Below are 72,089 nucleotides of genomic sequence, written 5' to 3'. Positions count from 1 at the left end.
TGTACAGAGAATAGAACGGCCTCTAGCTCTCAGAATCTCTGGCACTGTACTTCATTATTGTGTCTAATTCCGTTTATAAACCCGGGGCTAGCCACAGTGTTGAATTAAATTGTTACGTTGGACATATGAACAGTTGCAATCAACGCCCAACTGAGATACTGTTATCCAAAACTGATATTCTAGCATGGTACACGATTTGAATGCTGATTTCACTCAACCGCCTGGAACACACCTTGCGTCTTTCATACATCAATGAAAACCGTTGACCGCTTCTCTTTGTTTGATCCCGTCCCATTTTCGTACTTAATACTTCTTTTATAGTTCTTTGGTACTTTGTGCTAAGCGTCGTTTTGGAAATTGGCCTTGCGATTATTGACCCGGAACGTCTTTATTTGTAGACGGCTGGTATACCAATACAAGTACGAGCTGTATATTTACAGTATTTACATATGATCCTTTTATGTTAGTACACAAATACAGGTACGGGCTGAATATTTACAGTACTGACATTTCACCCTTTTATGTTATTATACAAATACAAGCACAGGCTGTAGACTTACACTATTGATATGTCATCCTTTTATGTTATTATACAAATACAAGTACGGGCTGTATATTTACAGTATTGTCATATTATCCTTATATGTTATTATTTAAATACATACTGTGGATTTTCGGTGTTTGGTTTGTACCTTTATAGAACCTTAACTGCCAAAAAAACGTACAGTGGTGCTGTATTATTTAAGCATCTCGCCAACTAAACAGTAAAACAAAAGCTGTTTATTTACGTAATAATATACTGTATCACAAAATGCCACTAAATTTTGCTGTAAAATTACACCATTTGTTATTACAGTGTATAACTAAGTACGTAACTGGTCGATGTGTTACAGTGTATAACTAAGTACGTAACTGGTCGGTGTGTTACATTTTATACCTAAGTAGGGCCTACGTAACTGAACGATGTATTATAGTGTATAACTAATTACGTAACTGATCGATGTATTTACAGTGCATAACTAGCTATGTAACTAGTCGATGTATTACAGTGTATAACTAAGTAGGGTCTACGTAACTGGTCGATGTATTATAGTGTATAACTAATTACGTAACTTATCGATCTGTTTATAGTGTATAACTAAGTACATCGAAGGTCGATGTATTGCAGTGTATAACTTAGTACGGCATACGCATCTGGCCGATGTATTACGGTGTATAACTAAGTACGTAACTGGTCGATGCATTACAGTGTCTAACTAAACACGTGGTCGAGGTCGTGGTCATCTTACTAGGTGTAAAGGTAAAAGATATGATCACATAAACGTTTTGGTGATAGAAAGTAGATCTACGATGTCGTGATCATGTTAATAGGTGTAAAGTGTGTAACTAAGTACGTAATTCGTCGCTGTCATGACCACTTCTCCAATACTCAGTTAAGGCCTTGACAATCACTGAATTATCTTCCCTTACACAATATCTATCCAATACGCTGTCTTCGCCACGGCCATAACTGAGAATTGCTTCCCAAGTGTAGTAGCGCGCAGCATAAAATGCGAATATGGCTTACCGGAAAAAACAAATAAAAAAAATTATAAACAAAATGGGGTTAAAATCTGTCATTACCAAGAGTGCCAAGAATTCCAGCCGACTTTCTACAGGTAACGGCTATGTTAACTTAGCCTAGTGTTTACCGGTACAATACATCATGTCAGGTTTACAGCCTTCCATAGGCTTGTTGAAGCAATGGTTAAATTTAATGTTAGTTTTGAAACATAAAACAAGTTTGAAATAAGATTAGAATAAGCCATTTTTAAAAACTATTCAACTTCAACTTTTTGAAATAAAAATTGGCCAGTTTTAGCATAACAGTTTCAATTAATTTTAAAGATAAATGTCCCAATTTTGAAATGAAAATGTCCATTTTTTACAACTGGTACAGTTTTTTAAACACTTTTTTTAACACTTTTTTAAAGTGGGACTTATTCAGAATATAGTCACTTTTTATTTCAAAAATAATGCGCGCATTTATTTCAAAACAGGTTATCTTTTATTTCGGTAGTGGAGTTTATTTCAAAACAGATATTATATTTCGCGAAGAGTTCATATAAAGCTTTTTGACTGTATGTCTTTATATGGGCTTACTTTTGGACATCCACAGGTTTGTACTCCATATCATTTTTCTTTCTACGTTTTGACTGTCAGGAGAAAAGACTGTCTACAGTAATTGGAATGTGGAACCGGCTGAAAGAGTAATAGGTTGGCTAGAAGCCCTTTTGTTTGACTGTGTGGCTACATGCACTGCCGGTACTCATTGGGATGGATTCACGGCATGGGAATGGAGTACAGACCGATGTAGTGCTGACGATCGCTTCCTTTGCCAGTTTGGTAAGCACGATAGCATGCACGGTGTCCTGATTAATACATACACAAAAAACATAATCAAGCAACCCCTGGAATATTTTATGACTGCGAAGCAGTTGTTAATTTTTAGTACTACAATAATAATGACAATGTATAGCAACACATTTCATGTCGGTAGACACAAAGATTCAGTTGTTTAATGGCATGTCATTTAAGGTCATTAAACGACTACTGGGCTACAACCATTCAGTCATCAGTAGGCTTATTCGAAAACATCTACCTTCGGGTGAAGTGAAGGATAGACGAAGGTCAGGAAAATCAAGTTTCTTTCGCATCAAGTTCCTGTGAGAAATGCCTGTGGTTGCCCAACAGACGTTTGCCCAACAGAACCGTCCGAAATCGCCTGAAGGACTCTGGTCATTAAACGTCCTGCTCTGTCAGATCTTCATAAAAGACGACGTCTGAACTGGTGTACAACACGACAGAACTGACGGCGAATCCATTGGAGCGATAAGAGCAGGTTCCTACTTCATATCACATATGGTCATCCGAGAGTCTGGAGACAAAGAAGTATTGCCTATTGCCGACCAACTGCACCATATGGGGGAAGTTAAGTTATGGCTTGGGGATGTGTTTCACAAGTTTCATGACTACAGGTTAACGTTGGCGACAGTGCAAGGGAATGGTCAACTGTACATCCGGGACAGTTCAGATCCTGTTGTCGTACCTCATTTCGACGAACACCCATTGGGTACTCACCTCGTATTCATGGATGAATCGAGCTCGAGCTGTGACCGACTTTCTCCGCAATGAGGCGATTGTGGTACTTCCTTGGCTTGCAATGAGCGCCGATCTCAGCTCTCTGGAGCATGTCTGGGACATTGCTAGGACATGATTTCGAGATCCACCTGAGTACATGATCTGGGACAATCGGAAGCTACCTTGCTCGAGGAATGGCAGCGACTTCTCCCTCAGAGTATCAGTAGACTGACAGGTGGTATGAGGAGAAGGGGTCAGGCTCTCAACCAGGCTCGCGGCGGATACACCCGATATTGAAATGATATTGAAATTACCAAATGACGTTTTTATTGAGTGATTTCAACCACTGATTCAACACTGCTCACCCCAGAACCGTGCTTGTAAAACCAATGTCCCACACCAAAACAAGTGATGATAGAAATGCATGTGTGTTATCATCAGTACACATCGGTTCCGATTACTTTCTTGTTTTCATAAGCGAAAGGCTCACACAGTTCACAACCAATCACATTTTACACTAGCTTGATATCGAAGAACATTGATCTCATGTTTACAAAATCGCCAAAGTGAAAACCGGCGGGGGTGGGGGTTGCTTAATTAAGTTCTTTGTGTATTTAAATATGCACACGGTCACTTGTCCGGAATAGCGTTCTCATTACATGTTGGGCCCTGGGGACACTAAGCGGTAAATGACGCCCCGTCTGGCCATTTTATACGTCGTGTATGCCGGTCAGTCAGCGACTGGGGCCAACTTCATACGATCAAGCAGTTGAGTTGAGTTGAGTCGCGTTTTAAGCTCTCCTGTATGCCGAGTTTAACGTTCATTGCAGATGGCTTGTCTTCTTCCAGCGTGGTGTGCATATCTGTACGTCACGCGTAGAAAGTTCGTGAGGAAGTTGCCAATGGTAGGAGATTTGCCTTAGACACTCCGGTTTCCTTCAACCATAAAACTAACCGTCATCGTATAAAAGTATATCTTGAACGAATGAATGAATGTGCAGTGTTAGAGCTGTGCCGTGGCGAGAAAATGATTATGCCAGGGGAATGGAAAAGATTCTAATTTATTTATTTATTTACTTGATTGGTATTTAACGCTGCCCTCAAGAATATTTCACTTATACGACGGCGGCCAGCATTATGGTGGGAGGAAACCGGGCATGCAGAGCTCGGCGGAAACCCTGCAGGTTGCGGACAGACCTTCCCACGCATCGCCGGAGAGGAAGCCAACATGAGCTGGACTTGAATGTCATGAAAAACATTTTCTAAAAAACAGTATGTGATAAATATTGTCTGTCTCGTTATCAGCAGTAACAGGTACAAGGACAACTGTTAGTAACAGGAGCTTCTTTTTGTTACCTTTACCAGGCAAGAATTGTACATAGAGAGAATATATCCTGATAAAAGCACTTTTGTTTGACATACTATCAGATTTCTGTATAAGTCTCTTCAAACCGCACATTTCAGGGTAGCCTGTACAAGTATGTATATTGTGCTAACATTTTTTTCAATCATATGGTGACTAGGAAAACGTTGGTAAGTATATATGTATAACTATGTTTGGATTTGACATCTTAATGGTTATAGCTTTCTTTGCCTTGGTATAAACAGATGATTTATTCGGCTCTAGTCTGAAGAATGTCGATGGTGAGTTGACTGGGGAATCGATCGCAGTGCTTTATTCAGAGCATACAACCCTCTAGGTTTATTTTCGGTTTCGATTTCGGGTACAGTGTAAAAGAAATTCCTCCTTTAAATGTGTCAGGGTACGGGCTGTTCGAGTTACCCCTAGGTACCCCAGTTACATCTTTTGATCATGACAAGACACTCAAATGCTTCAGAAACTACTCCAGACTGTTATTCCAAGATCAATAACGCACTCGGATGACACTCGGTGTCGACACTTGCCGGGTAAAATGACGGCTGATGATTGCCGTGCAGCAGAGAAAATAGCCCGAAATATAATACAATATATTAGTTTCAGGTTGCAGTGACCAGAACAGTCGTACGCTCAACACAGGTGAAAGTAGAAATCGAGCTAATCTATTTTGTTTTAGAAACATATCACCGGTAAAATAAATAACGCTTGAATGGAAACAGCGACTGGTAACTCATAGAAACGATAATTAAATTTTGCATAGGTTCCGGTTTTTAAGGTCTACCTGCTTCGAGGTATGGCATGCAGTGGGGACGCACGTCCACGGCCTCGTGACCATTGTAGTCTAGCGGTTCCCTAAAGCTGGTGCCACAGCAAGACGGCACACCGGTAGTGAAATTCTGAAATTTCTTTTCTGCTTCGTTTGGCTGTATTTTGGGATACGTGTCGTCCTTCGGCAGTTGTTTGCATTAGCGAGGCCTGACTGAATCAGTAAATCCTACGTATTCGAAAGGTGTTTTCCATATTTTCTCTGTGTATTTTTAGGCCATGGGTGTAAGTTCACACTTTCCTGTGTTGTGCTGCTACGGTCATAAGCCACACATAAATATAAAATAATATCGAAATTAGTTGTAAAAGTATAGGGACTGTCTCCTGTGCTTTGTATTGTACAAATACGGAAGTCTCACACGTTTGCAGGTCATGTACCGCCGTAGCGTCACAGAGTCAACGGTGGTTCGATTGTAGTGGGGTAGATTTTCTGATGTTTTTTCATTAAATTCTACCGTTTTCTTTTTATTATTATTATTATTATTATTATTATCATTTTTTGTCCCGTTCGCGACATTTTAAATGATCAGAAGGGATTCAGGGGACATTTAACTATCCATCCACGGATTAACGGCCCCAGCGCTGCATGCTCTGAGTTGCCAGTTTTATGTGTCATTAGATAGTCACACTTAAGCCATTGCAAACGTTCACCCATTTAGGCTTAAAAGCCTGAAGAAGCCATGCCGAGACTGACGTTAAACGAACGTAATTAGGCGGTTGATATGCTTGCCGCAGGATTCACGAAACAGGTGGTCGCGAGGTGGATGCATTGTCACCTCTGCAAGATCGGTGGATTCGTTTGACACACCTCAGAAACAGACGTAAAACTGCCGTAAAAACCCACAAATTGTTAGAAATCGTTTCCAGTAGACTGTTTTGCGCGCACATCATCCTGCCATACGTCCGCCGTTGACGTCTCAACATCGTCAAGCAAGGTTGCAGTGGTGCAGTCATCACATCAGACGCGCTGAACATACGCGCTTATATACCCAAGGGCCGATTCTACAAAACCATTTCTGACTTAAGTCAAAATTTGAAGTTCCCTGTTAAAGCTTAGTTTTGGGCTTCGGAAATTAGAATTTTGTCCACTTCCAAAAAGTCAACATTGTGAGGAGGTTTTCAATTTTGATTTAAGTCAAAAATGGCTTTGTGGAATCGGCCCCAGGACCGTTCTGGCAAAGGGTTTAATTTCAGCGCTAAGGATATTACCAGGCATCCACCAAACGGCCTTCCGTAGGGTATTCAAATATCACACCTAGTGAAACTGTTATATCCTGTGGCTTGTGCTGTCTTCCTTGCGAGTGTTTAAATTCACTTGACCATTATGCCTAACATACTCCGTAAAGCGCATGCGTCCTAATTTTTTTTTAACTTTACAACTCGAACAACAGTCTTAAACATATGAATAAAGTTTCGGTATTTAGGACTACGGAACGACCGAGATATCCATTCTTGTGCTATGGACTTTGGGTAATATTTTAGCCTTTGGAATTGAGATCTAATTGCATTTAATACAGGGCGAATAGTAAACAAAAAAATTCCTGTCATAAAAGGAGCTTAAACCTGTTTCTGTTTGAGCAAATACTCTTTTTCATTGACTTTTAGAATCTATGGCCCTGAGCGTCCACTTTTCTTCAAGGCACTGTCTCTTGCATCTTCATTTTTTTGATTGAGAACGGGTGTACTGATGTATGATATGGCGCATAGATCGGATAATACCAAATGTTTGTCTTGTTTTAAAGTTTTTTTTTGTGTTCTCCCCTGATTAGATGCCATCCCAGTGAATGAACAGACGACCGTCTCAACTTCCGGTGAGTACATTCACAGCAAGTCAAATGATGACCCCGCGTCACTTTGCCAAAAAAGAGAGTCCTGGTGCTCTGAATGACATGGGACATTAGCCCAGCTGTTGCTTTCCTTAGAGAATATAATAAAGACGTACAGCATAGAGAGAAAATCCAGAGCAGCAACGACGGTGTGATAGTTGGAAATGGTCTCACGTATCCGGTCAAATGTGACCTCTTGTCAGTTTATCTCAGCTTTTTATTGTAACTGTTCATGTAACTCATAAATTGTAGCCAAATACACGCCAATTAGCACCATGGCATAAGCAGAATTAGGCAAAAAATGCCGTGATGTTAATTATAATTTATTAGAATTTATTACTTAAAATGCTATGTTGTCATTACATTTACCATCCAATTGCATTAAAACAGTGCGAAGGAACCAGGTCTCGGGGATTTTTAGTCCACCAGCAGAATTCTGGTTTATGCAGGAATGCAATATAATTAACAAAGAAAAACCAGAGAAGCAACGACAGTGTGATAGTTGGAAAATGGTTACAGGTAACCGGTGAAATATGGCATTTTGTCAATTTACCTCAGCTTGTAGTAACCAATGAAACGCCCTAACACCATGGCTTGTTCTTAGACGTGACTGGTCTGGAACCGTCGTTATCTGAGCATGGTCACTTGTTTTCTAATTAATGGCTGAGACGGGAACAACTACTCTTTGTGAGGGAGCCTCTCTCTTTCAAGGCTCTAGAGATCGTTGCATTTTGGATTAATCATGTCTGCGATAAATACTCGATACGGAGAGGCTATTTGATATATACAAAAAAATCCAGAACAAAATTTGTATACTTTGTTGTGACTACCTTTGTAAATTGGGTATGTCCCTTGTTGTGACAGACCTTGCATATTTCGCGTGTGTATCGCTAGTTGTGACAGATCTTCGCATATTTCGTGTGCGTATCGTTTGTTGTGACAGACCTTCGCTTATTCCGCGTGTGTATCGCTTGTTGTGACAGATCTTGCACATTACATTCGTGTGTCGTTAGTTGTAACAGGCCTTTGCAGATTCCGTGTGTGTATCACTTATTGTGACAGACCTTTGCACATTCCGCATGTGTGTCTCTTGTTGTAACAGACTTTTGCACATTTCGTTTGTGTATCTCTTGTTGTGACAGATATTTGGATATTCCGCATGTGTATCGCTTGTTGTGACGGATTTTTACATATTTCGTGTGTGTATCGCTTGTTGTAACGGATCTTTGCAAATTACGTGTATGTCTCCTTTGTTGCCACCGACCTATGTCAACTGCGTGTGAGTATCTATTGTATCAATGTGCTAATTATACACATGCATTTTGGGGATGTCCGACTTAGACGTTGAACCTGATGTCAAGCTGTTATGTTATCCAATGTAAGACCTGTCATCATTGACAATCCGATTCATTTACAAGTAAACAAACAAATAACAACGACCGTTTGCAAACATTTCGCTTGTTGTGACGGATCTTTGCAGATTGCGTGTGTGTGTCCCTTGTTGCGACCGACCTTTGCAGATTGCGTGTGTGTATCCCTTGTTGCGACCGACCTTTGCTGATTGCGCGTGTGTATCCATGCTGTCAACGACCTGTGCAGTTGCGTGTGCGTATCCTGTGTTGTCAACGACCTTTGCAGTTTGCTCGTGTGTATGTATATTACTGAATTGTGGCCTTGCCTGGACATTGTGCAACTGTATCATTTTTCTAGAATTCACGGTGGCACCAGTTAGACCAAAACCCGCGAAGCCCAGGGATACCCGACGAAAAACAGGTATTACGAGAATGTTAACTGCTGTACAACAATATGTTTTCTCTGGTCAACGCTACAGACATTCTCTGTTCTCTATAACCGAGGGAATGTTCGACGCACACAACACGCAATAAGAATAAAATCCGAATCAAACATAATCTAATAAAAACGGTGTATGTGAACAGTACATTCTGCAAAATTTCTTCAATAAAAACCACCGGCCCGGATAGCACAGTTGGTAGAGCGTCCGCTTCGGGACCGGTAGAATCAGGATCAATCCTTGATCGAGTCACACCTAAGGCTTTAAAAGAAGAAGTTGTAACTTCCTCGCTTGGCGTTCAGCATCAAGGGGATAGTGCAACGACTGGTTGACCCGTATCAGTATAATGGCTCGGGTGGGGCGGCTTACTTGCCTTCGGTAAATCGTCTCAGTGAAGCAGCACTAAATAAAAGAGCGGTGGAAATCCGTCCTGCAACAAGGAGGCACATTACACGTACATGCGCTCTAATGATTCCTTCGTCGTCATATGACTGAAAAATTGTTGAGTACGACGTTAAACCCCAAGCACTCAATAAAAATCATAACAGATATCTCTGTTTTACCTTTCCCTACAATTTGTGAGCCCCAAAATGTTTATCAAGTTATATTTCACCGATAATATGTTTAAAAAGCGATTGAAAGCAGTTTTTGTTTTCAGTTTTCCTTCAACCAATCATACACGTTCGCTCTAAATTTTAGTCACTCAAGTCATTCAACTGACTGATCAAAAAGGACTTCGACTAAAGGCTACACCTGAATGGACAATAAAGGCGTTCACGGCGACCGGTTGCGCAAGACGATGTCAGGAACCCGGCTCTAACTGTCAGCTGTTTAACTATAACCAAGGGACCAGGCAGTGTCACGCCTATTCCACCGAGTCCGTGTTGAGGGAGGGATTGAAAGTGGAACAGGGGTGGAGCTTGTGGAAACTATCATTTACGGTTTTGTACTGATGACAGAATTGCAGGATATAAAAACTATTATCCAGCAGTCAAAACTAACATTTTCTACTAATTGACAATAATTCAGCTGACTTTCTAATGAAACGTATCATTGTGCACAAGGAATTTGAAGTATGTACAAAAGGAAATTAACTCAGAAACAAAAGCGTTTTACAAAAAAGGGATAAATTCAACTAAGAATTTGGAAAAGCAGCGAGAAGCGCGGTTTTTAACGTTTTTCCGCGGTGGAAACGTTTTCTTCGTCGTGGAAAGGTTTTCTCTGCGGTGGAAATTTTATCCCACAGAGAAATTTCCTACCGGTGAAAAAACATTTACACTGACGGAGAAAACTTTTTTTCGTTTATAGCTGAATTTATCAATTTTGTCAATATTTTTGTATTTGCATGCATTTTCTTTTCCACAGACTTTAAATTCTTCGTTCATAATAATGTTTTAAAAAAAAAAACATTGAAGCGGGGTAAATCATCAGAAAATGTTTAAGAAATCGCACTAATAGGCCACAATGCGAAACAGACATTCGTGTTCGAATCGTTAACACGAATGGATGCTGTGAGACAAAAATCCCAAGACCAGTTTTCAAAACAGCGTTCAACACAAATGACCGAAGATCTATGAAAATGTATCAAGTAAGAACTTACGACGGATTTATGCAACGAGAAGCTGTCCACAGCTGAGTCTTGCAGATACATGGCGTTTTAGCGTCTGATAGATCTTGTTTAAAACGTGATGATTTGAATCTACGTCACAAGTTATTGATTTAAAAACTAATGACCCAAGTATGGTACATCAAATGCCTTCATTCTAAGTAGTGCTTATCCCACAGTGAGTATAATACTCTTAGTAGCTAGAGATCGGTCTTGCGATCTGCGACATAGATGTAACCAATTCCTTTTAACTCTTAGGTTTATGAGTATTTATGTTTCTGATGTTGATATGGTGCTTTTTCATTATTCACCCACTACGAGTTGGAAATTTGAACCGGTTGACATATCTAGACCATGGACTGAGTATAACTAAGATCGACATTTATGTAAGACAGGCTTTACGTAAGGTAGGCATACAGAACATGGCTTAGTATCTCCATTGACGAGGAAATGAAGAAATAAGTTCATGAAAGGTTCTTCTATAGATAGTCCTTCGGGATAAATCTATAGCATTTATGATTGTAATACTAAAGCTTGCATTACACAGAAAAGTTACAACTCTGTCACAAATCCCGGGAGGTCATAAACGGTAAAGGACACACTAAAATGAGGTCTATATCATATGAAATATATCCATTTCAGAATTTTTCTAGCGGAATAAAACCGTTTTCACAAGATTTTATGGTGGTCTGTAGTGACCAATAGAATATTAGTGATTTTACATGCATATGCTTTGCTTGAAATAGTTCGTTTCAGGGTCATTAGGCGAACGTTGTATTAGAATTAATATTATATGTGTATGCGTTTTTAATGACGAAATCTAGAAGTTTGTGTGGGTTAAGTATCAAAAACCTGGTGTCGTCATTGGTCTCAATACGTTAAAAAAAGCCGTCATAGAGTTTACTAGGTTGAAAAAAAATTGTAAAAAATGAAATCGAGCTGGTGTTGTACATACAGAAGTGCTGTGGTTCTCCCAGGACGGGATCTCTTCCTCCATAACCCTGAGGATAAGGGCCCGGTTACATGAAGCTCACTTAGCCAAGCAAGCCCTTAACTACCTCGACAGCATATGTTGTAGAGATATGATGTGCACTTAGCTAAGGCCTACTTTACACTTAGTCGGCAATTAAAATACCCTATCCCCTCCACCGCTTTGTTGATGTCTGTAAAAATGAAGTAACCTAACAGCCTATGGCTGGTTCGGTTAATAGAGAGCTCACTGACTTACTTGACCTGGAAAATTCTACGATTAAGTTTTATTTATTTATTTATTTATTTATTTATATGATTGGTGTTTTACGCTATATCCAAGACTATTTCACATATACGGCAGCCGCCAGCATTATGGTGGGAGGAAAACAGACAAAGCACGAGGAAAACCAACGACCATCCGTAGGTTGCTGTAAGACCTTTCCACGTACGACCAGAGATCTACACTTAAGAGATTACTACTTCCGATGTTATATATTGTAAATTCCAAGATTACTCGTCCCAGTGGGAAGAGGAGATACGGGAATATATTGCCTCAAGGGTGAAAGACATCAATTATGTGACATTATAGGAGACATTGCGGTTAATATTTGGTTGTAACTCATTTGCATTACCTGAGCCATTTATTCAAGTTAAAGTAAAGTTCAGTCGGTGGCCTAATGCTTAGAGCGTCTGTCTCGAAGTCGGGAAACACGGGATCAAATCCGTGTCGGGTCATAAGAAATGGTACTTGTTGATGCCTCGCTTGGCGCTGTGCACTGAGAGGTTATATATAATTAGAGCAAGGAAAAAGTACTGGTTGGCCAGGTGTTACTATAATGTGACTGGATGGGTGTCATGTCTGGTGTGTTCGTTATGGACTCGCCCTGCCACAAGAAAACACAGCATGTACACACACACAATGACTCCTCGCCATCATAAGTCATCATAAAATTATTAAGTACGACGTTAAGCCCCAAGCATTCATTCATTCATTAAAGTTTAAAGAGCTAGATTTAGCATAAATATATCGTGATTATTTTAATTTTAAGCCTACAGTGATTTTTTCCCACTACCCATAAACATGGCAGCCGTCACAACGAAGGGTGGTGGTTTTCCCTACCCATAAACCTGGTCCCCGTCACAACGAAGTGTGGTGGTTTTCCCTACCCATAAACCTGGCCGCTGTCACAACGAAGGGTGGTGGTTTTCCCTACCCATAAACCTGGTCGCCGTCACAACGAAGTTTGGTCGTTTCCTCCCCCATAAACCTGGTCGCGGTAACAGCGTAGATTGGTTGTTTCCCCCACCGATAAACCTGGTCTCCGTCACAACGAAGGGTGGTGGTTTTCCCTACCCATAAACCTGGTCGCCGTTGAAGTGCATAAAGCCACCTACTAATTTTGCAGTTAAAAATGAATACAATGAAATAATCGCACAAAGATCGAATTGTCCGGAAGCTTTCTCACATAATGTATACTGACATTATTAATGTTTTCTCCGTTGAATTTAATGGAGGCAAATCGATGCTCGGTTAGAGTTGCCCCCCTGTGCCCAGTTTTGCCGTAGGTGTTATTATATCTCCGACTCAAGCTTCAGTGGTTTAGATGGTCTTGCATGACAAAGCGATCGACTACGCTCTGTTCTTTAGGTGGTCTTAAATAACTCAGCGGTCGACAACGCTTTGTCGTTTAGGCGGTCATAGACGACTGGGCGGTCAACAACGCTCTGTCGTTTAGGTGGTCTTAAATAACTAAGCGGCTGACGACGCTCTGTCATTTAGGTGATCTTGCATGACCAAGGAATCGACAATGCTCTCTCGTTTAGGTGATCTTAAATGACAAAACGGCCGACGACGCTTTGTGGTGTAGGTGATCTGAGATAACTAAGCGGCCGACGACGCTTTGTGGTGTAGGTGATCTGAGATAACTAAGCGGCCGACGACGCTTTGTGGTGTAGGTGATGTGAGATAACTAAGCGGCCGACGACGCTGTCGTTTAGGTGATCTTACAATGTAGATGACCACGCCACAGACTCACTTGGACATTTGGTTTTAAATGACTAAATGGTTGACGACGCTCTGTCGTTTAGGTGCATGGTCTTCAATGATTTATTTATTTATTTATTTGATTGGTGTTTTACGTCGTACTCAAGAATATTTCACTTATACGACGACGGCCAGCATTATGGTGAGTGGAAACCGGAGAGTGCCCGGGGGAAACCCACGGCCATCCGCTGGTTGTAGGCAAACCTTCTCACGTACGGCCGAAGAGGAAGCCCTCATGAGCTGGACTTGAACTCACAGCGACCACATTGGGGAGAGACTCCTGGATCATTACGCTGCGCTAGCGCGCTAACCACAATCTGCTGTAACAAAAGAATGCCTTCTAGCATCATTCGGACGACAGTCTTTCTGTTAAAATGAACAGATTAATTTTTTGAGAGTTGAGTGTTGATGTTCATATATCCAACTTGAAAATTTTATCATGAGTTGAATAAGAGGTGTTTGAAGCAGTGCGCCAGAAACTGTGGACATTCCCATCTGTATAAACTTACAAGTGAAATTATACAAATTGACACACTATTTTTTGTAAACAGAACTTGTGAAGTTGATTGAAATCCTCATGCAACACAAAGGATACTATAGCTCAGCTATGAAATCCTCATGCAACACAAAGGATACTATAGCTCAGCTATGTACTCTGCCCATGTACGACCTTCTGTGTGTTGCTTGCTGTCCGTACATAATTTACAACCTCAGAGTTGAAACTCATGGATCCATCTTGTCTTAACGTCCACATGACAAGAAATTATACTTAATCGCCCTTTTGTTAATTTCAACGCGTATTTATTCCTCATAAAGAACCCACTAACATCAGCAATGCATTTGGTCCATGCTCCTCCCTTCAAGCATTTACCGATAAGCAGTCAAGTATAGGCCTATAGGCTTTATGGTACCAGTAGGTTAAATATTACAGATACCGGTATTGATTAAACTAAGGTACTTAATTTCGCATAAAATTTTTTGTTTGTTTTTTTGACAACAACAAATGATGGATATAAATTTAAGTGATGTACAAAAATAGCTTAGTTTTAGTCTACCTTGAGCGTGAGGGGGGGGGGGGGTGATCGAAAAAACAGAGCCCTTTTCAGGATCAGCCTCTACGCTGAAATGCACGGACGCGTTTTTAAATCTATTTTTGCTTCGAATTTGCCGCCTTTTTAGGGTAGCTCTTCAGTAAAGGAGGGAGGATTGTCCCGCCCAGCAAATGATGGATTGATCTAACGTACAGAGTTCAAAGAACAGTGTGTTACTGGAAATAGGAGCAGTTGATAGGATAATTCAAAAGGGAAAGGGTGAAAATATGTATTTACGGGTGTAAGTTTGAGAGGAGCGTGGCGCATGAATGGCTGGTAAGTGTTAGTAATGAGATACCGGGTTAAATGTGCTGATGTTGACATCACGAAATCTCCGCTTTGACAACTCTGTCGGGGATTTTACCAGCTGATTGTCTGGTTAACTGTTAGTGTCACGTACCTACATTGGTCTGAGGTAGAATTGGCATGACTGGATAGCTGTTTTCTGGGAACGATAGGGATACATGTGGTATTGTGCCAAAATACGAGGTGTTTAATGTTATTATACCGAATAGAGCATATGCGTAAGTTACTGCTCAGTTTAAACCTGTTAAATACTATGCCCACCACTCTGTCTCTCAGTTCTTCTACGACTACTACTAAATACTAACCGCCGGGGAGTTCCCTGCGCCTCAGAAGTTGTTCCTGAGAAGTGCAATGGGCTTCTTGAGACATCCTTACTCTGACTGCCTATTATTATTATTATATAGATATATATTATTTTATATTAAAGAGAGGCGTAACGGAGGCCTAGTGGTGGTTAATCATCAGGACACATGAGGTGTGAGCTGCGAAAGACTCTTAACTCCTTTTTTTATACTGGCCTACTGTTGTTGGTGTCTCGACGCTTTACAATTTTAATTTCGTACTCAACATAGGTCCAGGCCGATTGTCTTTGTTATCGAATAAGTCTCATGCAAATAAAAGACACCAACCTAAGTCCTGCTTTCCACACCCACAACACCGCCACCATATGTCCCTACTCGATTTAGAGTAGATTTATTATACCCATGAAGGCTTTCACGGTATACGGGCAGCTAAGCACATGTCCAGTTTCACAGTGGAGCAGTCAGAAGATGGCAGCATTCGCTGGGGAGCGTACACCTTCATGGGTATAATAAATCTATTCTAAACCAAGCAGGGACATATGGTGGCAGTTTGGTGGGTGTGGATAGCAGGCCTTTAGGTGGGTATCTTCTATTTACTCCAGACTTACTCAATAACAAAGACAATCAGCCTGAATCTTCATTGAGTATGAAATTGACATTGTAAACATCAAGACTCCAACCATGCTAGGCCTGTATAAGAAAAGGAGTTATACTTTTTCAAGGTTAATGAGGTGAATTTGTATATTCCCTCGCCAGGTGACAATAAGTGAAAACTGACCACCATAATATAGATGAAAAGTTCATGAGCATGGCGTTCATCACAGTCAACCAATCAGTCAATTTGAAGGATAAGATTACCACGGAGGAAGGATGGGTACCAGTAGTTGCATATGTCCCTCCCCTGGTTTTAGAACTCTTGCACATGTCCTCTGTATCTTGTTTCCTTACTGTGTTTATATCTTTCAGGCCAAATTCTACAGTAAAGGCAAAGAAAACACTAAAATAAAGTATTTATCAGATGAAAGATCATTAAACAGCGTCCCGGAAAATAGTTTGATTTATTTTTTTAGGATTTTTTTTAACCAACTAAAATTCATTTAAAACAGGATTCTGTGGTGGTCTTTTGGGCCCCTTTGGTTATCAGTGACGCCACAGCAATATTTTTGGCTTGAAGTAGTTCGTTTAAAGGTCCCATTTGTTGAATGTATTCATAGCTCTAAATGAAGATACACTTTGAATGATGAACTATAACATTCTGTGTGTGTTCAGTGGTCAAAAAGCAGAAGTGACATCACTGGTCCCAATATGGTCAGAAAATACCACAGTAGAATCCAAAGTTTTAAATTTATTTTACTACATGTACAGTAGATGGAAAATATTCTGAAAAAAACAAAACAAATCAATATTTAATGGTCTTTTATCTGACATATACTTCATTCTAGTGTGTTGTTTGCATTTAAGAATTATGTTGAGGCAACAATTACACTGATATTCAGGCGACATATTCAATGCCTATCTCACATTGGTTGAATTCGCTTTGTTTTCACTTCTAGTACTCTAGTCACATGACCAATCACTGTGCTAATGACTGGCTTAGGTATGACATCACCGTAAAACTTTGAGTATACAGGACCCAGCTGGACTTGGTTCAGTTCTGCTATCCTGATTATTGACAGAGTTGTTACACAGATGATGTGCAGTGTCCAAGTGTGTTATAAATACAGTACCTGGCCATGCCAGTAGTCATGTCCCTCATACATACACACCCTGTGATCAATAGAAGACTCACTTGCCATATTACCTAGATGCTGAACAGTCGGAGGAAGTAAAAATCCTATTTGTCAATACTATCATATCAAGTTTACTAAATGCCAGATGACACCTGTACATGTAAGTGGCTGACGTCACAGATGTGTTTACCTGTGTATTGATTACCTGTGTCAGTCTGCATACCTGTATACTATACACAGTTCACAGTTGTACTGTCGTATGTGGAAAGGTCCACCATCCGCAAGCTGCCTGCGGATGGTTGTGGGCTTTCCCGAGGCTCTGCCTGGTTTCCTTCCACCATAGTGCTGGCTGACATCGTTTAAGTGAAATATTCTTGAGTACGGTGTAAAACACCCATCAAATAAATAAATAAATAAACAATTGTACCAGTCTGTGTACATATCCATCAGCTTATGCGTCATACATGTACACTTTTGATCTACACATTTGTACACATGACATCTAGACAGCTGTACACATTAGATCTGGACAGTTGTACACATTACATCTACATGTACTCAGTTGTACACATTAGATTTAGACATTTGTATACATTGCATCTACATGTACTCAGTTGTACACATTATATCGAGACAGTTGTACACATTGCATCTGCATGCACTCAGTTGTACATATTGCATCTGAACAGTTGTACACATTACATCTACACAGTTGTACACATTACATCAGGACAGTTGTACACATTTCATTTGGACATTTGCATGCTTTAAATCTGTACATGTACATTTAAAATTGTACATGTACACATTAAATCTAAACATTTGTACACTTTACATCTTGACAGTTGTACACATTACATCTGGATAGTTATACACATTACATCTTGACAGGTGTACACATTACATCCTGACAGTTATACGCATTACATCCACACTTTTGTACACATTACATCCACACAGTTGTACACGTTACATCTAGATACATATAGTTGTACACATTGCATCTTCACATTAGTTGAACTCATTAGATCTTGGTGTCTGTTGCAGGGCAGTTCAGTGAGATTGTCGTGTACACTTGGTGTTGTTGGCAGAATAGTTAAGTGACATTATCATGTAGACTTGGTGTTTTTGCTCGGTAATTCAGTGAGATTGTGTTGTACATGCACTTGGTGTCTGTGGCAGGGTAGTTCACTGAGGCAGCACTCTAATGTAATGATGTCATCAGTGAGATTAGATTGATCCAGGGAAACATAATATCATATAAATATGAATGGATGATGGGTTGTAGATATTGTATCCAGGTTTTACACAAAGATGGCATAGAAATGACACTATTAATATTCTTCATCGATGAATATACACATGTGTGTGGATCGTAACAGTTGTACCATGCCTTAATTTGCCAGACAGATGAAAGGGACACCAGATACTATTTCCGATATATGTATGTATTATTTATCAGGTCATTATAATTGTCCATTAATGCCCTGCTATGTAAATTTCCACATTATTACCTCATGTCAGCGGGTTAATCACCAAAAATGTCTCTGATTTGTCTGTATTTTGACAGTGTAATGACCCCAAGGCTGCTGATACACTTAAAAGGTTTTGGGCTGATCATAAAAAGATTTGCTTCATAAACGAGTCATGTAGTTGAATGTTTTGAAATGGCTGAGAGCTGTCTTACAGAATACATGTATAATACTTTGTAGAATACAACCTCTGGTAGTTATCAGTATGGTGAGCACAAGGTATGTGTAATAATAGCAATGACCCAATATCATTGATAAGCAGTCGGGTATAAGCCTTCAGGACCCGTGGACCTGAGGTAATGGCACTAAAACATCATGGTCATCAGCTTCATGTATTGGAACTAAGAATATTCCCTTTTCATGCTCATGTATCCTAAAGCTTTTTCTTATGCTGTATATTTGAATTGGCAGACTTGAGAACACTTTCACAAGGTCTGTAGGCTTATACAAGACCAATGCAATGTATCTGTATTACATGTAGATGAGAAACAGTGTCAGCCAAACACAGTACATGTAAGCTGGAATTAAGGCGTCTTGTCATTAATAATGTTATTGGCCTGATGTACCTGATGGTGCCTGACTGTCTGACAGTGCCTGACTGTCTGACAGTGCCTGATGGTGCCTGACTATGCCTGATGGTGCCTGACTGCGCCTGATGGTGCCTGACTGTGCCTGATGGTACCTGACTGTCTGACAGTGCCTGATGGTGCCTGACTGTCTGACAGTGCCTGATGGTGCCTGACTGTCTGATGGTGCCTGACTGCCTGATGGTGCCTGACTGTGCCTGATAAACTGGTCTGTGAAAAAAAGATGGGTGTGCCTAAGGATCCAGTCAATTGGTACTCAAACATTTTGACACATATTACCATATATTATTTCAGTCAATTGTGATTTCCTTATTTTCACAGATTGTGTAAACTCAAGTTTCCAAAAAACAGGAAGAAAAACAAAAATGATATAATAATTTAAATAAAACCCCACTAGAAGTGGTTCTGAGAGCAAAAACCTCTGCATTAGCCAAACAGCCTCCCACTGTTGACAAAGTGGAAGTACTCTGCATTTCTGCTCTATCTACCAATGGTGATAGAAGGATCATTCAAGAAATTCAATCAAAATTAATGGATCTGTGCTTAGCAACTTTCTAGCCTATGTACAATTTTCTCCAGTTTACACAGAGACCCAGACAAACAGGCAGACAGGCCCTGGATAACAGATACACAGACCCAGACAGACAGACAGACAGACAGACAGATGCTGGATAACAGATACACAGACCCAGACAGACACACACACACACAAACCCAGACAAACACATTCTGGATAACAGATACACAGACCCAGACAGACAGACACACACACACACGCACACACAGACAACCACATACAGAGACCCAGGCAAACGGACAGACAGACGCCTCCTTTGTAAAGGTAAATAAAAAATAGCCATCCGAACAAAAGAAAACAACATTTATGTTAACATCTGAGGTGAAAATTCAGTAGTGCATGGTCAAGTGTATATTTACTGAATGTTTTTGACTGTTACTGTAGGCTGGGATGAGGCTGAGAGCTGAGGGCTTACAGAATGAGGATAACCGTGTACAACTACAGCAGTGGTGACATAGCCAGGTGTCACTTACCCCTGCTCATCGGGGACGTGGAAGCCTTTACCTGCCAAGATGAGGAGATCGAGGTTTGGAACGACAGCATTCCCGGCGAGGCTGCCAGTAAGATGCGCTGGCCAGTCATCGAGGGATGTTTCAAGGCATTGGTGAGGCTAAGGCGTGGCTTGAACACTATAAAGCTGAAATTTGGCGCAGATGAAACCACATTGACATTAGCATTTGAATATCTCAAGGCAGCAAATTTTGTCCGACCAGTTTACATCGTCTGCGCTGATGACAATGGTCATATCCAAGGGCCCGACTCTGAAGACTGCTCAGCCGATTCAGCGAGGCAGAGGATTATTTTGGGCGCCCAGCTTATACAGTGCTTTACCTCCGAAAAAATGAGAGAGCATGGATTTGATCGGAATACATTCCAATTAGAACTGGACTCAGAGGAAAACCCTGTCTGCCACCTGTTTAAGAGTAAACTGAGACTAGAGGAGGCATACAAAATGTCGGGAAATGATCTATGGTCTTACTTCGGCAGGGAACTTATGACATCTTCCAAATTTAGCAACAAAGACCGGTGCAAGTGGTATTGTTTCATGTCTTTCACACGTTATAACCCTCCAGATGGAGTCCTCCCTAAAACCCACAGCGAAATTCTTCAGTACACCAAGGGCCACACAGCATTAGGTAAGTTCAGTAAAACCAATAGCGACATTCTTCAGTACACCAAGGGCCACATGGCATTAGGTAAGTTCAAAAAAACCAATCGTGACATTCTGCAGTACACCAAGGGCCACACAGCATTAGGTAAGTTCAACAAAACTAATAGTAACATTCTTCAGTACACCAAGGGTCACAGGGCATTAGGTAAAGTGTAGCAAAACCAATAGTGACATTCTTAAGTACACCAAGGGCCACTGGGCATTAGGTAAAGTGTAGCGAAACCCATAGTGACATTCTTAAGTACACCAAGGGCCACAGGGCATTAGGTAAAGTGCAGCAAAACCCATGGTGACATTCTTAAGTACACCAATGCCACAGGGCATTAGGTAACGTGTAATAAAACCAGTAGTGACATTCTTCAGTACACCAAGGGCCACAGGGCATTAGGTAAAGTGTAGCAAAACCCATACTAGCATTCTTAAGTATACCAAGGGTCACATGGCATTAGGTAAAGTGTAGCAAAACCCATACTAGCATTCTTAACTACACCAAGGGCCACAGGGCATTAGGTAAAGTGTAGCAAAACCCGTAGTGACATTCTTCAGTACACCAAGGGCCACAGGGCATTAGGTAAAGTGGAGCAAAACCCATAGTGACATTCTTAAGTATACCAAGGGTCACATGGCATTAGGTAAAGTGTAGCAAAACCCATACTAGCATTCTTAACTACACCAAGGGCCACAGGGCATTAGGTAAAGTGTAGCAAAACCCGTAGTGACATTCTTAAGTACACCAAGGGTCATGTGGCAGTAGATAAAGTGTAGCAAAACCCATACTAGTGTTCTTAAGTACACCAAGGGCCACAGGGCATTAGGTAAAGTGCAGCAAAACCCATAGTGACATTCTTAAGTACACCAAGGGTCACGTGGCATTAGGTAAAGTGTAGCAAAACCCATAGTGACATTCTTAAGTACACCAAGGGTCACAGGGCATTAGGTAAAGTGTAACAAAACCCATAGTGACATTCTTAAGCACACTTAAGGTCACACAGCATTGGGTAAGTGTAATAGAACTCACAGCAACATTCTGAAGTACACTAAGGGTCACACGACTTTGGATAAGTACCAAAACCAAGAGACCACACTCCTTTACAGGTAAGAGTGTGGAAGAGAGGAACAGTTCTGCTCTGGTTACATTAGCATGGACCAAAATGTTCCTGGTTACCATAAAGACTGCTGAACTGTTCATAGACACGTACATTCAGAGTACAAGTCAGTTTGTGTGTCCTCTGTGGCTCATGTGGTGGAATCACCTGTTTTCATGTGGCAGTTTAGCCCTTAACTAATCAGATGAAATGCTCACTCCAGTGTGGCTGGCTGGTTGCAGCTTTAAGGCAGGAACAGGGGTTTACTCCAGGCTCTGTTTGGTGTTATTCACCCATACACCTGGCGACAGGGGTTTACTCCAGGCTCTGTCTGGTGTTCTTCACCCATATACCTGGCGACAGGGGTGTACTCCAGGCTCTGTCTGGTGTTCTTCACCCATATACCTGGCAACAGGGGTGTACTCCAGGCTCTGTCTGGTGTTTTTCATCCATATACCTGGCGACAGGGGTTTACTCCAGGCTCTGTCTGGTGTTCTTCACCCATATACCTGGCGGCAGGGGTTTACTCCAGGCTCTGTCTGGTGTTCTTCACCCATATACCTGGCGGCAGGGGTTTACTCCAGGCTCTGTCTGGTGTTCTTCACCCATATACCTGGCGGCAGGGGTTTACTCCAGGCTCTGTCTGGTGTTCTTCACACATATACCTGGCGACAGGGGTTTACTCCAGGCTCTGTCTGGTGTTCTTCACCCATATATCTGGCAACAGGGGTGTACTCCAGGCTCTGTTTGGTATTCTTCACCCATATACCTGGCAACAGGGGTGTACTCCAGGCTCTGTCTGGTGTTCTTCACCCATATACCTGGCAACAGGGGTTTACTCCAGGCTCTGTTTGGTATTCTTCACCCATATACCTGGCAACAGGGGTGTACTCCAGGCTCTGCCTGGTCTTCTTCACCCATACACCTGGCGACAGGGGTTTACTCCAGGCTCTGTCTGGTGTTCTTCACCCATATACCTGGCAACAGGGGTTTACTCCAGGCTCTGCCTGGTGTTTTTCACTCATATACCTGGCGAAAGGGGTTTACTCCAGAGTCTGTCTGGTGATCTTCACCCATTAACCTGACTGTGACCATACAGTATACTAGTCTAAGGAGTTACATGTAGGTATTCCTGAGTATGGAGTTGAAAACCAATCCAACAAATATACATGTGCGGTGAGCAGATTTGCTTGTGTCACTTCATCAGACTGCTTTTTATCATTTGGTCAGTGTAATATCTGTAAATATAGTTTGTGTGGGAATATTATACATTTCACTTCTGTTACACTGTACATGTATATTTATTTATTTATTTATTTGTTTATTTGATTGGTGTTTTGCGCTGTACTCAAGAATATTTCACTTGTACAACGCAACGACCAACATTATGATGGGAGGAAACCGGGCGGAACCCAGGGGGAAACTAACGACCATCTGCAGGTTGCTATAAACAGACCTTCCCACTTATGGCTGGAGAAGTTACGTTATGTATGCACTATTACCTGAGATCATTGAGTGGAAAAGAAGCACAATTCGACGTTTACACGACGCTGGTAAACACTCTCCATTTCTGTCAGGTGGCGGTGGTTTAGCCTTATTGGGACGGGTAATTTGCATACTTGGGCAGCCAGTCTTGAGGAAGTGGTGATGCGATTTACTGACGAGAGAAAAATCGACCGTTCTGTTCTGATGGATGACAGTGCCTACAGGTAAGGAGATAATTCTTTTGTATCTTTTTATTTATTTATTTATTTATTTATTTGATTGGTGTTTTTAGGCCGTACTCAGGAATATTTCATTTTAATATATGACAGTAGCCAGCATTATGGTGGGAGGAAACCAAGATGAGCCTGGGAGAAAGACGCAACCATCCATAGGTTGCTGGCATACCTTCCCACTTATGGCTGTGTTTTTGTTGATTTCCATGGTATGAGCAGGGTAGGACTCAGCCTAACCCTACTCTATTCCCATCCCTAAGTTACCCCTCTGTATCATCACTCTGACCACACTAGTTTGTCCAGCGCTTACTATCTGTTTTCTTTTTGTTAATTCCGGCCCAGATAGCTCAACTGGTATAGTATCCACTTTGGGGCCGGTAGATCCTTGGTTGGGTTACACCTAAGACCCTAAAAGAGGAATTTGTAGCTTCCTTGCTTGGCGTTCAGCATGAAGGGGATAGTGCAACGACTGGTTGACCCGTATCAGTATAATGGCTTGAGCGGGCGACTTACCAGTCTTCAGTAAGTTCCCTAAGTGAAGCAGCACTAAATAAAAGAGCGGTGGAAATCCGTCCTGCAACAAAGAGGCAGATTACATGCACTGTAAGGACTCCTTCGTGGTCATATGACTGAAAAATTGTTAAGTACGACGTTAAACCCAAAGCGCTTTTTTTGTAAAGTATTGATGGATTAATTGAACTAAAAATTAATGCACTGTTGTGAGAGCCATTAGTATTATGGTCTTCAACGCTATACAAATACTGAACACTTGTCAGCTATACAAGCACTGCAGACTGCACAGCTATACAAGCACTGCAGACTGCACAGCTATACAAGCACTGCAGACTGCACAGCTATACAAACACTAAAGACTGCACAGCTATACAAGCACTGCAAACTGCACGGCTACACAAGCACTGAAAACTGTACAGCTATGCAAACATTAAAGACTGCACAGCTATACAAACACTAAAGACGGCACAGCTATACAAACACTGCAGATGGCACAGCTATATAAACACTGCATACTGCACAGCTATACAAACACTGCAGACTGCACACCTATACAATCACTGCAGACTGCACAGCTATACAAACACTGCAGGCTGCACAGCTATACAAACACTGCACACTGCACTGTACAAACACTAAAGACTGGACAGCTATACAAACACTAAAGATTGCACAGTTATACAAACACTAAAGACTGCACAGCTATACAAACATTGCAGACTGCACAACTATACAAACACTGCAGACTGCACAGCTATACAAACACTGCAGACTGTACAGCTATACAAACACTGCAGACTGCACACCTATACAATCACTGCAGACTGCACAGCTATACAAACACTAAAGACTGCACAGCTATACAAACACTGCAGACTGCACACCTATACAAACACTGCAGACTGCACAGCTATACCAGCACTGCAGACTGCACAGCCATACAAACACTGCAGACTGCACAGCTGTACAAACACTAAAGACGACACAGTTATACAAACATTGCAGACTGCACAGTTATACAAACACTGCAGAATGCACAGCTATACAAACACTGCAGACTGCACAGCTATACAAACACTGCAGACTGCACAGCTATACTAACACTGAAGACTGCACAGCTATACTGACACTGCAGACTGCACAGCTATACAACACTGCAGCCTGCACAGCTATACAAAGACTGCAGCCTGCACAGCTATACAAACACTGCAGACTGCACAGCTATACAAACACTGCAGACTGCACAGCTATACAAACACTAAAGACTGCACAGCTATACAAACACTAAAGACTGCACAGCTATACAAACACTAAAGACTGCACAGGTATACAAACACTGCAGACTGCACAGCTATACTAACACTGCAGCCTGCACAGCTATACAAACACTGCAGGCTGCACAGCTATACAAACACTGCAGGCTGCACAGCTATACAAACACTGCAGACGGCACAGCTATACAAACACTGCAGACTGCACAGCTATACAAACACTGCAGACTGCACAGCTATACAAACACTGTAGACTCCACAGCTATACTAACACTACAGACTGCACAGCTATACAAAAACTGCAGACTGCACAGCTATACTAACACTACGGCTGCACAGCTATACAAACACTAAACGTGACACAGCTATACAATCACTGCAGACTGCACAGTTATACAAACACTGCAGACTGCAGAGCTATACAATCACTGCATACGACAGAGCTATACAAACATTGCAGACTGCACAGCTATACAAACACTGCAGACGGCAGAGCTATACAAACACTAAAGACGGCACAGCTATACAAACACTGCAGACTGCACAGCTATACAAACACTAAACACGACACAGCTATACAATCACTGCAGACTGCACAGCTATACAAACACTGCAGGCCGCACAGCTATACAAACACTGCAGCCTGCACAGCTATACAAACACTGCAGGCTGCACAGCTAAACAATCACTGCAGACTGCACAGTTATACAATCACTGCAGACTGCACAGCTATACAATCACTGCAGACTGCACAGCTATACAAACACTGCAGACAACACAGCTATACAAACACTGCACAGCTATACAAACACTAAACACAACACAGCTATACAATCACTGCAGACTGCACAGCTATACTAACACTGCAGACTGCACAGCTATACAACACTGCAGACTGCACAGCTATACAAACACTGCAAACGACACAGCTATACAAACACTGCAGTCTGGACAGCTATACAAACACTGCAGACTGCACAGCTATACAAACACTGCAGGCTGCACAGCTATACAAACACTGCAGACTGCACAGCTATACAATCACTGCAGGCTGCACAGCTATATAAACACTAAAGACGGCACAGCTATACCAACACTGCAGACTGCACAGCTATACAAACACTCAATACGACACAAATATACAATCACTGCAGACTGCACAGCTGTACCAACACTGCAGACTGCACAGCTATACAAACACTGCAGACTGCACACCTATACAATCACTGCATACGACACAGCTATACAAACACTAAAGACGACACAGCTATACAAACACTGCAGACTGCACAGCTATACCAACACTGCAGACTGCACAGCTATACAAACACTAAAGACTGCACAGCTATACAAACACTAAAGACTGCACAGCTATACAATCACTGCAGACTGCACACCTATACAATCACTGCAGGCTGCACAGCTATACAAACACTGCACACTGCACTGTACAAACACTAAAGACTGGACAGCTATACAAACACTAAAGATTGCACAGTTATACAAACACTAAAGACTGCACACCTATACAAACACTTAAGACTACACAGCTATACAATCATTGCAGACTGCACAACTATACAAACACTAAAGACTGCACAGCTATACAAACACTGCAGACTGTACAGCTATACAAACACTGCAGACTGCACAGCTATACAATCACTGCAGACTGCTCAGCTATACAATCACTGCAGACTGCACAGCTATACAATCACTGCAGACTGCACAGCTATACAATCACTGCAGACTGCACAGCTATACAAACACTGCAGCCTGCACAGCTATACAAACACTGCAGACGACACAGGTATACAAACACTGCAGAATGCACAGCTATACAAACACTAAACACGACACAGCTATACAATCACTGCACACTGCACAGCTATACAATCACTGCAGACTGCACAGCTGTACAATCACTGCAGACTGCACAGCTATACAAACACTGCAGGCTGCACAGCTATACAAACACTGCAGACTGCACAGCTATACAAACACTGCAGACTGCACAGCTATACCAACACTAAACGCAACACAGCTATACAATCACTGCAGACTGCACAGCTATACTAACACTGAAGACTGCACAGCTATACTAACACTGCAGACTGCACAGCTATACAAACACTGCAGGCTGCACAGCTATACAAACACTAAAGACTGCACAGCTATACAAACACTAAAGACTGCACAGCTATACAAACACTAAAGACTGCACAGCTATACAAACACTAAAGACGACACAGCTATACAAAGACTGCAGACTGCACAGCTATACTAACACTGAAGACTGCACAGCTATACTAACACTGCAGACTGCACAGCTATACAAACACTGCAGGCTGCACAGCTATACAAACACTAAAGACTGCACAGCTATACAAACACTAAAGACTGCACAGCTATACAAACACTAAAGACGACACAGCTATACAAACACTGCAGACTGCACAGCTATACAAACACTGCAGACTGCACAGCTATACAAACACTAAAGATGACACAGCTATACAAACACTGCAGACTGCACAGCTATACAAACACTAAAGACTGCACAGCTATACAAACACTAAAGACTGCACAGCTATACAAACACTAAAGACTGCACAGCTATACAAACACTAAAGACTGCACAGCTATACAAACACTAAAGACGACACAGCTATACAAACACTGCAGACGGCACAGCTATACAATCACTGCAGATGGCACAGCTATACAAACACTGATTGGCCATGGTTTACATGAATGCATGAGAACCTGCCTGTCTCACAGCCATATTTGTATAAACTCTATATGTATCTCTATTCAATAGTCCAGTTGAGATAAACCATGGGTGATAACGGGTGGATCCACCCGTTCTCAAAGGTCACCTTAAATATGCAGTGAAAGCAATACTGACGTCAGAGATTGAACCTATGTGTATGACATAGAAAAGAGAAAAGTCTTGTTCTTCTTGAAGACCATCATTTTTGTACAAATTTTGATCCTCTTGTTGTTGGGTAATGGAAAAGGCACTTTCATGTTTAACTTCACATTTGCACATGGAAATGTTGGACAGAAAACTGAACAGTTTGCCAAGATTATGAATTTACTGTTTTTTTTTTAACATTCTCTTTCTCAAACTTGGATTCTTGCCAATTCAACTCATTAAAGTTTGAATAGAGCTGAAATTTCAATCTCTGAGGAGCAATTTGTTTTCTGAATGGGAAAATCATTTCTGAATCATGCATGGAAATATTTTTTTTTCAAATCAGGGAATCTGTTCTGAAATTCAGAATTGAATTTGTGCAACAGCCCTTCAGTTGGCAGTATTATCATGGTTGTTCATGGATGAATAATTCAGTAGTATTGGAAATTAAGTTGTTCAGATGTCACTTCTGAGGAAATTAAGTCTGTTTGTGTAAGGTAATTTGTCATTGATCAGAAATATTGATGTCATAGTTGTTCCAAATTGTTGCTGCATAGTTAAAATGACACATATCAGACTATCATTAAAACTGTGCACATGGAACTTGAGTATCAGCCAACCTTGTTCGACTTTGCTATGTTTGCAACTGACAGTTTGTGTTCCCTTGGCCCTAAGACTGAAATTTAAGAATATTTTTTTAGATACTCTTTTTTTTTTTATCTGAATATGATTAAGGGGCTCCTTGGCATAGGCGCTAGCCCGCAAGTATCCCGGGTGCTAGCCCACTAGTATCCTGGGCGCCGGCCCGCTAGTATCCCTGGCACTAGCCTGCTAGTATCCCAGTATGACCTATTATAAGCCTGACATCGCTGTGAATTTATGTCCAACTCATGCTGGTTTCCTCTCCAGTCCTACATGTGTATGTATTTATGCAAATGCATTTTTCTAAAGATTTTAAAGGAAGAGTGCTAGAAACCAACATCAACATACACATGTTTGACTGAATAGTTGCAAAACAGGTTTGGCTACCATAAAACTGTTACATTCATGCAAAATTGTTTTACACTAGAACTGCAAAGCATTTTCAGCCGGGTCCTAGGTTATTCATTTTTTGTAGGTGGTATCCTATGCTGTCAAATAGAAGATAGCATAGCTATATCTAATCGCACAACCGCTCTGGGAAATCATGAACAGTGCAGCAGAAAGCAGCACGTCAAATAGCATAAACCTAGTCCAGTTACCATCTAACTCAGTGGTCAAATAGCATAAACCTAGTCCAGTTACCATCTAACTCAGTGGTCAAATAGCATAAACCTAGTCCTGTTACCATCTAACTCAATGGTCAAAGAGCATAAACCTAGTCCAGTTACTATATAACTCAGTGGTCAAATAGCATAAACCTAGTCCTGTTACCATCTAACTCAGTGGTCAAATAGCATAAACCTAGCCCAGTTACCATCTAACTCAATGGTCAAATAGCATAAACCTAGTCCAGTTACCATCTAACTCAGTGGTCAAATAGCATAAACCTAGTCCAGTTACCATCTAACTCAATGGTCAAATAGCATAAACCTAGTCCAGGTACCATCTAACTCAGTGGTCAAAGAGCATAAACCTAGCCCAGTTACCATCTAACTCAATGGTCAAATAGCATAAACCTAGTCCTGTTACCATCTAACTCAGTGGTCAAATAGCATAAACCTAGTCCAGTTACCATCTAACTCAATGGTCAAATAGCATAAACCTAGTCCAGTTACCATCTAACTCAGTGGTCAAATAGCATAAACCTAGTCCATTTACCATCTAACTCAGTGGTCAAAAAGCATAAACCTAGTCCAGTTACCATCTAACTCAGTGGTCAAAGAGCATAAACCTAGTCCAGTTACCATCTAACTCAGTGGTCAAAGAGCATAAACCTAGTCCAGTTACCATCTAACTCAGTGGTCAAAGAGCATAAACCTAGCCCAGTTACCATCTAACTCAATGGTCAAAGAGCATAAACCTAGTCCAGTTACCATCTAACTCAATGGTCAAATAGCATAAACCTAGTCCAGTTACCATCTAACTCAATGGTCAAAGAGCATAAACCTAGTCCACTTACCATCTAACTCAATGGTCAAATAGCATAAACCTAGTCCAGTTACCATCTAACTCAGTGGTCAAATAGCATAAACCTAGTCCAGTTACCATCTAACTCAATGGTCAAAGAGCATAAACCTAGTCCACTTACCATCTAACTCAATGGTCAAATAGCATAAACCTAGTCCACTTACCATCTAACTCAATGGTCAAAGAGCATAAACCTAGTCCACTTACCATCTAACTCAATGGTCAGATAGCATAAACCTAGTCCAGTTACCATCTAACTCAGTGGTCAAATAGCATAAACCTAGTCCAGTTACCATCTAACTCAATGGTCAAAGAGCATAAACCTAGTCCAGGTACCATCTAACTCAGTGGTAAAATAGCATTAACCTAGTCCAGTTACCATCTAACTCAGTGGTCAAAGAGCATAAACCTAGTCCAGTTACCATCTAACTCAATGGTCAAAGAGCATAAACCTAGTCCTGTTACCATCTAACTCAATGGTCAAATAGCATAAACCTAGTCCAGTTACCATCTAACTCAGTGGTCAAATAGCATAAACCTAGTCCAGTTACCATCTAACTCAATGGTCAAAGAGCATAAACCTAGTCCACTTACCATCTAACTCAATGGTCAAATAGCATAAACCTAGTCCACTTACCATCTAACTCAATGGTCAAAGAGCATAAACCTAGTCCACTTACCATCTAACTCAATGGTCAGATAGCATAAACCTAGTCCAGTTACCATCTAACTCAGTGGTCAAATAGCATAAACCTAGTCCTGTTACCATCTAACTCAATGGTCAAAGAGCATAAACCTAGTCCAGGTACCATCTAACTCAGTGGTAAAATAGCATTAACCTAGTCCAGTTACCATCTAACTCAGTGGTCAAAGAGCATAAACCTAGTCCAGTTACCATCTAACTCAATGGTCAAAGAGCATAAACCTAGTCCAGTTACCATCTAACTCAATGATAAAGCTTTAGGATTAATGTCTAGACGTATTTCTTAAAAAAAAAATTGGTGTCATTCAAATGCTTCCAGGGGGAGAACTGTTGATCATAGCTCAATTCCGTTGGCAGACAATTTTGTGCAAGTTTCACATTTTTAGCTCACATAGATCTGGATTTACAGGCCATTGAAATTACATATTAACTGAATTTTCCTTTTTTTGACTATATCTCAGAAAGTTAGAAAGACAGACAAAAAAAAAGCAAATTCAGAATCAGCGGCTGAAATGCACCAGAATATGTAAGAATTGAAATTTGAAAACTAGTTGTGGACATCACAGTTTCTGTCCTCGGCGAGCTTTAACAGTTTTTACCGGAAGACAAAGATTTTTCAAACTTATTGAAGCTAGGATGTGCTTACTGGCATATCAGATTTCACACCAGTCTGTTGTGTGGTTCTTGAAAAGTACGTGTTTAAATGATTTGCTATAAAATCCAATATGGCTGCCAAACCATGTGACATAGAAAAACAGAAATAGCAAGACTGATAACTTCAGGTATAGGGGAATTTAACAGCAAAGTTTCAAGTCAAACGGTCTAGGCTGTAGCGCGATCACACAATCAGTGGAATAATAATAATGCGAATGATTTCAGTATGAGCTAGGGAGCCTCCATGGCTTAGCTGGTTAGCGCGCTAGCTCAGCATGATAACGCAGCAGTCTCTCTCCAATGCGGTCACTGTGAGTTCAAGTCCAGCTCGGCTGGCTTCCTCTCCGGCCGTACGTGGGAAGGTCTGCCAGCAACCTGCGGATGGTTGTGGGTTTCCCCTGGGCTGTGCCCGGTTACCTCCCTCTATAATGCTGGCCGCCGTCGTATAAGTGAAATATTCTTGAGTACGGCGCAAAACACCGATCAAATAAATAAATAAATTAACACTTCCTTACTGCATGTAGAAGTGGAATTATAGACCCCAAATGACCTTAAATATTTGAATTCTAAGGTGGGTTTTGTGCACCATACTATCAGAGGTTAGGAACTCTGATGTCACAGAAAGTTTTTTTCTACTCTAATCATGTCACTGAATGTTGGAATAACTCTTTTTGCTCATGAGTGAAAGATTACTGAAATAATGTTACCAAAAATTCCTTCCCTCTTGGGAACATCAGGAGAAACATGTGATGTGAGTTCATAGATACCATCAGTATGGCTCAGAAAGCCCACCATAGTTTTCAAATATTTGAATGCATTTCAACACTCTCAGAAAGATGTGAAAAAATAAGTGAAGGTATTTTTATGCATAGTTTTCAGTTGTTTGTAAGATGAACCTTGGTACATATGTTAGCTTTCTTTAACAAGCATGTCAGAAAAAATGCCTGTGAGCCTTTACGTCAGTTTTCACCCCTCTTCCTAAATTACTCAGGTTCTATAATTTGTTTTTTTTTTAAAGCAAAGCAATTCTGAGTACAGCAATGAGCATTGATATAAAAATAAATATTCAGTAGATGGAGGTATTAGCAGAAGAAATGAACTCCACTCTGACAGTATACTGACTACAGGTACCATAATGTTGCTCTACATGTATGTGGAAACATTGATGTTTATATAGCTTTGTTAAGGTTATAGAGTGTTATTTTATTGTTCTTGGAAGATGTTCATCCATCCGATTTCCTGCATTCCTTGTGTTCCAGTGTCTAGTGAACACCTTGTATTATTTGTGATCCATAATGTCACGATATGGGACATGTGCTGTTGTGTAAACATCCAGGTGATAAATCAGTGTTTCAGCTTTAGAACATCCATGTGCCTTTTTCCCCAGTGAGAAGATGTTTTCTCCGCAATCACCACCCACCTCACCCCCCTCCCTCAACCCGCCCACAAGTCCTCACGGAGTCATTGTGAAAAACCAAAAAGGGATTGCCGAACAGATTTGGTTCATCAGTGAACCCCAGCACAGCTAATTATAGTGTTTTTTAATTAACGGTTAATAGATTCATCAAAAATCAGTATCCAACAAGGGCAGATTTTTTCTCCTTGCCCTGTCTTGCTAGGTTTGCCTGTTGCATGCATTACAACCTCATGGGGATGTTTTGCCTTCTAGAACACAGCTTCCTTGCATGTCAAACTGTGAACACAACTTGGCAGGGTTTGCACGGGTCCATGAAAGCCTTGAAAGTACTTGAATTTTATTTTGGTCATAGTTTTGTACCACTACAGACTTCCTTTTCCCCACCAGAGGACACTAAGATCGCCATTTTTTTTGGTTTGACTGTAAGAACTTACGCTATAGTCATTGAGAGTGAATTGGTCCATGAAAAAAAGCATTAGAGATGCCAGGCAACTGTTGTTTTAACGCTGAATGGCTGCAATTCCCAGATTTCAAGGACTGGCTTGTGCGTGACGCCAGCAGTGTCAATCGAGCATGCTGCTGATAGTGTCTCCGAAGTATAGATGTCTCCAGTATGGGCATGTTGCCCTGGACTACTTGTGACTGACAGTGGTGCTGTTTACTAACACGTGCGTTGCGTGGAAATATTTTAAGCTACGCTATTTATTCTGACGGACATTGGAAAATTTATAAGAATCAATGATGGGTTGTCTGATTATCAGTGATGTGTGCACTGACGGAAAGTTATGGCACCAACACAAGGCTTTGTACCTGTCGAATGCCACGGCATGGCTGTACCATGCTTGCAAAATCACCAAAAAAAGTATTCAAGCTGCGCCTGTTGTCGGAGTTTGTATGCAAAAGCGGAGATTGTGACTGTTGTTTGAGGTACTTGAATTTGTATTTTAAATACTTGAAAGTACTTGAAAAGTCCTTGAATTTTTTGGGCTGTCAGACGTGCGAACCCTGACTTACTTGTATGTTGTAAGCACAGCTGTCACTGATTATCATGGGTAACAGCATGCAACCACGAGGAAACATGGGAAAGTGATCCATAGGGAAGTTATATGCAGAGCCAGTCCATGGAGAAGTGATATGTTGGGAAACAATGTATGTGGGAGCTATCTGTGGGGAACCAGTCCATGAGGAAGTTATCTGTGGGTAACCAATCCCTTGGGGAGTAACCTGTTTGGAGAATCTCCATGGAGGAGTAAACTGTGGGAAAGCAGTCCATGAGGGAACTGATCTGTTGGGAAGCCATCCATGGTGAAGCAGTCCATGGGGATGTGACCTGTTGGGAAGGGATTTGTGGGAAAGCAATCCATGGGGAAGTAATGTGAGGAAGCAATCCATGTGGGAAAGCAGTCCATGAAAAAGTAAACTGTGGGAAAGCAATCCATGGGGAAGTAATCTGTTGGGAATCAGTCCTTGGGGGGAACTGATCTGTTGGGAATCAGTCCTTGGGGGAACTGATGTGTTGGGAAGCAGTCCTTGGGGGAACTGATCTGTTGGGAATCAGTCCTTGGGAGAACTGATCTGTTGTGATCAGTCCTTGGGGGAACTGATCTGTTGGGAATCAGTCCTTGGGGGGAACTGATCTGTTGGGAATCAGTCCTTGGGGGGAACTGATCTGTTGGGATCAGTCCTTGGGGGAACTGATCTGTTGGGAATCAGTCCTTGGGGGGGAACTGATCTGTTGGGAATCAGTCCTTGGGGGGGGGGGGGGGGAACTGATCTGTTGGGAATCAGTCCTTGGGGGAACTGATCTGTTGGGAATCAGTCCTTGGGGGACCTGATCTGTTGGGATCAGTCCTTGGGGGAACTGATCTGTTGGGAATCAGTCCTTGGGGGGAACTGATCTGTTGGGAATCAGTTCTTGGGGGGAACTGATCTGTTGGGAAACAGTCCTTGGGGGAACTGATCTGTTGGGATCAGTCCTTGGGGGAACTGATCTGTTGGGAATCAATCCTTGGGGGAACTGATCTGTTGGGAATCAGTCCTTGGGGGGAATTGATCTGTTGGGAATCAGTCCTTGGGGGGAACTGATCTGTTGGGAGTCAGTCCTTGGGGGGGAACTGATCTGTTGGGAATCAGTCCTTGGGGGAACTGATCTGTTGGGAAAGTAATACATGGGGAATTTAATATCTGTGGGAAAGCAGTCCATGGGGAAGTGATGTTTTGGGGAGCAATCCATGGAGAAGTGATATGTGGGAAAGCAGTCCATGGGGAAGTTATCAGTTGGGAAGCAATCCATGGAAAAGGGATCTGTGGGACAGCAATCCATGTGTAAGTAAAATGTGGGAAAGCAGTCCATGAGGAAGTGATCTGTTTGGAAGCAATCCATGCTAATGTTATCTATGGGAAAGCAATCCATTGGGATATTATGTGTGGGAAAGCAGGCCGTGGGAAAGTGATCTGTAGGGAAGCAGTCGATGGAGAAGTGGTCAGTTGGAAAGCAGTTGATGGGACAACGATCTGTTGGGTAGGAAGCCATAGTAACAGGCACAACTCAGAACAGATACAATGTGTGCACTGAACACCGTTACTAAACATTTACCTTTAAGAATATTTACACCACATGCAAACTTGAAAACAAGTACCACACATGCACGACTGAAAACAGGTACTACACATGCACAATTGAGAGCCAGTACTATACATGCACAACTTCAGAACATTTAAAAGACATACACTACTGAGAGCAGGTACTGCACATGCACTTCTGAGAATAGGTATTACACATGCACGGCTGAGAACAGGTACTGCACATGCACCTCCGAGAACAGGTATTACACATATACAACTGAGAACAGACACTACACATACACAACTGATCATGAGAACAGGTACATTTGCCGCACATGCACCACTGAGAACAGGCATTACACATGCACAACTCATCATGCGATACATTTGCCACACATGTACCACCGAGAATAGGTATTACACATATACAACTGAGAACAGACACTACACATGCACAACTGATCATGAGAACAGGTACTAAGCATGCACAACTGATCAAGAGAACAGACACTACACATGCACAACTGATCATGAGAACAGGTACTAAGCATGCACAACTGATCAAGAGAACAGACACTACACATGCACAACTGATCATGAGAACAGGTGCTACACATGCACAACTGATCATGAAAACAGACACTATACATACACAACTGATCATGAGAACAGGTACATTTGCCACACATGTATCACCGAGAACAGGTATCACACATGCACAACTGAGAACAGGTACTGCACATGCACCTCCGAGAACAGGTACTACACATGCATAACTGATCACGAGAACAGGTTCTACACATGCACAACTGAGAACAGGTACTGCACATGCACAACTGAGAACAGGTACTGCACATGCACCTCTGAGAACAGGTATTACACATGCACAACTGATCGCAAGAACAGGTACCACACATGCACAACTGATCATAAGACCAGGTACTACACATGCACAACTGATCACAAGAACAGGTATCACACATGCACATCTGAGAACAGGTACTGCACATGCACCTCCGAGAACAGGTATTACACATGCACAACTGAGAACAGACACTACACATACGCAACTGATCATGAGAACAGACACTGTACACACACAACTGATCATGAGAACAGGTACTACACATGCACAACTGATCACAAAAACAGGTACATTTGCCACAGATGCACCACCGAGAACAGGTATCACACATGCACAATTTTTTGGACAGATATTACTAGTGCTGAAAGAAGAATATTACATTTCTTTATTAGCCTTTTGGAAAAGTAAAGATATAAGTAGGCCTATGTTGTTCAGTGGGTGATCTAACTATGTGCAAAAAACGAAACGCAATATTCCAGCTACATTCACATGTATATTGAGAACACGTACTGCACATGCACCTCTGAGAACAGGTACTACACATGCACAACTGATCATGAGAACAGACACTATACATACACACCTGATCATGTGAAGGGTATATTTGCCACACATGCACCACCAAGAACAGGTATTACACATATACAACTGAGAACAGGTATTACACAAGAAATATTCATGTGTGTGGGTGAAAGAACAGTCCTAAGAGAGAGAGAGAGGGGCAGACAGATGAGGTTCTCTGGCATATTTATAACTGTGATGGAAACGCCATGCCCACCAGCTCATTCATCAGGGCCATGCACAGTTGGAGGTTTTGTTTACAGCTACATGTCGTAACACTTCTACTGGTCCTTACCATGACCAGGTTAGCTACAGAGAACATTTTCTGGTTTGTTTCCACCTTAATCAGGGCTGTAACTTATAGTATTTGCAGTTCAATTAAGCAGATAGACTTTTAAGATTGACTTTCTTGAGGATTGCAACTTTTTTTGGCCCATGCTTTTTTTGGGTGATAATTTGAAGGGAAGCTAAATTGAGGTTGATTGATCGTTGTTTAACTGTATCCTAACAGCATGACAGTTTTTCCAGACCAGTGTTCATTGTACATACATTTATTCTGGAGTACATGGAGTACACAGTGTGGGTTATGTATTCCCCCAACACAGACATCATTGCTACATGTGAAATTAATGTTGTATGAAATGGTCTGAATCTTTACCCTAATTCTTCTAATTTTTTGGACAGATATTAGTAGTGCTGAAAGAAGAATATTACATTTCTTTATTAGCCTTTTGGAAAAGTAAAGATATAAGTGGGCCTATGTTGTTCAGTAGGTGATCCAACTATGTGCAAAAAAAGAAATGCAATATTCCGGCTACATTTACATGTATATTGTCTAAACTGAGCAGACCAGGTGTCCCAAAAATTGGAATAAATACGGTAGCTCTGTGAATATTGCCCTGAGGTTGTGTAGTGATGAACTGCGGCAGAAATCTACCTCCTAGATTCATACAGGAGACATCCAGGTAAAAAAATGGCAAATGTCACGAGAAATATTTCCCAAGTCATGCATTCAGACATGATTTAGATCTACCAAACAGTATTATAATAATTCCTGCTTTTTCTTTCACTCTTCCTGTGTATACATGTATGATCTGTGTTTGCCTTGACTACTCAGTGCCTGCAGACTGTGACGAATGTTTTTTAGTGTTGTGTGTAACAGTCAGGCATATATTGTAAGCATTGAGAACACAGGCTGGGTAAAAAAAGTGCCAAAAAAAAAAAAAAACACATCATTGACTCAATCTGCACCTGAGTGGAGTTTAACAAATGTGTTTAATTGTGTTGGTCGCAACCAGTGATAGTGGATGGCATACATGTACATTGTACTGCTGTAGCAAGAAGAAAGAGGCGAGATCTTTTAGTAGTTTCCCGTCACCACTTTTCAGAATTTACTTGTCATGTTATATTTTGTGAACCGTTTGGCCACATACAGTCTGTCCATTGGAGGAGCCGATTAAAGCATTGAGCAAGATAGTATTTGATGCCTCCTGTTGAACGCCTATAAGCCTGGAGCTAGCAAGACATCATGCCTTTGGAAGATTTCTCTCCAGCCGTTCAGTAACGAGTGTGACCTCTCCAACCACAAATCAATACTGATGGTTCAGTCATCTGGGAATGGCCTACATCACAAGCCCCCAAAACACTGTCAGCCCTCAAAACACAGCCGTGCCTCTGCGTTGAGGCCATGGCTTTGTGGTGAAGAGATTGTAAACGGCCATTGACTGGATATTGCAGCGGTCAGCCGGTCACATGATCAACATACTGAATGAGACACTTCTGAGAATCGGGGTAGGGGAGGATTAGTCAGGATGGCTGCAGGGCTTTATGTACCGTACATGGTTACCCTCCACCCCCACAGTCTGTTTCCCTTTTCGAGGGTCTGTCTACTCTGACACATAGAATATCCCTCAAACTTCTCAGCATACAAAGGAGATTGATTTTTTTTTTTTTTTTTTGATTGTTGTTTTACGCCGTACTCAAGAATATTTCACTTATACGACGGCAGCCAGCATTATGGTGGGTGGAAACCGGGCAGAGCCCGGGGGAAACCCACGACCATCCGCAGGTTGCTGACAGGCCTTCCCACGTACGGCCGGAGAGGAAGGCAGCATGAGCTGGTCTTGAACTCACAGCGACCGCATTGGTGAGAGGCTTCTGGGTCACTACGCTGCGCTAGCGCGCTAACCGACTAAAGGAGATTGAGGAGAAGTATATAATACGTGTAGCTATATGATGATATTAAATTTCCTGTTTTCTGTTGGAAATTTGCAAGCATTGTGTGTTATTATTTTTTTCTTTTTCTAAATTTTCAGAAAAGTTGTCAGTTCCAGTTTCATTTAGTTTTCTGAAAATCTCTTGAATTGCAATCTCAATATGTTATTTTCGGAGAATCTTAAAGGAGGACAAAACATGAAAATGATGCCAAAATCAGATGAAAGAGCGTCAAAACTTACTTGCAAATATGATCTTTAATATTTTTTGGATTTTTTTTTTCAAGAGAAAATGGTATATTTCTGTATGGTGGGTATTTGGGACGAACTTTTGGTATTTATGGCTGTTGCATAATAATGTTCTAAATAAGGCTGACACATGTCTAATAAAATTTGTTTAATGTAGTTTTGTTCTTTATATCGAAACATTTGCATTTAATCTAAATGATACAAATTGAGGTTTAATACATTTGTTTGCTGAAAAAAACAGATCCTAGTGCAAAAATATTTATTAAACCTGTGTTACATCCTGATTTATGACATTACTAAACGAAGACAATAAATACCAAAAGGTGGTCCCAAATACCCACCATACAAAAATTATTTTCAAATGTCTTTTTCTGCTTAAGGAAAAATTTGAAAAAATATGGAAGACCACATTTAGGGATAACTTTTCGCACTCTTTCATCTGAACTTTGTCATTGTTATCTTTTCTCCACCTTTAAGGTTAAAATCATCTTGTCCATGCACGAATAACTGACATCTGCATATGTTTTGATGAACCCAAACTTACTAATGATATGCAAGACACAATTTCCTTGAGCAGGACAATCTTCATTTTTTGACTTGCGTCAGTGTCTAGCAGTGCTTTTAGTTTCGATGTAAAGATAAAAAATTTTGCCTGGCTCACTATAAATGGAAAAGGTGAAATAAAGTTACAGATTCATGAATTTATTAATTAGGATTCTGTCTTTTTGTTTCATGAGTGGAGGATATTAGAGCACTCTAGAGTAAACTTTTGCAAGTAACTGATGAACTGATCCACAGTTGTAATACAGCCTTGATGGAGAAGGAGACTCCTCTAACATTTTACATGAGTAGTTTTGGAATAATAAAGTATAGTTCTAGAGCAGATAGGGGATATCATCCATCAACGGTAACCTTATTGGTCAAGGGTGAATATCGCTACCACGATAACAAGGTCATATCCGGGTCAAGTGTGCTGTTAAATGTAGTCTGATGTAACCGTGCACTTAGGTCCAAATACAGAAGCAGTAAACCTGAACAAGTCGTGTGCAGTTAGCCTGAACAGCTGATTTGCAGTAAGCCTGAACAATTTGTGTGCAGTAAACCCAAACAAGGTGTGTGCAGTAAGCATGAACAAGGTGTGTGCAGTAAGCATGAACAAGGTGTGTGCAGTAAGCATGAACAAGGTGTGTGAAGTAAGCCTGAACAGGGTGTGTGCAGTAAAGTTATGTGCAGTTAGCCTGAACAAGTTGTGTGCAGTAAGCCTGAACAAGTTGTGTACAGTCAGTCTGAACATGGCATTTGCAGTAAGCCTGAACAGGTTGTGTGCAGTAAACCTGAACAAGGTGTGTGCAGTAAGCCTGAACAAGTTGTCTACAGTCAGCCTGAACATGGCATGTGTAGTAAGTCTGAACAAGCTATGTGAAGAAAGCCTGAACAAGATGTGTACAGTAAGCCTGAACAAGATGTGTACAGTAAGCCTGAACAAGATGTGTGCATGAAGCGTGAGCAAGATGAGTGCCGTAAGCCTGAACAAGGCAAGTATAGTAAGCCTGAACAAGTTGTGTACAGTCAGCCTGAACAAGTTGCTTGCAGTAAGCCTGAACTTGGCATGTATAGTAAGCCTGAACAAGTTGTATGAGTCAGTCTAAACAAGGCGTGTAGCAGATTGCCCTATTCACAATAAAACATACAGATATCACATACATGTTTCTGGTATTTCTCGCTTCTCGTTCTTAGATCATTACACAATATGAGATCATTACACAAGATCATTACACAATATGAGATCATTACACAAGATCATTACACAATATGAGATCATTACACAATTTGAGATCATTACACAATATGAGATCATAACATAATATGAAATCATTACACATTATTAGATCATTAAACAATATTAGATCATTATACAATATTAGATCATTACACAATATTAAAAATTTAAATTGATCAGAATGCCTTCTAATGCTGCATCTCTTAGAACCACAAGTAGTGAGTGGGTCTTTAAGAGTTAGGTGTTAAAATCTGGTGATCTGAGCTGGAAAGAGGCGACACAGCTCTGAGACAGTTGTGTAAACATCAGTGCCAGGGATGATGGAGATGGAGAGGAAATTGTTGAGGATGGTTTGTTAGCCTTCTAACAGACCACTCGTGTAAGACACGTCAAAAGTCCGGGTAAGGGAAAAAGCTCTATGAACTCCACCAAGACAGTGCCTTACTTGTATTTCTGCTAATTACACAGGGTGATTGACCAGTGGAATTTGGTACATCAACAGATTTATAGGTTAACCAGGAAAATTAGACGTATCCTTCCAGTAACTGGCTTGGTCAATATTTGGTCATTGTGGCGTCGGTTAGCCCAACCTGCTGTCTGGGATACTTTTGTTAGGTTTGGGTAACGCTCAGTGGAGGTTAATCCACTGCATGAAGACATGTTCACGCTTTCTGGCCATATTGTCCATGAACTAGCATAAACCTTAAGACTTGCTACTGCCTCACTTGACGCTCAGCTTTCAGAGGTTAGAGCAAAGGAAACATGACTGTTTAACCTGGGGTCTGATGTCTTCGGCATGATACTTCAGTGGCGACAGCACTTTGGCAGCATGGACTCGCCCTGACACAAGAAGACACATTTTATACACACATCTAATGACTCCTCATCGTTATATGACTGAAAAATTGTTAAGTACGACGTTAAACCTCAAGCATACATACATACATACATGTAAAGATTAAGGTGGGTTTGAACTCTCAAATGTACTTTGATACCATTGGAATACAATGCCATTCACTTGATTAGCTATTCACAAGTGCTCTCAAGCCTTTAAATAAATAGAAATACAGCCTCTCACTATCTGGAAAATGCCCCATGCAGTCTGTGAAAAAAAAAACAGCCCCACCTGGTGTGGAAAATATACAGCCACATTCTGCATGAAAATTGTGTGCAAAACAGTGCTTCATGGTCTGGCAAATACAGCCCCAAGCTGTCTGAAAAATACAGCCCAGATACAGCTCCAAAAGGATAAAACTTGCCATCTGAGAAATATGGGCTGGGTAACACAGCCCTGTGTGTCTGTTAGAGCCCCAAGCTGTTTGGGAAATACAGCACACAGAGTTTGAGAAAAAAGCCCATACTGTGTGAGAAATAAGCCGTCCAAGCCCCAGCCCCATGCCGTCTTAAAAATACTTTCCACATAGGCTGAAAAATACATCCCCATGCTGTCCGTGAAATACAGCCCGAACGAGCCAGGAATTTCAGTTCATGCACATGGCCAAGAAATACAGCTCACATGGCTGGAGAATACAACCTTCACAGGGTGAGAAATACAGCCCTTGCCATCAGAAAGATACAGCCCATATTGCCTAGGAAACGCTGTCTAAAAAATACAGCCCACACGGGATGAGAAGTACATCTCATAGAGGCTGAGAAATGCAGCTTCATGCCACCTGAGAAATACATGAGCTGTGGAAATACAGAGAGCTAGGAGGGAGATTTTTTTCTTTTGTGACTGAAGTTCATATAAAGGTTGAATGTATGAGCAGTTAGGGCTTAACGCCATGTCATCGGCGTTCATCCACACTTTATCACCCAGTGATTGTGGGCCTCAGTGCCAATCTTCATCTGTATGTCTTCATCACAGCTAGTTATTTGTGGTGTCAGCGCATGGTGCAGTGAATTGATTCACTCTATCAATCTGTCTCCCCTTAATGGCTGTGTCTTTGAGATTTATTAAAAATCAATAGAGCGCTGAGGGGAAAGTCTGTGATGGATGGTGGGTCGGCAATCTAGTGATGTCATCTGGCAGATCCTTCCAGGCAGGGGGCTGTGTTGACAATCCCATACAAGCGTGTGATGCACAGAATAGCTAGAGTCAAATACAGGTATTCATAAATTTGACTTCCAGATGTATTATGTTTACATGTATCTATCTATTATTCAGTTGCTTTTTCTGTAGGTCCATGTCTGAGTTCGTATATTTGTGTATCTTGAAAACTATTAACTAGAGAATCAAGAAACCTCCAAATTATATTATTCAACAAATGTTAAATATTAGTAATTAGTCATATTCTCGGAAATCAGTATGTTTTCTTGTTTATTTCATTGTTAATTGCTTAAAGCTAAGTACCCAAGAATTTTTCACCTACAGGATGACCACACTTACCACTTTCCTACTGTTAAACTTTTCCTTATGTTAAAAAAAACAAAAAAAACATTACCGGTACGATATATTACTAGGAAGGTGATACGTGCCATTCTCAGTACTTATTTACAGCATGTTGTATATAGCGGACATTATTTACAGCATGTTGTATATAGCGGACATTATTTACAGCATGTTGTATATAGCGGACATTATTTACAGCATGTTGTATATAGCGGACATTATTTACAGCATGTTGTATATAGCGGACATTATTTACAGCATGTTGTATATAGCGGACATTAGCAAGTAAGATGTTCCCATCTGGCTTGGTAACTCTAAGACACCATACTTATACGTGGAAGTCATGAGTTAGAGCCTTAATTCAGCCAGTATATTCTTTGATTTTGAGCTGATTTCATTGTCACAAGTTCATTTTATGTACATGTATATGCCTAATGATGATCAAAATTGAATTTATATAACATAAAAAGTATTGCAAAAATTATTTTGATGTTGCATACATGTATATATTATTTCATTTTTTCTCTCCCTTTAACTCCATCCCCATAAACAGGCTCCTTGTTCTGTGTGAGATAGGATGGTTGTCAGTAACAAATGTTGTAGTGGTTTGCCCTGGAACTTACATGTACCTGTGTAGCATGTTTTAATTTTACCTAAAGGCACATTTCTTGTCAGTGTTGAAGGCACATTTCCCGTCAATGTTTAAGGCGCATTTGCTGTCACTGTTCAAGGCGCATTTCCTGTCACTGTTGAAGTCGCATTTCCTGTCACTGTTGAATGCACAATTCCTGCCAATGTTAAAGCGACATTTCGTATCCATGTTGAAGGATCATTCCCTGTCGCTGTTGAATTGGGCGCATTTCCTGTCAGCGTTGAATTGGACACATTTCCTGTTTGTGTTGAAGGTGCATTTCCTGTCATTGTTGAAGGCGCATTTCCTGTCAATGTTGAAGTCGCATTTCCTGTCAATGTTAAAGGTGCATTTCCTGTCAATGTTGACAATCTGGGTTAATCTGCCATTCTATAATCAGTAACCAATGTTAAAGGGACATTTCCTATCCATGTTGAAGGATCATTCTCTGTCGCTGTTGAATTGGGCGCATTTCCTGTCAGTGTTGAAGGTGCATTTCCGGTCAATGTTGAAGGTGCATTTCCTGTCATTGTTGACAATCTGGGTTAATCTGCCATTCAATAATCAGTGCTATTTTGCTTACTGAGAGTCTTTAGCTTACAAAGGGATGTGGAGCTTTTGTAGAGTAAGTACAATGTATACCTGAATACCATTGTTGACATGATGAAGGTCTGCAGAATGTAACATTTGCATGTCCATTTAAGGATACAGTTGGAGTTTATTTGTTAATTATGCAGTTTAAGATGCTTCCTAATATATAAAAGGACAAGAAAAGGCTTGTCAGCCCTCTTCTTAAGGTATGAAAAGGGCTTCAAATGACAGTTCTCTTTAGGCCCCAGATTAACATGGATCTAGGTGAGGATTTGTGTTTAGAGGTTGAATTCATTGCGCATTCTGTTCTAATGGCTGGTTGTAATCACTGGTTGTAATGACTGGTACATGTAGGTGAGTTAACGGAATACATGAATAACATATGCATGAATCTGTGATGTTAACGTTTTGCTGATCAGGATGGATTTTGTCAATGTTGGCAGTAATGCTGAATTCCTACAGATAGACCTACAATCATTATCTGTACATTTACATGTGTATGTCTTTGAGATACTGATATCTGATACTGATTTGTAGCCCTGAATTACTGTATTTCACCTAAAGTTTGATATGTAAAAATGCACATCCAGGCCTTAAAATGACACATTTGATTTCCCATGCTCAAGTTTAAATTAATCAAGTTTCATAAAAACGTTTTATGCGACACTAAACGATGACCGAATCAATCAAAATGTGTTAATTAAAATTTACTAAACTTTAGGTGAAATTATGCAAACTGAAAGTGGAAAGGATGTAAATCAGCATTTAAAAAGGTTGGTGTCTCTATAAGTTAATCAAAAGGTTTTTAGGAATAAAGTTTGAAATCTGTTTCTTGCTTTTTACCTTGAATATTTCCCGTGGCCGAATTTGTTCTTTATGGCAACAATTGGAGTCTGCAACTTTCGGGAGTTGTACATACGGTCATATGTACATGTCAGTCGTTCCTAAACCAGATCCCATCAGAATTGCTGTAGTTATTATCTACCGAGTTATCTTGGATTCTAGAAGAGTTCCTTTTGATATCTGCTGGTGATACAGTGATTGTAGGCTGTCTGGTGATCAATAATAGTAGCACCTTTATCGACCACTTAAAGGGTCTCGGTTTTATGGTTCATAGCCATTGAATGTTACAATCAATTTCTTTCACGACTGGAAAATTGCATTGTCTGGAGGCAAACCATTTGGCAGATGCATATCCATCCATGAGTAAATCAGTTTCTGAGATGAAAGCTTCTTGAAGAGATTCCTGAAAATTGGGGATTCTTTATTAAAGCACAGGCATGCAACTGCGGCACCTACATGCTGCTGTTCAAAACATAATTGGACTTTTCCTGGCATGTCAGATAATACAGTACCCTGATTTTGGTTCAGATGATCACGAGCAAAATCGTTGTAAAGACCTTAATTAAATATATAACTTTGACATTGTGAAGAAGTACAAAACATCTGTATACATGTAGCGAGGGCCGTCTGATATAATTTCACATTTTGCAGAAGAAAAGCAAAATGGTGATACTAGCTTCGTCTACATGTTCTTGCAGGATAGTCTGATATAATTTGACATTTTGAAGAAGGAACGGAAAACATGCCGTAATACGTGTAGCTAGAACGGTCTGATGTAATTTGATATTTTGTCGAATTAAAGGAAATGAAAATTTTGATAGGACAGTCTGGGTTGGGGTATATACTTGGATTTCCAAAAGGGAGCTTAGATGATTATTGTTAAATCGATCCTGGTGCGTTATGTTATAGAACATGTGACAGAAATGTGCAGGTATGTATACACAGTATACAAACGCAATGTTCATCATATGTGATTGCATAAGAAAATACTCATATCTATACATGTAGATATTATAAAACATTTACTATTGTTTTATACTGTTCACTGGCACAGTTGCACACGCAATTTGTACTTTTAATATTAATGCAACACCTACAGTGTATCTGAACGTGCCTTTAGGACGGAATCATGCTAAGAGTAAGTCAGCTGTTTTCAGTGATGTTGGAAAGATGGAGCGAGTAAAATCGGTCGTATACCATGCTACAATAGAAGTTGTCAATAATAAAATATATATCTCACTTGCACTTTGATTGCAACTGTTCATATGTATCCAATTAAGGTGGCGATCAAATATGAGTATATGGATACCTACATGTACATTGCGCAGCAAGCCAGGGGGTTCTTTACATGAATGTTAAGGTCAACATAATCAGGGGAATTGTGCCTTGTTTTACGCAGCATTCCACTTTTAATAATCAGGGCATTTCCCAGGACAAATGAGCGCTGTCTGCATGGTCCGTGGCCATGCTTCACCGTGCATGTAACCACATATGACTACGTGTAGTGTGTGTTAACATGGGGACTGGTCTGGGTAGTGTCAATGTCTGATTGTGGACAAATACTTCCACAGCTTTCCCGCTGGTATTGATGGCTTGATTGCTGTTCATTTGTAACATGATTACAATGATTAACCACCTGGGAATAGCCAATAATGCACCTGTATGTGTTGTACAATCCATATGGATTGAATACATGGGTGGAACTTCAGTGCTATAACTACAGTGACATAAATTGCACTCAAGGTTGCTCTTTCATATGCGAAAAAGTGGAGGAATTAGCGTAAGTAAGTACAGAGTACTATGTATGTATGCCAGTTGTTGGTGGAAGGCAAGTGATCTCCAAGAAACTTCGTGTAATACCACCCCAAACAACTACCCATTGGCTTGATGCCACCAGTATCCCAGCAACATGTCATGCGTAGCTAGTTAATTTTGGAGATAGAGAGCCCGAAAAACTCCCTGTCTGTGGCTGGCATTGGGAAACTAAATATAGCTGTAATAACTTGTTAAAGGGTAGTAAAATTTGTAGGGTATATGGCACAAGCCTTCACATATTGATCCTATGGGCCCAGTCATACTGCTCTATGTGCACTGTATATATGACGAAAGACAAGGTCGGAAACAAACTTTTACCAATTTTAGGAATAAAGCATTTCTCCATTAGTTTTACACTCAGCTAGTACATGCTAGTTTATCAAAATTGTGCCTGATGTGTGCACAGAATGCATCAAAACTTCAGCTTATTTATTTGTTTGGTGCTTTACGCCATACTCCAGAATACTTCACTTATACAACGGCGGCCAGCATTATGCTGGATGGAAACGGGCAGAGCCTGGGGGAAACCCACGACCATCCGCTGGCTGCTGGCAGACCTTCCCACATACAGCCGGAGAGGAAGTCAGCTTGAGCTGGACTTGTCAACTTGTAGATGAATGATTTATCTGGACATTGTGCCATTCTTTTCTGTCTACTCTGTCCCATAGCATGACCCATGCCATATAGAACCTATGCCATATAGAACCTATGCCATATTATAGGATAGAATAGACAGGAAGCAATGCACTGTGTCCAGATAAATTGCTAATCTAATTTTGATGGATTCTGTCCACACTGGATCATTCCGACAAGCTTTCAATGGTATAAGACTCATGAGACAGCTGGAAAAACAGATAAATGTATTAAAAACTATCAAAGAATGTTTTTTCTCTAAAATCAGTAAAACTTGTTTTCAATTTTGTCCTTCTTCATAGTATACATATAGAAGTATGACTGAGCCTGTTGGATCTACATGAGGACCTATTAATGCAGTATTTATTTATTTATTTATTTGATTGTTGTATTACGCCGTAATGAAGAATATATCTCACTTCAATTATGCAACGGCAACAGTCAGTGGTTTACTCTGATTTCCTCATCATAAAACTGGCTGTCCTTGTAAGTTTTCCATTAAACAGCAATCGGAAATATGAATAAAATAAATGAAATGCCACTACATATTTAATAAATGGTGACACGCATAAAAGGTGGAGAAATCATCAGGTAAATGCAACGCCTGTTGCTCATATCAATGCATTCAGGCTTTCATAACACAGAAATTCACTAAATATTATGTCGGCAGTGGAAGTGGTCCCATTGGGAATTAGCTATTGATCTGTCATGCAGAAAGGTCACAGGGTTGCTGTGATGTATTTTATTTTAATGTCTTAAGCTTAATGCTTGTAGTTTTAATGAGTATTGTGTTGTATGAGATTTTACCTGATTTTAGATCACTTTGTGATGAAAATATATATTGGCATAAGGATAGCTACCATGGGAAACTTTTATATACCCTAAATTGTCTCTAAAAATGCATTTTTGCAGGAGAAATGTTAGGTCACTCAGACTAAGTGTTGTTACCCTAAATCCTCAACGTTTTTGCATAGGAAAGAGCAACTTTCAGAGCAATTTATGCACATTTTGCAGGGCTTGACAAAAAGTATACCGTTACCATACAAAAATACCTTCAGAATATGCTTGAATAAGCACGTTGTAAACATCTGAAAAGGTTGAAGAATTACAGTACCTTGTGGTTACATGTACATGTTAAAGCAACATGTACGAGGAAATGTTCGGGGCTCAAACATACAGAAATACCTGGTATGTGTGTACATTGTTCATGACTCTGAAGACATACATGTAAATACAGTGTGCATGTGAATAGGCCTACTGGTCAAACACATGATACATAGGGTGCAAGCTGGAGTTTGTTCTCTTTAGCCCCATAGTTATAGTATTTTACTGCCAAAGCAATGCAAAGCATATGTAGGCAAATTTGATGTTTAACAGGCATTGTATTTAAATTGTATTAAAATACATTGTTATAAAATGCTCATAAATGTCATACATTGTACTTTGTATGCTGGTTTGTGGTGTGTTGCTGAAAATCACAAGATATAGGCGTAAATGTGGGCAGAGATTTGAGGAGAGAAATTGCTTCTGAATGGTGAGGAATTGTGGACAGGAGGTTTTGGAATCAGGGGCTTGTGCTTATGCTGGGGATGTTTTTGTTTCTTCACTACCAATATGTACACATAGGCTACCAATATTTTGACAATCTCTGATAAATCAGAATAAAGTAGTGTATAATAATGAATTTGATCTTTTCAAAAACTCAGTAAACAAAAGCAAACTATTATTTTGGATAAAATATTTGCCAAACTGTAGAAAACCTTGTTTTTTGCTTACAGTATTTACCAACTGGTGACAGTGGCGAGTGCCAGCTAGCAGCTTATTGATATGTACATATGAAGTCATTGTTTATGTGTATATATACACACATTGTACTTTAGCATGAATTCATCTGGAGGTTTCAGGTTGTCATACACCCCAAATGAATTTCCCAGAGAAGATCCATGTTACAGGGCTAACAGAAACCCATTAGGCCACATGGTCCCTATAAGCTGTTGTGCTCACATGTGGGGATGAATTACAGACAGATCTCCCAGAATGAAGAGCTCAGTCTTGGTATTACAGAAGGACAGGCTGCCTTGTCATTTTCTGCATACACACCATTACACTGGAGGCTCATTGACTATGTATTTGACATGTATTATTAAAACTCTGCCTTATTGTTGAAGATGGGGCCTCTGTGGCCGAGCGGGGTAAACACGCTAGCATATTGGAATGACCCAAGAGGCTTCCACCAACACAGTGGCTCTAAGTTCAAGTCCAGCTCATGCTGGCTTCCTCTCCAGCCATGCATGGGCTGATCGTGGGTTTCCCCAAGGCTCTGCCAGGTTTCTTTCCATCATAAAACTGGCTGCCGTCAGAAATATATGTGAAATATTCTTAAGTACGTCGTAAACCACCAATCAAATATATCATATAAATATTGTCGAAAGTTATCACTTATACCACAGTGTATACAATGGATAGTTGGATAGACACATGTAGATATAGCGACAAGATTCATTCTCACCCGCACACACATGTAGGTTTTGTTTTCAGCAATCTGTAAGTGAGATCCAGCTTTTAATATGTCCTTGTTTACATAGCTAGTTGAATGGCATAAATACATTTAGCCAGAGTTTTCAAAGTGAAATTTTTAGTTTGTTTCTCCTGAGGATAACATTGTGGTGGTTACAAATCTTGATAGCTTGACATGTGTATGTATTACGCTGTAGCTGTTGTGATATGATAGCATACATATGGCTGACATTGGGTAACAAATATAGATGTATTAGGGTATTCAGAAGTAGATGCAGGTAAGACGCCTCCATAATACCTTAGCAGGGCACTCACCCGTAGACAGTATGCACAGAATAGCAAGTAGCCAGTGAATAGTGTCTGTGGATCAATAAATGTACTGAGCCAGACAAGACTGTATTGTGTCAGGGGAGGAATTGTCATGGAAATCAAGTTAGATCATTCGTGGATCATGTTGACGATGTAGGGAAGAGATCCATGTCAACGGCCGAATACCTGTCTGGAAATCAAGTTAGATCATTCGTGGATCATGTTGACGATGTAGGGAAGAGGTCCATGTCAACGGCCAAATACCTGTCTGGAAATCAAGTTGGCTTTTGTGCGAGGGAAAGTTTTATGGCTCTTCCAACTCCTTTTTTTGCTGTTGTATATTAAAGGGAGATATTTTTTAGCACAAAGTAAAACACCAATCAGATCAAATAAATCAACTCCTTTTTGAATCCCTATGCGTTCAACAAGACTTTCTTATTTGTGTGGTGTTATATGAAGTTTGCTTTCTCCTGTCTCTTTGCTTAAATGCTCTTGCCTTGCATATCACTGGTACCACGGTTGTTCAAAAAAGCACTTTCAGAAGCACAGGAAAACCTTAAAATGTTACTTTTGATGCCAACCTTTCAGACATAACAAAACACTATGACACTGAACAAGGTGGGAAAATCACTCAGAATAAAGCGAAATTTGTCACTTCAAAAATGCTAAACTATATGTGCCTTTACACAGTAAAAGGTGTAAAGTTATTGTTTCACAAATGGTTATACATTGTTTTTGCAGAGAATATCACTGGGCGAATTATGCAACTGGACTAGGTGCTTCCCTTCATGAACTGGGCCACACATTTGACCTGGCCCATACACCCACAGGAATCATGGCACGGGGATTTGATGACCTTCACAAGGTCTTCACTGTACAGAGGTCAAAGGTCAGCAGTGCTGAGTCGAGAGAGTCGATCAAGAGCACTGCCTCCTACGGCCGTGACAGTTTACCTCGCAATCTGTCTGAAGGAGAGTTTGACCTTGGTGTGGGGAATTTGACCTTGGAAAGTCATGCCCGTCGGTATAGGGATGTCTGCTATGACAGTCCTGTTAAAAAGGTGAGGAAATCTGCAAAGGAGCAATTCTACAGGGTAATTATTTTCAAAAAATTGAATTGGCCTATGTATGTATGTGTCAGGGTAATGGGGTGTACCTTCCCTGATTCAGCTGCAACAGGTATGTCCTTGAGATACTTGGTGATCAGCAGGGCATTACTCCAGTCACGCTGTCCACTTCAGGAGCGGTAGATCCAGGGTCAATCCTGGGTCGAGTCACACCTAAGACCTTAACAGAGGAAGTTGTAGCTTCCTCGCTTGGCATTCAGCATGAAGGGGACAGTACAACGACTTGTTAACCTGTATCTGTGTAATGACTCGGGCAGGGCGACTTACTTGCTTTCGTTAAGTCGTCTCAGTGAAGCAGCGGTGGAAATCCATCCTGCAACAAGGAGGCACATAACATGCACTCTTAGCATTCCTGCGTCTTAAAATTGTTAAGTACGACGTTAAACCCCAGGCAGTCACTCACTCCAGTCACTCTGGTGTCCTCCATCTATTCATGGATAAATAACGTTCCTTGTAGCTTTAAATGCCTGCATATGTGCATTGTTTCATTATTTCTAATCTCAGTGCAGATTTTGCATAACAGGAAATTTTTTTAGTGTAATTTTACCAGTGTGGAAGTTTGAGCTACAAGCTATTTATGTCTTTATTTAGTGTTTAATAGCTTTGTGTAAATTTTTATTCTGTTTAGAATTGCTTGGTGAGAATCATTTTGACTTTCTTCAAGTTCTTGGCTTTGCCTTTGATTATCTCCCTCAGAGTAGAGGAAGCCATGTGAACCCTCCCCCGTTAGTGGTTAATGTGGAGACCGGGTTTCGCCCCATCATCCGCCCTACCTCCATGACGATCTCAGTGAAGAACTACGATGGTACAGAGACACGACGCACGATTATCAGTCAGGACGACGACTCCAGCACTGAGGCTCTGGCTGAGTTTTCCATGATGTCTGAGCAGATCACTCAGAGAATCCTCTCACATCGTGAGTCAGTTAGCCTAGCTCATTTTGTACCAGAGATTATCAGTCAGGGCGACGACTCCAGCGCTGAGGCTCTGGCTGAGTTTTCCATGATGTCTGAGCAGATCACTCAAAGAATCCTCTCACATCGTGAGTCAGTTAGCTTAGCTCATTTTGTATCAGAGATTATCAGTCAGGACGACGACTCCAGCACTGACGCTCTGGCTGAGTTTCCGTGATGTCTGAGCAGATCACTCAGAGAATCCTCTCACATCGTGAGTCAGTTAGCCTAGCTCATTTTGTATCAGAGATTATCAGTCAGGACGACGACTCCAGCGCTGAGGCTCTGGCTGAGTTTTCCATGATGTCTGAGCAGATCACTCAGAGAATCCTCTCACATCGTGAGTCAGTTAGCTTAGCTCATTTTGTACCAGAGATTATCAGTCAGGACGACGACTCCAGCACCGAGGCTCTGGCTGAGTTTTCCATGATGTCTGAGCAGATCACTCAGAGAATCCCCTCACATCGTGAGTCAGTTAGCTTAGCTCATTTTGTACCAGAGATTATCAGTCAGGACGACGACTCCAGCGCTGAGGCTCTGGCTGAGTTTTCCATGATGTCTGAGCAGATCACTCAGAGAATCCTCTCACATCGTGAGTCAGTTAGCTTAGCTCATTTTGTACCAGAGATTATCTGTCAGGGTGACGACTCCAGCACTGAGGCTCTGGCTGAGTTTTCCGTGATGTCTGAGCAGATCACTCAGAGAATCCTCTCGCATCGTGAGTCAGTTAGCTTAGCTCATTTTGTACCAGAGATTATCAGTCAGGACGACGACTCCAGCACTGAGGCTCTGGCTGAGTTTTCCATGATGTCTGAGCTGATCACTCAGAGAATCCTCTCACATCGTGAGTCAGTTAGCTTAGCTCATTTTGTACCAGAGATAATCAGTCAGGACGACGACTCCAGCACTGAGGCTCTGGCTGAGTTTTCCATGATGTCTGAGCAGATCACTCAGAGAATCCTCTCACATCGTGAGTCAGTTAGCTTAGCTCATTTTGTACCAGAGATTATCAGTCAGGACGACGACTCCAGCGCTGAGGCTCTGGCTGAGTTTTCCATGATGTCTGAGCAGATCACTCAGAGAATCCTCTCACATCGTGAGTCAGCATAGCTCATTTTGTATCAGAGATTATCAGTCAGAGCGACGACTCCAGCGCTGAGGCTCTGGCTGAGTTTTCCATGATGTCTGAGCAGATCACTCAGAGAATCCTCTCACATCGTGAGTCAGTTAGCTTAGCTCATTTTGTACCAGAGATTATCAGTCAGGACGACGACTCCAGCGCTGAGGCTCTGGCTGAGTTTTCCATGATGTCTGAGCAGATCACTCAGAGAATCCTCTCACATCGTGAGTCAGTTAGCTTAGCTCATTTTGTACCAGAGATTATCAGTCAGGACGACGACTCCAGCGCTGAGGCTCTGGCTGAGTTTTCCGTGAAGTCTGAGCAGATCACTCAGAGAATCCTCTCACATCGTGAGTCAGCTTAGCTCATTTTGTATCAGAGATTATCAGTCAGGGCGACGACTCCAGCGCTGAGGCTCTGGCTGAGTTTTCCATGATGTCTGAGCAGATCACTCAGAGAATCCTCTCACATCGTGAGTCAGTTAGCTTAGCTCATTTTGTACCAGAGATTATCAGTCAGGACGACGACTCCAGCGCTGAGGCTCTGGCTGAGTTTTCCATGATGTCTGAGCAGATCACTCAGAGAATCCTCTCACATCGTGAGTCAGTTAGCCTAGCTCATTTTGTACCAGAGATTATCAGTCAGGACGACGACTCCAGCGCTGAGGCTCTGGCTGAGTTTTCCATGATGTCTGAGCAGATCACTCAAAGAATCCTCTCACATCGTGAGTCAGTTAGCTTAGCTCATTTTGTGCCAGAGATGATTCTTCACTGCTCTTACTGAGAAGTCTCAGCTGTGGCAGTTTTGACATTTAGGCATGTCGGCACAGAAATTGTAACTAGGGGGTGTGAAATTTGTTATGCTCTGCTAACGTAGACATTGTGGCAGGGGGGTCATGTAATTTGCTACTATTTGTGCATTTACATGAACAGTTAGAATAGAAACCTAACTGAGGTAAATTGACAGCGGTTACAAGTGACCATTTGCCAGCCATCACACTTCTTCACTGCTGTGGTTTGACCTCTCTTTATTGTACGCCTTAATTATATTATATATCTTTCAGACTGCAACCAATAAAATCAGCGGCAGATATTTTACTGCCAGATTTAAAAGTTATACTATTTAATTTGTAAACCTGGAATCAGAAAACAATGACAAACATTTTGGTCTCCTCTTACCATATTGCTGGCCGCTGTCGTATAAGTGAAATATTCTTGAGTATGGTGTAAAACATGGTCAGCATGCGCAGTGACCCAGTCACTGCAGTCTGTGAGTTCAAGTCGAGCTCATACAGACTTCCTCTCCAGATGTACATCGGAAGGTCTTCCAGCATCCTGCGGATGGTCGTGGGTATTCCCAGGGCTTTGCCCGGTTTCCACCTTAATGCTGGTTGTCATCATATAAGTGAAATATTCTTGAGCATAAAACACCCATCAAAGAAATAAATAAATCAACACAAGACCTTCTTGCCTTATCGTTTGTGTATGTCACAAGAATTTAATCTATGAATAGCGGTATAATCAGAAAATGATGGTTGCCTGTTTAGAACAAATGCTGGACCATCTCATAAATGCTGTATACAAGCATTTTACATAAACTTGTGGTCTTGCTTTTTTAAAATAATCATTTGTTATTACTATCTATTTACTGGCATTATCATTCTTGTTGCATTTTTACACCAACATGTGATTTTATCCATTGACTTCCTGTTGTGATCAGGGCGCCGAACCAGCAGCTGTTCTAGCGTGAGCTCAAATGCATCTACCTCGTCGCTCTCCCCGACATCTTCACACCCCTCTACACTGCCAAACTCGCCAGAGGGAGGCGACTCGGACCTCACGTTACCGGACATTAAATTTGCAGATGATGGTGCCCATTGGTACAGATCCTCAGCTGTTCTCCTCAAACATCACAAGTAAGCACATTTACACTGTGCTGATTGGTTAGATCTGATTCGGTATAGAACTATATATAGACATCTGTGTAGAACTGTGTATAGACCTCTGTAGAGCTGTGTATAGACATCTGTGTAAAACTGTATATAGACATCTGTGTAGAACTGTGTATAGACCTCTGTAGAACTGTATATAGACATCTGTGTAGAACTGTATATAGACATCTGTGTAGAACTGTGTATAGACATCTGTGTAGAACTGTGTATAGACATCGGTAGAACTGTGTATAGACATCTGTGTAGAACTCTATATAGACATGTGTAGAACTCTATATAGACATCTGTGTAGAATTGGGTACAGACATCTGTAGAACTGGGTATAGAGATCTGTGATAATGTACTTGTAGATCAGATTATGGTGAAGTTGTCTGCATGGAACTGCATAAAGACGCATGATATAGTTCAGATGTTCAGAGAAACAGATGTTGCAGATGGTTTAATGCTGCTTCTTCTGTTGTTGATCTGTTACAGGTGGTTTAAAGCTGTTGCTTCTATTATTGATATGTTACAGGTAGTTTAATGCTGATGCTTCTGGTTTAATGCTACTTCTTCTGTTGATGATCAGTTACTGTGGTTAAATGGTGTTTGTTCTGCTATTGAACTGTTACAGGTGGTTTAACGCTGCTTCACCGTCAGACCCCAGAAAACTTCCAGACATCTCTGGGTAAGCTCTGTTACAGGCATTCTTCACTGCGTTAGAATATCCCTGACATCATTTCAATTTTTCAAAGACAGCGTAAATTTGAGTAATTTGTTCTTCTGGGGAATGCCTAAAAATTAGCTACATTTGACAAAACTTAAAATGAGTGTTTTAGTAAAAAGACATTATAGTAACATGTATTAGATGAAGTATTTCAAGTTCAGCACTTAAGAGGCATATATATAAGTGTATAGATAGTTTGAGTTTGTGGAAAAATCTAAAACTACAGAATATACAGTGTAACTGAGTATTTAGCCTTAGAACTGTTTTGTGAGTCTACATGTGCTAGCAAGTAACAAATAACTTTTGACACTTTTGTTCTAGCCAACTTGGTTAAACATGTGGGTCATGAAGGCATGGCCATCTTAAATATGTGTATCTATACCCATGTGACAAATTGACCTCTGTGGTCGAGGGAGTTAGCCTTCCAGTGTGCACAATGACTCGGGAGCCCCTCTCCAATGCTGGCTTCTTCTCCAGCTGTATGTGGGAAGGTTTGCCAGCGATTTGTGGATGGTTGTGGGTTTCCCCTGGGCTCTGTTGGGTTTCCTCCCACCATAATGCTGGCTTCTTCTCCAGCTGTATGTGGGAAGGTTTGCCAGCTATTTGCGGATGGTTGTGGGTTTCCCCTAGACTCTGTTTGGTTTCCCACAATATGCTGGCTTCCTCTCCAGCTGTATGTGGGAAGGTCTGACAGCGACCTGCGGATGGTTGTGAGTTTGCCCTGGGCTCTGTTCAGTTTCCTCCCACCATAATGCTGGCTTCCTCTCCAGCTGTATGTTGGAAGGTTTACCAGTGACCTGCGGATGGTTGTGGGTTCCCCTGGGCTCTGTTCAGTTTCCTCCCACTATAATGCTGGCTTCCTCTCCAGCTTTATGTGGGAAGGTCTGCCAGCAACCTGCGGATGGTTGTGGGTTTCCCATGGGCTCTGTTCAGTTTCCTTCCATCATAATGCTGGCTTCCTCTCCAGCTGTATGTGGGAAGGTCTGTCAGCGACCTGTGAGTGGTAGTGGGTTTCCCCTGGGCCCTGTTTGGTTTCCTCCCACCATAATGCTGGCTGCTGTCATAAAATACTCGTACAGTACAGCGTAAAACACCAATCAAATAAATAAATAATTTAATTCCACTTGGCAAATAAAGTGTTTTAGAGTGCAGTGTGAAGACTTTTGAAGATTTTACCTGTTGACATTTGTGTATCGTTTCCTGTTGGTGCTCCTAGGGGTAAGGTGAAGAGTCGTGCGGGGCTACGTCTGGTGGAAGTCCGCACAGACCCCGAGGGTATGGTGTTCCACCACTGGGAGTTCCTTGTCCATCCACCCATCGAGTTCACCCTCAAACTTGGCCGCATGAAAAACCTGCCGGAAAATGCTGTCAGCATTACATGTTTGGCTGAAGACACCTACGGGAACATTGTGAAGCGGAAAGTCAAGGTGGCTGACCTGCCGAGGTGATCTGCGGCTTGTTGAGACGTCTGGAAGAGCACCAGCTCCCTGTTAGAGGTCAACCATGTGAAAATGTCTAGTTTGAGGTCCTTGAATGAGGAGCATTAGCATCTTGTTAGAGGTCAACCATGTGAAAATGTCTAGTTTGAGGTGCTTGAATGAAGAGCACCAGCTCCCTGTTAGAGGTCAACCATGTGAAAATGTCTAGTTTGAGGTGCTTGAATGAGGAGCATTAGCATCTTGTTAGAGGTCAACCATGTGAAAATGTCTAGTTTGAGGTGCTTGAATGAAGAGCATTAGCATCTTGTTAGAGGTCAACCATACATAAATGTGTAGTTACAGGTGCTTGAATGATGGTCCACAAACTGGAACTCGTTTTTTATAGTACCAACATCTTGAGGTGCTTTGATAAATGCCTACAGAAGGACTATCTCCCCAACATGCTGATATTCAGCTTGAGATGTAGGCTTACAGGCTAAAGGTGCTTTCACAGCAAGGACATCTAGTTTAAGGTTTTGATACCGTCTCTGTGTTCTGAAGATCTCTTCACTCTACTAACATCCAATATTAGGTGATCTGATCCAGTAGCCTGAAGATATCGTAGTGTCATCATCCAGTTTGAAGTGAGGCCTCATTACAAGATGACCTCTGTTCTGAAGTGAAGTAAAAGATAAGTTAATGTGTCATTAATGATGTTATATCAGGTCATATTTAAATGTATGTAGCTCAAGGACTCCCAAGGCACAGCATTCATTTTGAGGTCAAATAGTCCATGGTGTCTCTCAGCCTTAGCATCCATTTGGAGGTCAGATAGTTCTGGGTGTCTAAAGACATTGTCATCCATTTTGATTTATTTATTTATTTGATTGATGTTTTACGCCACACTCTAGAATATTTCACTTATACGACGGCCGCCAGCATTATGGTGGGAGGAAACCGGGCAGAGGCCGGGAGAAACCCACGACCATCCGCAGGTTGCTGACAGACCTTCCCACTTACGTCCGGAGAGGAAGCCAGCATGACCATCTATTTTGATGTCAAATAGTTCAGGATGTGTCAATTCCTCAGCATCCATTTTGAAGTCAAACAGTTAAGGAAGTGTCAATGCACCATGCACAGCATCCATTTTGAGGCTAAACAGGTTGTCTCTAGGCCTTAACATTCATTTTGAGGTCAGATAGTTCAGGATATCTAAGGGCACAGGCATCCATTCTGAGGTCAAACAGTCCATGATGTCTCCAGGCCTTAGCATCCATTTTGAGGTCAAATAGTTCAGGATGTTTCAAGCCCTTAGCCTTGCATGTTCATGAGGCAATTTGCATGTACTTGTTTAAGCTCAAGATTTATGTGCCAGTTTTATTCCATTTAAAACAATGCATCATAGTGGAGACAGTTTATCAAGTTACATCATATAAAGTTTAAAGAATTCTAATGTTGAAACAGTGTTTTGATAGCGCTATAGAGTTCATTGAGAATTTCACATTAACAAATGATCTACTTGACCTCACATTGGTTACTTTCAATAGTAACAACATGAATGTGTTCCTTAAATTTGATCTCAGTAAACAGGGTTTTAAATTGGTAATTCATCCTTTATATGAAATCCTGAGAGAGGAATAATTTCACAGACGTATGCATATTTAGCTAACAAAACCGCAGTTTTTAATTATGTTTAAACACTGCTGCATGTTGTTGTTTTTTGGGGTTTTTTTTTTTTTGAAAATTGTACCTTATTTTTTAATGAATTCCAGATAGGTTTTCTGAGGAATTTCTGGGACCTGAAAACGATGTTATACAAAGTTAAGACATATCTGCATGATTGTTCCTGTGTCAGTAAAAGGGCCTCAGCATGTTGTACAATCAAACCCATGTGCTATGTTGGTAAACTTTATTAGATACTTCAAGCTTACTCTTTCCTGCCTGCACCAAGAATGGTCTAAAGCTGTGAACTCATTTGTTCTTTCCTTTATTACGTCACAATTATCGGTGTACATGTGCTCATAAAACATATCTGAAGTACACACGCACTGCAACGTGACGGGCAAATGTTGCATTCTACTGTCGTTTGGGCTGTTTTTGCAGCTCGTCCCCGAGTCTCCCATTGATTAATAACATAGTGTTAAACAGCATTCTCTTGCATGTGTCATTAGCCAGACCGTTGTAAGGTGGCTGTGGATCTGTGTGTTGCAGAAACTGGCATGACTAGAACACATGTCTATCGTGCTGGGGTGGCTCACTTTAATATGAAGAATGAAGGGCCTGTGAATACTTCATATTTTAAAACCAGTTTTTGATTTCTTTTTTTTTTTTTTTTGTTTTTTTTTTTTTTTTTGTTACATCATGCAGAATTTCTCCCACATCATCTGGCACTTTGTCACATTCAGAAACCCTAAATGTCTGTTCAGAATGTCTGTAGCAGAAGTAGTGTATACCTAGTGTAGGACATGCACGTGATATTCCCACATTTCTGGTGGCTCTTGGGCCACATTGGCAGGTCATGTGGCTGTTTGCGTTGTTGGGATAACTTGCCTTCTGTCATTGTCGCATATACATTAGGCTTGCCTCTGGTTACTCTTACTGCCATCTTTGGAGAAATACTCTCTAGTGATGAGCACTAAACACCAAAATCACAATCAGCCTAATGTGCTACATGCGCATGTATTAAAAGAACTGTCGTGAGGGTCACTGACAGCCTTCCCCCTATTCCTCCTACAATTTTTCACTCTTGCCCAACCCAAGCCTCAGAAAGTGATATATATGATATTCAGAAATGTCCAAAAATAAGCCTATTGCAAGTGACACATTGTATGTACGTGTAGGTGTCTAGATGATGCCTGCGTATGTTTCATATACACGTACCCCTGGGTGCTCCCCTCCCTCAGATGTCTCCCCTTGTCAGTAGGAGGCATTCCATGTGAAAGATATTTATCTTAATACTTTTATTTACCCTTATTTCAATAGTGATATAATTATATGATATTCTTTGTTACTATCTCTGTCCTGATTTTATATCGTTTAATGTTTTGTTCTTAAGGTGTCTGGTTTTACAGGCCATCAGAGGCTCTGCAACACCTGTCAAACAGAGTTATCTATCCTTGTTTTCCACAGTGATTTACATTGTACCTTCAAGCTTCGTGTGTTTCATTCAGTTACATGTGAAAATGTGAGGGTATGTTTAGAACATACTGTGGAGGACAGTGCCGTGTGTATACCATAAACTGTAGTAGAAGGCCAGGGCACTCTTCTAGTGTACATCTGTGAAGGTATTCCTGTAGAAATCTTACCTACATGTATCTTCACGTCATCCACAGAATTTATGCTATTCACTCTAAAAGCAGGATTTTTTTTACCTCCAGTATGAAGAGCTCCCTGTCAAGAACAGTAACTGAATTGTTACGGTTATGATTGTTGTGTTGTCATATTTACTGTTATTGTATATCTGTGGTTATTTTATGGCCATGTATGTGTAAGGCAGCATTGAACACATTGTATATACATTTGTATATGTACAGAGACTTTATGTAAATCTATCAAATGTGTTGTTGTGTTTTGTGTCAGAGAGTATGTTACATGTGAGTTGTATTGGTTTTAATATCAAATCAGGAATGTTGTTACCTTAATGGTGGCAAGTTGTCACCTTAATGGTGGTAAATTGTTCCTATGATGGTGTTAATGTGTCACCTTGGTGGTGGTAAATTGTCCCTATGAGTGTGGTAAACTGTTACCTTAATGGTGGTAAATTGTCACCTTGATGGTGGTAAATTGCCTCCATGATGTTGGTAAACTGTCACCTTAATGGTGGTAAATTGTCCTCTTGATGGTGGTAAATTGTCCCCATGATGGTGGTAATTTGTCACCTTGATGGTGGTAAATGCCTCCATGATGTTGGTAAATTGTCCCCAGGATTGTGGTAAATTGGCCCTATGATCGTGGTAAACTGTCACCTTAATGGTGTTAAATTGTCCTCCATGATGGTGGTAAATGTCCCCATGATGGTGGTAAATTGTCCCCATGATGGTGGTAAATTGCCTCCATGATGTTGGTAAATTGTCCCCATGATTGTGGTAAATTGGCCCCATGATGGTGGTAAATTGTCCCCCATGAGTGTGGTAAATTGGCCCCATCATCGTGGTAAACTGTCACCTTAATGTTGGTAAATTGTCTCCATGATGTGGTAAATTGCCTCCATGATGGTGGTAAATTGTCACCTTGATGGTGGTAAATTGCCTCCATGATGGTGGTAATTTGTCACCTTGATGGTGGTAAATTGTCCCATGAAGTTGGTAAACTGTCACCTTAATGGTGGTAAATTGCCTCCATGATGTTGGTAAATTGTCCCCATGATTGTGGTAAATTGGCCCTATGATCGTGGTAAACTGTCACCTTAATAGTGGTAAATTGTCTCCATGATGGTGGTAAATTGCCTCATGATGGTGGTAAATTGTCACCTTGATGGTGGTAAATTGCCCCCATGATGGTGGTAAATTGTCCCCTTGATGGTGGTAAATTGTCTTCATGATGGTGGTAAATTGTCCCCATGATGGTGGTAAATTGTCCACATGATGGTGGTAAATTGCTACCTTGATGGAGAATTATTACCGGGATGATGGTAAATTGTTACCTTGATCATGGTAAATTAACTTGATTTTGGCATTAATTGTTATCTTGATTGTGGTAAATTGTCACCATGGTGGTGAATTCTCTCCTGGTGGTAGTGAATTGTTATCTTGATTGTTGTAAATTGTTATCTTGATAGTGGTATTAAAAATTGTCAGGACATAGTAACCCATGTTAGTTGTTCTATACATGTCATATATGTGCCTGTGTCATTGTTTGAAATGTTTGGAAGAATACTTTATGATCTCTGGACAGTTTCATTTGTATATGCCAGACAGTGTTGATCTGTTGTTATATCCATGTACATATTAGAAGTGACAGGGAAGGGGACATAATTCATAATAGTTTGGATTCCATAATAGCTAAGGAGGTGAAAAGAGGGTTGATTTGCTGTCAAGTAAACATCTCCTGTGATATAAAACTGAATTTTTCACATTGATAAAACGTTGATAACTGGAGTAATACATCGGAGGTTACTATAAAAACATGAAGGAAGATCTTCGTCACCCTTGTGTAATATATTTATCAGTAATAAATATCATCTTATGGGCAACCATTGGTAATGAAAGTAATGACCATGTGTGTGTTAGACTTCAGTTCAACCAAATGTAATGATTGGAGCAGTATTGCTGGTTGTTTCAGATTACTGCAAAATGTAGATGTTTTGTTAATACATTTCAGATATGTATCATTTTCAGGTTACTGCATGTGAACTGTGCTGTATTACATATATCAAATGTGTAATAATCATTTTGCTACTGTGAACTGTGTTTTATTACTCATCAGATGTGTAATAATCATTATGCTGTTGTGAACTGTGTTTTATTACACTCATCAAATGTGTAATAACTGTTATGTTAGTGTGAGCTGTGTTTTATTACACACATCAAATTTGTAATAATGAACAGGTTACCATAATTCAGTGTTTACCTGGCCTGGACAAAGTGCAGGTAGCAGCTGATGTCGTACACTACTGAGAGGTGTCCACTCACTCTGATTAATTACCAGAAGTCACAAAATTTGTGAGTTAGCGTCTTGTGTATAGTAGAGATCAAATCAGTGTTAAGCTAAATGTCAGTGGTGGAACCTCAGATATAACTGCATACAGTGTACATGCATCAAGCTCAAATGTTGCATACCTGTGAAGCACAATATCACGAGGGTGTGTTCTGTTGTTGACGACCAGCATGTATGTTAAGCATCGTGAATTGCCAAATTCACCACCTTCACACCCTTCCTTGTGTTGAATTAATTACCGGAAATTCCAGAATTCATGACTTAAGTGTCTTGTGCAGTCGGTGTTAAAATGTTAAAAGGTGGTGTGTCTAAAAGTACTGCGTTTATTGAGCTCAGGTTTTGCATACCTGTAAAGCAAAATAACATGAGGGGGTGTGTTCTATTGTTGATGATTTGCATGTATGTTAATTAGGGATTGCCAGATTCATCACATTCATGGCGCTTTTGTGCATTAGAATTCACGTTAAGATAAACATTGAAGTCCTTGATGTGTCAAGCTGAAGTTTTATATTCATGTTTCTCCTACATGCAAGCTGTTTTGTAGCCTTTGCTTCCAAATCTGAAGTATTAGACACGTCGGATGTTGTCCTGTTACCATGGTTACCCAAAAGCGTTGTGCAATCATTACTCGTGTACTGACGTGTATGTTACATCCATATAATGCAAATCGCAAGAGGCCAAATGGTAGTTTTAGCGTGTTTGCTGACTGGTATAGTTGTCCTGTTACATATTTAGCGGATGTTTACAATGTATTATAATGGTGTTTGGCGGTTTAATTATTTTCACAATGGTTACTCCCGTAAGCCTAATTCCAACGTTTGGATCATCTGTATATTTTCCTTATCCCAGTATTGGAGTCAGTATATATACAAAGCATTGTATGGATTTGTGAAAAATTGTTGATGCTGGCAGATGTGTGACTTTCGCTTTCGTTACCTATATTAATGAGAATCATTATATAAAGACTATTTTGATAAACAAGTAGGATGAAAAGTTCTCTCCTCTTCCTTTACCCTGTCAGCAGGTTACCATAAATGATCTAAAAATTCGACCACAAAAGAGCATTTTTTTGGAGGCAAATATTTAATGTCACGAGATATTTAAATACTTCTGGTGCTAAAATTTACATTTTCCCAGTTTGATATCATCCTACCTTCATCAACGCCTCTCAAAGCACCTTTCCAAAATCAGCAGACCGACGAGAATCTGAACTAAGCAACTTAGTCATGGACAAAATTTTAGGTTATTTAGGGTAATCATTGTTCTAATTGTCCAGCAATCCCTCCAGTAATCAGCGGAATAAATGTACCGTCGAAAATCTGCTGTTGTCAGCTGTCCAGACCTTTCCCTCTTCTAAAGACAACATAGATTATTTTGACCGGTCATATTTTTGTAGTTAGTAGCTACTGAAGGAGAAGTGTTATGGTTCATTCATCAATATATTTTCAGTAGAGAATCCCAGCTGTGGTGACTATTTTAGCGTATTCGGTGATTTTTCCTCATCCCGTTGGTGAGCCCTGTGTAATTGTATTAAACAACATATGTATTTCATTGGTACATTGATCAACCTATACCCTAACTCTTCTAATTTTTGGGACACCTGACTCCTTTTTTTAGTCAACGTGTAATTGTAACAGGAATATTTTTTTTTTCACATGGTTAGTCCATCAAACAGAAAACATATTCATATCTTTACTTGTCCAAAAATTGGGGTAAAAAAAATGGAATTCTTTGCTTTCACCACTACTAATATCTTGTCTTAAAAATTAAAGGAAATAGGATAGTCTACTATTGAAGAATGACTGATTTTGCGGGCATGGGTACCTCTGTGTACAAGGGATTTCTCTTCCCAAACCACTGTACAAATTGACCCTTTCATTCCAAACGACTGTCACTTGATATATTTAATTGTGAATGGTATTTTATCTGTTCCACCCAAGAGTTTTTTTTTTATTGCAACCAAGGTAAATTATCTAGCTATAGCATTTAGCAAAGACAATCAGACTCGACATGAAGTTTCATACTGCACCATTTTCATCGTTATGTTAGAACTGTAATTCTTCAGCCTTCTCACAGGTTTGCAAGGTGTTTATTTAAGCATATTCTGAGGACTTTTTGGGAAGCCATGATATCCACCAAACCGACCAGTGTAGTTTTTCGTCCAAAACTGACTAAAAAAAAGGTGTATAAATTGCACCGATAGTTGCTCTTTCAGATGTGAGAAGGTAGTGTGTACCCTGTTCGTGTAGAAAAGAACACCCATGGACATGTCATAGATATATGCAGGTGCACAAGCACTCACAAATTCACTTTCATATTTATATGAACAACTGTTAATATATACAATGTATGCATGTGAATTATTTTCGTAAGTTCATGATTTTTTTTTTTTTTTTTATTGTAATTGGGGTTGACGGAGTGGCCTACAGGTTTTAACATTCCTTACATTTTATGTTCTTTTCTGATCATTTGCTCAAATGTTGCAAAAACAGTGCCAGTTTGTAATACTATATGGACTTTCCGAGAATGGCATAGAAAACTGTAATGATTTTCTAACTGTAAAGAAATTCATGTTGTCATGTATGCATTTCTGCAATCATCAGGTTTTCACTGCCAGGTATGTAATGTATGCCATACATCAGTTTGTACTATATTAGCATTTTCAGCTTGCTGGAGTAGGGTGATACACCTTGTGAGAGTGCGGATTAACCAGTCCAATGCAGGATTAGTGACAATAGCAGTCCAGAAAGGGCTGGTGGGCTTGATCGGAGTTCACCAGCCAATCATGGAAGCAGTATGAAGAAACCACTTATATAAGTTTCCTCTTATATAAGGCAGATATCAGTTTTGAGTGCACTGAACGTATATGGTGCTTATTAGGGAGAAAATCAACAGCACATCTTCTTGTATTATTAAAGGCATTATTATCCTTGCAATAATTTTGTGTGAATTTTTGCAACACCTAAAAACCTTTCCATGGACTTCGAAAACTTCTTAAAAAATGCACATCAAAAACTAGAGGTGAATCCTGGGTTGTCAGCAAAGTCTACAATGTTGTAGCAATATGGCATGGATCACTATGCATAAACCACGAATCAAATAAATAAATAAATAAATAAATAAATGGATCCCTATGTACTTCTGTTTACAATATACATGCGTGACACGTACTACACGGTAGTACTTGGGAAACGATGGGCACTCAAAACTGCTATCTGGCTCATGGTCAGTGCCATACATATACGTCTTAATATCACACTGATTATCAGTTTAATGTTAACTAGTGTGTGTGGAATGCAGTATAGAGCTCTTTAAACAGACTCATTGCCATGTATTGTAAATGCCTACATGTATTTACATGTGTTACACAGTTTACTTGACGAAAGGTAAAAATTAAGTAGTTATTTTTCAAACAACCAACTATTTTAATTTATCTGTAGATACATATTCACAAGTAATTCATTACAAAATTGAAAGCATCTCTAGATGTGGAACCAAGTTAATGTAGACATCTTTATCATTTAATGTTGGACATGTGTAAACTATAATTACCGGTATGTGCCAGTCTTAATTCAAAATTCATCGTTAGTTGGATTAAGATATCTGATAATATTTATCATACTGTGAAAGAAACTAAAAAGTGAATGTAATATTCATTAGACTGGCAACTGTAAACTATGCCTAAAATATTACTTTATTTTTTTTTTCTTTTCTTGGATAAAATGCAGTGAATGGTTGTCTGTGTTGGGCTTTATGAACTATCTAAACAGTATGTATTTGCTTTCATGTATTATCCACGAGTAAAAGATTGCTTAAAATAAAATTCACGAAAAGTCTAACTAGGTAAATATAATGAAAAAGTGGTGTGACATCATTATGATTGTCCATCCTCCTTAAAATTCAAACAATTGAATGAATTCAATGTTTTGAAAAGTCTAGATTTATGAGTTAAAGTACTCTTAGATATAGTTGTCAGCAATTTGCTGATACTTTGTCAATAATTTCATTCACAATTCTGACAGCTCATTTGGAAACAACATTAACTTTCAGTTTCACTCTCCATATGTTTGAAAAAGCAGTGGTGAAATTTTCAAACTGAGTTGATGTTAAGCTGTCAGCATAACTACCAATCAAAGTGGCTGTAACAGAACGTTTGTGCCTTTAACACCAATCTGCAAACAATACTTTCATTGTTTCTATGGCAATGCATTGTATGATTACCAAACTTACGAACTATTACGAAATATTTAGTCATGAGCTCATATAGAGTATCAAAATCATGAACTCATGGAGTAACAAAATCATGAACTCCTATGGAGTAATCATAAACTCACACTCAGTATCAAAATCATGAACTCATATGGACTAAAAAAAAAGGCAAAAGATCAGATGGAAAAAACAAAATCATGAACTCATGGAGTAACAAAATCATGAACTCCTATGGAGTAATCATAAACTCACACTCAGTATCAAAATCATGAACTCATATGGACTAAAAAAAGGCAAAAGATCAGATGGAAAAAACAAAATCATGAGCTCTTGGAGTAACAAAATCATGAGCTCAGATGGAGTAACAAAATCATGAACTTGTAAGGAGTAACAAAATCATGAGCTTGTAAGGAGTAACAAAACCATGAAGTTGTAAGGAGTAACAAAATCATGAGCTCAGATGGAGTAACAAAACCATGAGCTCAGATGGAGTAACAAAATCATGAGCTCAGATGGAGTAACAAAACCATGAACTCAGATGGAGTAACAAAATCATGAGCTCAGATGGAGTAACAAAACCATGAACTCGTATGGAGTAACAAATTCATGAAGTTGTAAGGAGTAACAAAATCATGAACTCATGTCGGGTGAGGTCCCTGAACAGACAATAATGATTCATTAAAGTGATGTTCTGCTATAGAGGTGTCCAGTCGTGGCCTGTCATGAGGTGAGGCCCTACCTGAAAATGTCCAGTCCCATCTCACCTGACATGCAATTATAAAGGTGAATGACAGCATGTCATGATCATTAACACGGTGACATAGCAAGAATCTGTATACCAAAAGATAACCTGTATATTGTTATTTAAGCCAAAGCTTGATTTCAACATTTTTATTATTTAATGCATAAACATGCCCATGTACATGTACTTCAGAACAAAGAACTGGCTTTTATGCTTTCCATTTGCGTATTTATATCTTCATGTTGCCTTACTACACTCCATGTATATTACATGTTTTAAGGACGTTCATATCTATAATTTACATATCCTACTTTGTATACATGTCATTCAGATCTCATATCACTGTTCTAAGCATATTTATATATGTTTATTTCATTATTGTGGCTACCTGTGTTCATTATGGTAATACTCTTCATGGATTATGTATACACCTTTCTCTTGTTACAATGTTTTGACACAGATCCACACAGAGGTCTTTATTTTCACTGAGAAGTTCAATACAGGCGTTCGCAGCGGCTTGGTGGGGAATTAGTGAAACGCAGTCGTGATATCGTGATATCATGCTATGTTGTAATAAGGGAGACGTGTATGTTATTTATATATAAAATATTAAAAACTGGGTAAGATGTACTTTACTTTGAATTTATTTTTTAAATGTACACGTATTTGCTTTTCATATGTACTCAATTGTTTTCCAAAATATGTACTTGCAGCAACTTTTGTTAATGTTTGAAATGTATGATTACATTTTAGGTGGAGTTGAAAGTAAATGACTAGTTTATAGCTGTTAGAGTAGTACAGTTGTTTTAGCTAACATAAAGTAATCTATATTTTATATGCTAGCATAGGGTTGGACATAGTGCTTTTAATATGATTAGAAAGGTAGTTAATTTTTATAAGTATAGCATAACATGGCTTGCTAAAAGGCAAGTGTAAAGATTTATTGATATAATAATTGGTGGAAGTTGGTGATTTGTCCATGAAATTACAATGTAACATTTTTAAGGCATAAATGTATTGACATTATTGAAAATCCCATTGAATCATTTCCACATGGTGACCTCTGATCTCTGAAACATACCTGTGCTATACTGATGAATCCATCATTGCCAGTATGGATATCAGGTGGTGGTATGACTTATACCAGACACAAAATTAAACAGTCGAAATTGTAGAAGCAGTCATATACAACTGTGCATGTACACATGTACTTAGGAAATGTCAAAATTTGACAGTTTGAAGGTTTATACACAGTTTTAGAGACTTGATAGAGTAATGCTAAGGTTGACTTTTTTATTATATGAATTCTGATTGATAAAATGAAAACTGAATGAAACCCTTTCATAATTTTTTTTTTAATTTATTTTTTTAAAATTTTTTGACTGTTTTAATATGAATTCTGATTAACAGAATGAAAACTGAATAAAACCCTTTCATATATTGTTTTTTTTTTTTTTTTTTTTTTTTTTTGTAAATTTCTTTTAGCAGAATAGTTGTTGTGTTATATAGATATCCAGCAGTTTTGTTTAAATAATGGCCCTCTACTAATGTGTTTGGGCCTCACATTGCTGTGAAATAGTAAGCCACACGGTATAATTTTCAGATGTACAGAGCACCTGTTAACCAATCTGCAGTTGTTCCATGATACTGTGAAAAGCCAAGCAGAACTGAACAGCAAATCCACAACTACATGTACATGTAACAGTGCATGGTGCATGGACAGTATTGCCCATTAACATCATCACAGCTTTTGGTTACAGCTACATGTAGCTCACACACGTGCATATAAGGGTTAGATGTTTTAATGTGTCATTATAATATCATTATGCCAGTCACTAGCCAGTCACCTGCAGCAGTGATCATATACTGGAAAGCCAATAAACCTCTCAACTATGATTCATTCTAGTTTGTTTGTTATTGTCATCTGTTCATTTCTTTGATTTACATGCCATTATTCTGCCAATGATATATTACCTAAACAACGCTAGCAATCAACGTGCTGTATTAATCTGGCAGAGCTCAGGTGAACATGTCTGTGTACCTGTGTTAATTGCCCTGATGACCCTATTTCTACCTGTTACATATACACCTCTCTTCTCACCTGTTACACACGTACTTCTCTTCCCACCCATTATACACACACCTCTCTTCCCACCCATTATACACACACCTCTCTTCCCACCCATTATACACACACCTGTCTTCCCACCCATTATACACACACCTCTCTTCCCACCCATTATACACACACCTCTCTTCCCACCCATTATACACACACCTGTCTTCCCACCCATTATACACACACCTCTCTTCCCACCCATTATACATACATCTTTCTTTGCACTTGTTATACCCCTCTTCCCACTTGTTATACTTGTCTTCCCACCTGTCGTATCCCTTTTTCGCATCTGTTATATTCCTCTTTCTACTTGTTATACCCCTCTTCCCATGTAGTATACCTCTCTTCAGACTTGTTATATACCTCTCCCCACTGGGTATACCCCTCTTCCCATTGCTTACATCCCTTAACATGAGGGCATCAGGTTCTGCATTTGGACACCATATCTCAGAGTGGGTGAGTAAGTGCTTGGGGTTTAACGTCATACTTCCATATCTCAGAAGTCACGATATGTACATATATGTGGCTGCATGGATAGGACCATGGTTTCATTTCCTTTATTTGAACACATTCAGGGTGGAGGCTTCCTCTAACTCCATCTTTCTGGGGTAAATGCTGGCTCACACCTCCCCCCTCTCAAAATACGTGTAAGATTTGTCTTCCATTACAAATAAGGCTTAAAGTTTGTACAACGGAGCGGGCCATGACTCAGTTGCCTTTGAATCGCTAGGTGACAATAAGCCTATGGTGGTCTATGGTGGTCATGTGACCATTTGCACAGTCTGAACAGCCAATGAAAACCACTCTGACCTCTGCCACTATGGTATATACATGTATAAGTACATCTGTGGGAAAGTTTTATCACTTGCTTGCCAAAGAT

At 40.3% G+C, this 72,089-nt stretch overlaps 1 protein-coding gene across 1 annotated transcript; it reads left to right on the top strand.

Annotated features, from left to right (window-relative positions):
- Positions 1-14,772: 14,772 nt before the first annotated feature.
- On the top strand, positions 14,773-58,540 carry LOC135476851 (uncharacterized). Its single transcript, XM_064756995.1, is given in 9 exon segments — positions 14,773-14,930; positions 20,073-20,824; positions 23,522-23,539; positions 23,542-23,653; positions 51,952-52,270; positions 53,033-53,205; positions 56,142-56,324; positions 56,974-57,027; positions 58,283-58,540. Coding segments are annotated over 8 exon segments (1,809 nt in total). The 5' UTR covers positions 14,773-14,930; positions 20,073-20,106; the 3' UTR covers positions 58,515-58,540.
- Positions 58,541-72,089: the final 13,549 nt, after the last annotated feature.

This window comes from Liolophura sinensis, chromosome 10 (assembly GCF_032854445.1).
Source record: "Liolophura sinensis isolate JHLJ2023 chromosome 10, CUHK_Ljap_v2, whole genome shotgun sequence".
Classification (NCBI taxonomy): Eukaryota; Metazoa; Mollusca; class Polyplacophora; order Chitonida; family Chitonidae; genus Liolophura; species Liolophura sinensis.
Note: the sequence above shows the minus strand (reverse complement) of the source record. Positions and strands in the feature narration are given on the sequence as shown.